Source organism: Eptesicus fuscus, chromosome 8 (assembly GCF_027574615.1).
Source record: "Eptesicus fuscus isolate TK198812 chromosome 8, DD_ASM_mEF_20220401, whole genome shotgun sequence".
NCBI classification, from domain to species: domain Eukaryota; kingdom Metazoa; phylum Chordata; class Mammalia; order Chiroptera; family Vespertilionidae; genus Eptesicus; species Eptesicus fuscus.
Genome location: NC_072480.1, coordinates 60211156 through 60283244, shown reverse-complemented (window position 1 = coordinate 60283244; position 72089 = coordinate 60211156). Strand labels below are relative to the sequence as shown.

Below are 72089 nucleotides of genomic sequence, written 5' to 3'. Positions count from 1 at the left end.
CGCAAATACACAGTTTGATGAGAAAAAGTTATAAGGGAGTTATACATCAAGTACCTCAGATACAAAGGGATGAAGCCAATGCAAGTCACTTGATTATTTTTCACAATAGAGCATCTCGTTGGCATGTCACAAATGTTGCATTAGAAATCCATAGCAGTAATTTTCACAGTGGTGCTCATGGGCATTCTGAGTGGGACAGTGTTGGCTCTTGTCTATTGAATTTCAGTAACAAGAACCCCCCGATCAAAAACAAATGCCACAGCACCCGCTGGGTGTGCGCTGTGTTAGTTGAGAACCCCTGCACCAGTTAACAGACAAGCATCCACTTGCAGGAAAATTGCTAAACTCACCTGAGAAACAAACTAAAGCAGAATGGTGCTTTCCAAACAGTGTTTGAAACATTGAAAATAGAGTGTCCATGTGGAACAGATGATGTTGGCTGATGATTAATTACATTAGCCAAACACAAGCATGACATTCTATAAAAATAGCAAAGGTTGCACCATTTACACTAGCACCTTATTCATTCAACACCTCACAAATCTGGCTTTGGATTCGGATAAACTAATGTTTATTTTTGCTTTGACTTTTATAATGAGTTCACCAAGGAAAGACATAAACAAACAAGATAGAAAGAAAATATCTACCCCACTTATGCATACTCAGCACCACCTATTTTACACGCAAAACACAAACGTGTAGCTAATGACTCTAATTGTTAACAAAGTCAGGGCCTCCACTTGATAATTATGTGAGTAATTTTTAAAAAGAGAATGGTTTCCTACCATAACAAATGACCACAAGCTAGGTGGCTTATACCAACAGAAATTTATTCCCTCACAGTTGTCTGAGATCAAGGTGTAGGCAGGCTGAACCCTCTCTGGAGGCGCTAGTGGAGAGTCCCTCCTCATCTCTTCCAGCTTCCGGTGGCTCCAGCCTCTTCCTGCACAGACTTTCCTTCTTGCATTTGCCGCATCAGCCACATTACAATGACTTGTCTCAGGGTCCTATGCTTGGGACACTCTACCTCGCTCCTCAGCCCCCGGTTTTGGTGTTTTTGCTATGTGTCCCTACAGCTCTGTCTCTTTCTCTATCTCATTGTGTCCATGTGCCATGCATGCAGGAGCCATGGTTTTCTTCTTCCTCATTATTCTGAGTCTGATGTCTAGTGCAGTGTCTGGCATACAGCAGGTGCTTAATAAATATATTTTTTTCAGTGAATGAATCAATAAGAAAAGAAAGGAAGGAAGGAAGGAAGGAAGGAAGGAAGGAAGGAAGGAAGGAAGGGCAGATGGAGGATAGAAAGGTCATTGTATTTTCTGTGTGCCAACCTGTGTGCTAGGTGTGCTAACTTGTTTAATTTTCCCAACTACTGATCAGATATGTATGAAAAACACCTTCATTTTATAAGTGGTGAAAATAGAGGCTCAGAGAGACAAACATGTCCAGACAGCTTTAATTCTTCTTGGAACAAAATTTCAAAAGAAAGAAACTAAAAATGTGTATGAAGTTGGCAGTGGTAGAAAAAACTGGAAGAAGAGCCACCAAGTATTCATGGGTTACCTCTGAGTGGTGGATTGTGCTAATAAGTTTTTGTGCTAGATTATTGGAATGATTTTTTTTGTATTTTTTATTTTTAAATTAAAGTTGACATTCACTATTATTTTAAACTAGAGGCCCAGTGCACACATTCATGCAAAGGTGGGGTCCCTAGGCCTGGCCAGTGATCAGGGCCAATCAGGGCCCTCTCACCCAGTCCCAATTGGGGCCGGGCTGATCGTGGCCTGCTGGCAGGGGGAGGGACCGTGGGAGGTTGGCTGGCTGCTGAAGGTTGGCTGTGGGAGTGCACTGACCACAAGGGGCAGCTCCTGTGTTGAGCATATGCCCCCTGGTGATCAGTGTGCATCATAGCACTAGTCGACCAGTCGTTATGATTGTTTGGTCATAACGGTCACGCAGGCTTATCCTACCTAATAAAAGAGTAATATGCAAATTGATCCTAACTCCACTACACCCATCAGCCACGCCCACCAGCCAATCAGAGCAAGTATGCAAATTAACCCAACCAAGATGGCTACAGCCTTGGATAAAGTAGGAGGGAGGCTTGGGTTTCCAAGGCAATAGAAGAAGCCAAGCTTTCCCCTGCCCTGGCCGGCCCAGACCTCCACTCAAGGCTACAAAGTTTCAATTATAGAAGGTAAACAAATCCAAACAGAAATGGCTGCTGGCCACGGAGTGAGCATGAGGCTTGACTCTGCTCCAGGATACAAAGTTTCAATTGTAGAAGGTAAATAAATTCCAGATACCAGGACCTCCTCTTGGGTCGCCAGGGGGCGTGGATGGTCTGTAAACCACCACAGACCCCTCACTCAGGCCACCCCATGTCCCAAGGGAACCCCCACCCTGATCCAGGACACCAGGGCAAACAAGCTGGCCCCCACTCGTGCACCAGGCCTCTATCCTATCTAATAAAAGAGTAATATGCAGATTGACCATCACTCCAACACACAATATAGCTGCCCCTATGTGGTCAAAGATCCTGCCCCCATGTGGACACAAGATGGCCACCACAAGATGGCCAGCAGGGGAGGGCACTTGGGAGGCACCAGGCCTGCAAGGGAGTGCAGTTGGAGGCAATCAACCCTGCAGGGGATTGATGTCTAGTTAGGGGTGACCAGGCCGGCAGAGGAGGGAAGTTGGGGGCAAACAGGCTGGCAGGGGAGCAGTTAGACATCAATCAGGCTGGCATGGGAGTGGTTAGGGGGCGATCAGGCTGGCAGACAGGCGAGCAGTTGGGAGCCAACTGTCCTGGATTGTGAGAGGGCAGTCGGATATCCCTCGAGGGGTCCCAGATTGGAGAGGGTGCAGGCTGGGCTGAGGGACACCCCCCGCCCCCATGCACGAATTTCATGCACCAGGCCTCTAGTATATATATAATTAGTTTCAGGTGTACAGCATAGTGGTTAGACTTTATATAATGTATGAAGTGATCACCCTGATAAATATGGTATCCAGTTGACAACATACATACTTATTACAATATTATTGACTATATTCCTTATTGAATGATTTTTCAAATGAAAATGTATTTAAAAAGTGAAAGCTAGCTGTGTTTTGGGCTGGAGCACAGTGGGGGTATAATCATCTTCTATGAAAAGGGCGAAGATCTGGAACTCAGGATGGACCATGGTTGGAAGACAAGGGATGTTTAATATTCTCCATGGCTTGGAGCTTGGGGTCAAATGATTTCTAACTGTATTTTTTTGTTTGTGATGTAAAATTGAAATAATGTTTAGCCACTGATGGCACACCTTGTGTATTTGTCTAGTAAGACTCAGAGATGTAAAAAAAAAAAAAAAAATCAGAGATGTTCTGTGTATTTGAAGTTAGGCAGGTCTAATCCATGCAGCCAATTTTGTTTTTGAACATCCTGAAGAGAATATGATTCTCTCTGTTATCCTGCCATCAGCAGCCAGCTTTTAGCACTTCAGAGATGAAAAGAAATCCTCCCTCAATGCTCTTACTGCTTCTGAATGGGAATACATATCTTCAGGCTTTTAGTTGTATTTATGCTAAATTTTATTCAGGAGCATAAATGCATAGCTCCCAAAAATTTTCTGTTTGGCTCTAATGTATTTATTTATGTTTCTTTGACAATTTTAATTATAGGATTGAACAGAAAATCAGCAGAGTCCCTGTGTTATGCTGGGCCTACATGCTTTCTCTCACTGATGGATTGAGCAGGGCACTTAGTATCTGTAGGGTTGGTTTTCTGTACCTTTTATCTACAAACAGTCCTTGAAACACCAACCTTGGGGGGTCTGACTCATCCCACATTATTCCTTTCCTGAGGAGAAAGGAGACTTATGATTCTGTTTTGCTGTTGTCCTCAAGCCTATATTTGATTCCTGAGGAGAGTATCTCTAATTGAGACCTCTAAAAGGTAGCCTTTTCTTACAATTTTGAAATTTTTTCTATTGAAAAGTGTAGACAGGTATATTAGTCAGAGTTCTTTAGAGAAACAAAACCAATAAGGTATGTGTGTGTGTGTGTGTGTGTGTGTGTGTGTGTGTGAGATATTTTAAGGAATTGGCTCATGTGATTATGGGGTTGCCAAGTCTAAAACCTGCAGGGTGGGGACAGCAGGCTGGAGACCCAGGGAAGAGCTGATGTTGCACTTCAAGTCCAAAGGCCATCTGCTGGTAGAATTTCTTATTGCTCAGGAGAGGTCAGTCTTTGTTCTTTTAAGGCCTTCAACTGATTGGATGAGGCCCACCACATTATAATCTACTTTACTCAAAGTCCACTGATTTAAGTGTTAATTTTATCCAAAAAACACCCTCACAGAAATATCCAAAATAATGTTTGACCAATTATTTGGGCACCCAGTCAAGTTGACACATGAAATTAATGATGACAATAGGTCTTCCAGACTGGAGAGCAATTATGAGCGACAACTCAGTGCTATACCCAACATGTTCCTTGTGGGTCTTGAAGTAGGACTAGGATTTGTGTGGGGACAGGGAAAGGTACTGAGATATAATTGAGATACAACGAACTGCACATATTTCAAGGTGAAATTGAAACAATTGCCTAAATCAAGGTAATAAATGTATCTACTATCTCCCAAAGTTTCCTCATACCCATTTGTAACCCTATCCTCACAGTTATACCTGCCATCCTGTCCCTAGGAAAATACTGTGCTTTCTGTCACTTGAGATTAGCTTGCATTTTCTAAGTTTATAGAAATGGAATCATCGGTATGAACTCCTTTGTTTGGCTTCTTTCACTCAGCACAAGCAGGGCAGGCATTTTCCCTGGAATCCGTAGAAGCCTAGACTTCAACTGGTAACCGATAATATGGAGTCAGAGGTTGCCCTACTGTCAAATATCCCCTCATCAAATATTGTCTTATGTTATATATATATATATACCTAAGTGACCGTCACAACCAAAACAACCAAACTGACAACTGAACAGGCTGTGTGGGGTGACCAGGCCAGCAGGGGGCTTAGTGAGGGACTACCAAACGACTGAGCAGCAGGCTGTTTGGGGTGACCAGGCCGGCAGGGGGCTTAGTGAGGGCTGACCAAATGACTGAGCAGCAGGCTGCGTGGGGTGACCAGGTCAGCAGGGGAGGCAGTTAGGGATGACCAGGTCGGCGGGGGGGGGGGGCAGTGAGGGGCGACCAGGCTGGCAGAGGGGGGCAGTTGGGGGTGACTCGGCCAGCAGGGGTTGCAGTAAGGGAAGACCAGGCCAGTGGCGGGGGAAGGGTTAGGGGCAACCAGGCCAGTGGGGGGGCAGTTGGGGGCAACCAGGCCAGCGGGGGGGGGCAGTTAGGGGTGATCAGGCAGGCAGTCAGGTGAGCAGTTAGGAGCCAGTGGTCCCAGATTGTGAGAGGGATGTCCTAAACTGGCAGTCGGACATCCCCTGAGGGGTCCCAGATTGGAGAGGGTGCAGGCTAGGCTGAGGGGACCCCCCACCCCTGTGCATGAATTTCATGCACTGGGCCTCTAGTATTAGTTATAAAAAGAGTCCAAGTTGTTTTTTTCCTTCAGAGTCATGTTGCAAGAGTCAGTACAGACATGAAGCATTTCACAATCTGATACAATGAACCTTCCCAGCACAGTGGGCCCCTGGATGCTAATACTCTCTCTGACTGCCATGTTTTGATATGAATGACATGGTTTTGACTGAGTGAAACTTTCAGCCCTCCTCTGCTCTGTACTTCAATAACTGCAAACTATGGAAAAGTCCTCAGCATATAATTAAATGGAGGATAAAAGTAGATTATGAAAAGGTATATATTCTAATTCCAATTTTATTAAAAAGACTATGGGAGGAATGAATAATTACATTTACCTGGAATGATAATCAGCAATAGATTAATTAGAATTATTTCTCGATGGTGAGAATTTGAGTGATTTAAAATTTTCTTCATACTTTTTTGTTTCTTAAATGGTCTAAAATAAATGTGTGTATTGTTATCAGAAGACAGATAACAGTATGGTGATTACAAGAGGAAAACGGGGATTGGAGAAGGTAGAAGAGGGCAAAGGGAGATAAATAGTGATGGAAGGAGACTTGGCTTGGGATGGTGAACACACAATACAATATACAGATGGTGTATTATAGAATTGTATACCTGAAATCTATATAATTTTATTAACCAACTAGAGGCCTGTTGCAGGAAGATTCCTGCAAGAATAGGGCTTCCTTGGGCCTATTCCTGCAGGAATAGGGCTTCCTGCAGCCTTCTCCGCCGCCCCGCCTGCTTCCCTCCCTTCTCTGCTGTCCTGCTTGCTTCTCCGCAGCTTCACTCCCTTCTGCAGCACTTGGCTTCCTTCTATGTTGTCTTCAGTCTTCGCTCTGCGCCTGGATATGCAAATTAACCTCCATCTTGGTTGGGTTAATTTTCATACTTGCTCCTGATTGGCTGGTGGGCGTGGCTTGTGGGTGTAGCGGAGGTACGGTCAATTTGCATGTTTCTCTTTTATTAGATAGGATATCATCCCAATAAACTCAATGAAAAAAAAAGTAGTGTGAAAAAATTTATATTAAACTTCAAATTTGGGCTTTTGATTTGTAAGAAATTATTAAGTTATTTGGAATAGTTCCCACCTCAGAACTAACTTGAACCCTACATCAATTATAGTTATTGTTTGTCATTCATCATTCATTTATTCATTCATTCATTTACTTATTCCTCCAGTAAACACTTATTTCTTTTTTTTTTTTTTTTTATATTTTATTGATTTTTTACAGAGAGGAAGAGAGAGGGATAGAGAGTTAGAAACATCAATGATAGAGAATCATCGATCAGCTGCCTCTTGCACAACCCCTACTGGGGATGTGCCCGCAACCAAGGTACATGCCCTTGACCGGAATCGAACCTGGGACCTTTCAGTCCGCAGGCCGACGCTCTATCCACTGAGCCAAACCGGTTTCGGCTCCTCCAGTAAACACTTATTATTCAGTTACTAGGATCTAGATTCTGTGTTAGATGTTAGATATAAAGATGAACAAAATGGTAATTCCCTTCCTTTGGAAAAATTTCTCTACAGTCAACCAGTTATCCAGGTTAGTTTACTAATTTGAAAGGGTCAGTCAAGGGTTGAGGCTTAAGATTTCAATTAGGAAGTAGGCTTGGAATGAGAAAGAGAAATGTGCTGTTTTGGTTCTTAGGGATATGGCACCAATTCCAATGACAAATGTCATTCTGCATGACTGTATTGGTGTTTCCATCAGTGAACTGCAAAAACAAGGAAGGGCCTTTAAAATGCTTCAATGCAGTGGTAACTGCAGTTGTATCATTTGCTTGCTGACTTCATTATTCTAGAGATTTTTTTAAGGTTAACATTTTTTAAAATATATTTTATTGATTTTTACAGAGAAGAAGAAAGAGGGATAGAGAGTCAGAAACATTGATGAGAGAGAAACATCGATCAGCTGCCTCCTGCACGTCCCCCACTGGGGATGTGCCCACAACCAAGGTACGTGGCTCTGATCGGAATTGAACCTGGGACCCTTCAGTCTGCAGGCTGATGCTCTATCCACTGAGCCAAACCGATTAGGGCAAGGTTAACATTTTTTAATGTACACTACATCTTATTATACTTTAAAAGAGATTTTAACTTTATTTTTCAATTACAGTTTACATTCAGTATTATTCTGTATTAGTTCAGATGTACAGAAAAGTTGTTAGAAATAATGAACTTTACAGGTGGTCCACCCACTGCTTCAAGTACCCTCGTGGACCCAGACATACTCATCTCAATACTATTGACTCTGTTCCCTATGCTGTAATCCACATCTCTGTGAGTATTCTGTAACTACCAATTCGAACTGCTTACCCCCTTAACTTTTTTACCCAGTGACCCAACCTTCCTCCCCTCTGACAACTGTTACTCTGTTCTCTGTATCTATAGGTCTAGTTCTATTTTGCTTGCTTTATTTTGTTCGTTTGATTCCACATATGAGTGAAATCATATGGTATTTGTCTTTCTCTGACTGTCTTACTTCACTTAGCATAATATCCTCTAGGTCCATCATAAAAAGTAAGATTTCCCCCTTTTTTTTTTTAGGCCAAGTAGTATTCCATTGTGTAAATATAACACAGCTTTTTTTATTCACTTATTTACTGATGGGCACTTGGGTTGCTTTCAAATCTTGGCTATTGGAAATAATGCTGCAATGAACATAGGGGTGCATATATTCTGTCTAGTTAGTGTTTTGGGATTCTTGGGCTATATTCCCAGAAGTGAAATTGCTGGGTCATAAGGCAATTCCATTTTTAATTTTTTGAGGAATCTCCACACCTTTTCCCATAGTGGTTCAACCAATCTGTATTCCCACCAACTTTATCTTAGTAAAAAGGTTAACTTTTTACTTTATGATAATTATAGATTCACATACAGTTATAAGAAATAATACAGAGAGATTCCATGTGCCCTTTATCTATTATCTCATAATGGTAACATCTTACAAAACTGTAGTACAATATCACATATTATAGAAATTTTAATATCTAGGAAAAGGAAAAAGAAAGCTTTGGCTCCTCATCAAAATCCATATGTAGCAGGTACTTGTCTTTTTCTTGGCAAGCTTCTGCAACATTGACTCTCTCTCACACTTTAATGAAGACTTCTCTCAAGATAGGTTTTTCTTTACATCTTAAATATTTCCTTAAAAGGTTACATGGCAATCACCTTGTAATAACTTGGATTATTTTCTTGGGTGAAGTTAATATAGAAATGTGAAGGAACAGTTTCTAGTCATCAGGTTGTAGGGACTTTGTGGACAGAAAAACTTAACCTGTTTACATGAAGTATATCTGTAGGGGTGGAAGGAAGATTGATAGAAAGAATATTCCCAAAGGAGGTCATGCAACAGTGCACAATCTCAAAGGAGCCTTGACGGGGCAACTGAAGTGAATGCAGAATCCTGTTACAACAGCCATGGTGCCATATACAAGGAGGCTTCTCTTTCTCCAGAAAAAAGAGGAGCCACACTTGGAGACTCTAAAAAGAGGCAGTTCAAGGAAAAATCTAGGAGAGGACAAGAGGGGTAGTTTTTCCAGGAGGAGACCAACCCACCTCCCAATTCAGAAGGAAGCAAGGAGCTCCTTGGATCTTTCCATAGAGATGGAGGAGCAGTGCCAGAAGCCAGTTCCAGCATGTCAGCAGGGCTGAATCATCTGGAGATGGCTGAGGACATTTCCCCAAATGTGAAAAGGATGCATAAAATAATTGCTTGCTGTCAGACAGCTCAGGGCATTTCAATCTACATGTTATTGCCTCCTACTGGCCAAACATCTGAACAGCCATAGGCAATTTTCCCCAATCTGACAATGGATTCTGTATATTAGCCCTGGCCTTTGATGTGTATATCTACCTTGCCTTAGGACAATTTGTGTTAATAAATAGTAAGGGGTCCTGAGACAAAAACTTAGTTCCTTTAGCTAAGTCTTCTCTGGCTTGCCATAATGCCTTCTAAAATTATGTTTTGTTTCTGGACTCTTATTTAATTTACACACAGCACCTTTTCCATATTCCTGAACCCTTCTAGATGCTGGATCAAGACCACCGGCATTAGAGTAGTAAGTCAGGGACCTCTTGAATGTTCAGCTGAAGAGTTTATCTTTAAAGGCACAGTGCTTCCTGTTCTCATTCATAAATTCATTTAATAAATTTATTGAGCACTTTCTATTTGTCAATCTCTAACTGTTGAGTTGGCAGAAAGATGAAAATTGAGTGACTTTTAAATATGAGTTGCTTCCTACAAAGATGAGAGGGGAAAAGTCCATATCAGGAAAAAGGTAGCTCATATTTTACTTATCTGGATTGTCTAACATTAGGAAAGAGCACTGTACTCTGAACCAGGAAGCTGAGGCTCTGTCACTAACTAGCTTTGTGGTATTGGGTAAGTTACACTCTGGGTGGGCCTTGGTTTTCTCAATTGAGAATTCTTGTCTAAAATGTTTTCTTCACTTCTCACCCAGATCTATAATTTATGAGATGAAATGGTTCAAAGAGACCATGGATAGCACTAACTATAGAAAAACAGGAGATCCTGGCACTGCCAACCAAATACCACTCTTTACAGAAATAAGCTCTTCTCCACTCAATTTGGAATTTCCAATGAGTTGAAGTAGAATTCTCCATGCCACTGGAAAACAGCTAAGGCTTATGATGGTGATTCCCTGATTTCTCTACAGTGTCCCTTCCCACCCATGTGATCCATACCAACCCTCATTCTAAACTCAAAAGTTTGAGAATGTGGTGAGGGTGACTTGATTGTGAAAAGAGAGTGAGTTTATGACTTTTGATGCCCAGTTTTACCATTTACCCCATGTGATGAGGTGAACTGTGTCCCCCCACACCAAATTTATATGTTGAAGTCCTCACCCCAGTACTTCCAAATGCAACCCTGTTTGGAAATAGGGCCATTGCAGATCTAATCAGATAGATGTAAGATGAGGTCATGGTGGAGTACAATGGATCCCTAAACCAACATACTGATGTCATTATGAAAAGGGGCAATTTGGACACAGATACCCACCCCCCCACACACACACACACACACAGGGAGAACACCATGTGAAGATTGGAGTCACGCTACCACATGCCACGGGACTACTAAAAGTTGGGAGAGAGAACGGGAAGAGATTCTTTTATGTTAACTTCAGAGGGAGCATGGCCCTGCTGACATTCTGATCTCGGACTTTTAGCCCCCAGAACTATGAGACAATAAATTTCTATTGTTTAAACCACTCTGTTGTACTTTGTGTTAAGGTAATCAAACAAGGAGACCATTGGTTCGAGACTACCTTTGTAGTCTACATAAGCAAACCAAGATCCAAGCTAGAGTGAATTGCTGTAAAAGCCACAAGGTTAAGAGCAACCAATCACAACCAACCAATTAGGCTTTCCCCCAATTGAAACTGCTTAAGTATAGCTAAACAGATAATTTCCTTGCTGTGCTTCCAAATCTTTTGTAGAAAAACCTCTCCCCTGGTTCCTCTTGGTGGAATGGTCCTAACTACTTTCGGTTTGGGGCTACACAATTCAAATCCATGTTTGCTTAAATAAACTCTTAAAAATTATAATATAATTCAGTTTATCTTTTAATATTCCTTACAATAGCCATAGAAAACTAATATACCATCTGTGCAATCTTGGGCAACTCAGACAAATTCTATGAGTTCAAATTTACTCAGTAGAAATTGAAGACATATAGGAAGGTTTATTTTGTTTTAAAAAATATGCTTTACTCTTTAACTTTTTACCCTGCATAGTTCCCAGTACCCAAATACCCATGACTTTGCTTGTTCACTTGCAGCTATATATTTCCTGTTTTTCTTATACTAAGACACTTTTTAGAAATAAAAAATTTCTAATAGCAAAATTTACATTTAGTAGGCAGCTGTTTGCCCTGACTTTTATGAACACATTTCTTTTCTATAACTTATAAAATGAATTGGAAGTTTAGAGTTATTCTTTTGGGCCATGTGTCTATGTATGTGTGTGTGTGTGTGTGTGTGTGTGTGTGTGTGTGTGGTCTCTTAAAAGTAACCAGTTAGGTCCTGGCCAGGTAACTCAGTTCGATAGAGCATTGTCCCAATATGCCAAGGTTTTGGGTTTAATCCCTGGTCAAGGCACATATAAGAATCAAACAATGAATGCATAAATACATGGAACAACAAATCGATGTCTCTGTCTCTCTGTCAAATCAATAAATAAAAAAAATTAAAAGTAATTGAATTAGTGCAGATGAGATTAAATGAAAAAGGGTCATTTTTAATGAGAGTGTCAGACAGTCATAATGGTTAGATGCTTTTGACAGAAATTATAAAATAATGAGCATCAGATTCAGATAAAATATTTTTTGAAGATTTATTTTATTTTATTATTTTTTAATGTTATAATTTATTTTGGTGAGCTCTTGAAATTAATAAAACTGGTTTCAAATCTTGTTTACTCATAGTTTCTGCTACTTATTTAAGCTTTGCCCACACAAATATTTATTATCATTAATGGTGGGAAAACCTAAGTTCCAAGGCTAAGAAAATAGCATACCTAAGAAATCATTATTTAATTAATTTTGCAGAATCTAAGGAAGAACAGTTCTTTTCATTTCTGGGTAGTAATATTGCATTATTGGTAAGTGTATTTCCCATATGCTGAAGTTAGAAGCACTGATTTAGAAGGAAAAATATTGTAAAAGGACCTTATAATTAGACTAGAGGCCCGGTGCATGAAATTTGTGCACAGGGGAGGGTGGTGTCCCTCACCCCAGCCTGCACCCTCTCCAATCTGGGACTGCTGGCTTCCAACTGCTCACCTGCCTGTCTTCCTGATTGCCCCTCACCACTTCTGCCTGCCAGCCTGATTACCCCCTAATAACTCCCCTGCCAGCCTGATTAATGTCCAACTGCTCCCCTGCCAGCCTGTTTGCCCCCAACTTCCCTCCTCTGCCGGCCTGGTCACCCCTAACTGCCCTCCCCTGCAGGCTTGATTGCCCCCAACTGCCCTCCCTTGCAGGCCTGGTGCCTCCCAAGTGCCCTCCCTTGCTGGCCATCTTGTGGTGGCCATCTTGTGTCCACATGGGGGCAGCCATATTGTGTGTTGGAGTGATGGTCAATCTGCATATTACTCTTTTATTAGATAGGATAGAGGCCTGGTGCATGGGTGGGGGCCAGCTGGTTTGCCCTGAAGGGTGTCCTGGATCAGGGTGGGGGTTCCCTTGGGGTGTGGGGCGGCCTGGGTGAGGGGCTTGTGGTGGTTTGCAGGCCAGCCACGCTCCCTGGCTACCCAAGCGGAGGCCCTGGTATCTGGGATTTATTTATCTTCTACAATTGAAACTTTGTTGCCTTAAGCGGAGGCCTGGGCCAGCCAGGGCGTGTGGAAAGCTTGGCTTCCTCCATCACTGGGGAAACCCAAGCCTCCCTCCTGCTCTCTCTGTGGCCGAGGCAATCTTGGTTGGGTTAATTTGCATACTCGCTCCTGATTGGCTTGTGGGCGTGGCTGGTGGGTGTGGCTTTGTGGGTGTAGCAGAGTGATGGTTAATTTGCATATTACTCTTTTATTAGATAAGATTTTTGGATTAGATGTGTGTATATGAATAAGTATGAATGTGTGCATGTTCATGTGTATGTAATCATAAGTCCTGAAATAAATATTCAGTGGGAATTTTTCAGTGTCCTAGTGGGATCATCCTGGTTGTCCACTGAAATAGAGGCAGTAAAGGTCATTGATTAAGAAGGTAATGATTCTCCAAACAAACACAAAATGATATAATAGTCCAGACCAATGATTTGCCAGTGCAGGAATTTGAAAGGCTGACAGTGGCATCAATGGATTATTTTATGAAAATAATGATAATTATAGTCACTCTTTGTTGAGCACCTACTAAGTGTTAGGTTCTACTAGGCAATTTATATATGGTGTGGTATTTAATCCTTATAGTTAAACGTAATATATATTATTATATCAGATTTATAGATGAGGAAACTTAGGCTGAGAGAGAATAACCACATTGTCCAAGGTAAGAGCAGGGTCAAGATCAATAAGACAAATCTGTGTTGTGCCAAAGCCATAGTAATCTTACTACTTGCAAGTATACTCCCACTCTTTCTAATGTCATCCTCACAAGGACTCATAATTCTAAAAATTTTAACTTAAAATTTTGTATTTATGATTAAAAAATAACTACTAAATGTCCATGTTTCAAAATTCAATATGTGTAAAAAAATAGAATAAAAACAAGTCTCTTTTCATCTCTGGTTCCCCAGTCCTTTAGGCCCACTTTTCAACAACAGCCCCTCAAATAGGTTCTTGTGTATATTCTATAAATGCAAACACAGAGACTAGAGAGTCACATCCTCTCCTCCCCGCCTCCCCACTCCAACCCATCCACATAGAATGTTGACAGTGAATTCACAGTTATGGACCTTACATTTTCATTTGACACTATATATATCGTGATCCTTCCAGACCCTGACCAGTCTTAATCACATATTTATAAAATCTGTTGGATCTGTTAGCACTCAAGTTGTCTAGAGAAGCCTGTGCAATCTTTTGCAAATGTATAAGTGGTATTTGCTGGTTTTGATGAACAAATTTTGAAGCAGAAGTAGCTATATTACTTCCCCATGGCAGTCAGTAAATTATAGGGCTTTATATTTTAAAAAAATCCAAATTGAATACCCATTACCAAGATGAAAAATAATAAACAAAATGTTAATATAAGAATTAGAGGACACAAGTTGCATAACCAAGAACTGAGATAAAGATATAGAGGAGTGATGCAAAATCTGAAATTAAAACGTGTTTGATGTATAAACACAGCCTTAAGGATAGACTATCAACAAATGCATGCAGGAGGGAAAAAATTCTTTCAACTGAAATACCAGAAGCCACACAGACCCTCCCTAACCCGTAATTCCACTGAAGAACAATCCACACCACCAAGAAAAGAAAAGCTTTTAGATGTAGAAAGCAAAACCCTTATCAGTACAGATGCCCAGCATTTAGGAAACAATTTGGACACGGGAAAAAAATATAATCTCTTTTCCCCATGATGCGGTAGCAGAGAATAGATCAAAAAGCATCAGCCAGAGGAGTCCAGCAGGGACTAAAAATGGGGAGGATTTTCACATTCAGAGGCCTGGAGAAAAGAGCAGGCAACTCGCTCACAAGCAGAAGAAAGATACAGGTGATTTTTTCTGATTAATCTTAGCGACAGCTCTAAAACATTTAGCACCCCCTTCGGTTGCTTACCAGGCATCGAGTCTTCCTTTGAATGTAGGAAAAGCACAAAGTGGCATCCTGTCTGCAAAGTTTTGCAGGCACACCCTGCACCATTCGCTCACAGTTCTCTAAAGTATGTAATTCAGTTCCCTCCCATGGACATGCATCAGGCCCTTCTTACATGCAAGATGCTGAAATGCAAAATAAGTTTGCAGAACATCTCTTTCATTGAGATGCTTGCCTCGACTGTAAAAGAAGAGGGTAAAATGAATCGCTTTCTAATCAAGCACTTTTCTACATTCAGATTATTTATTTAGTTTTATGATACTCAGCTGCCTCTCTTGACTGGGTCTCAGAACATTCCTTAGAATACTCCTTGGTTTTATAGCTTCCATTGGCAACAAATGGTTTCAAAACACCCATGAAATATCTCCTACTGGATTTCGTTATGCAGTTTCTAGTAAAGACTTTTCCTTTTGTAAAAAAAAAAAAAAAAAGCAATATTTAATTACAGCCATGCTCATGATCTGAGAAATTGGCTTATGTCTTTTGATCTCAGATTTACATCAATTTCTCAGGAATTCATCTTGAATTCTTCTCTAAGCCCTAGCTTTCTTACAAACAATAACTTCGGTGGGTGTTTATTACCTTTGGACTGACACAGAAATATATGTGAATGTATATATCTCCCTATCTCCTTTCTCAAGAAATTTGAGATAGGCTGGATAAATGCATAAATTTGCAAAGGGGTAAAATCGGAATCTCAGAATCCAGGAACATAAGGGAAAGAAAATATCAAACTAAATGTGCGTGAGTCAGTTGCATGACACGAGGGCTGCAAATTTGGCTCTAAGCTTCATAACTGGCAAAGGCAAAGAAAGAAACATTATTCTAAGAGTCACAGGGTCTAAAAGCTATGAGGAAGTACAGCTTTTCTGGGTACTGAGCCCTGAGAGAAATCTCTCCCCAGGATCCTCATAAAAGTAACACTGTGAAGTATATTAGATGGTATAAAAATGCCTTAGAAGTTTCACATGACGTTTTCCCATAATGTGCCTTAATGTAGGAGGATGGCAGATATCAAAAGGTAATTCAGTTAATGCAAGGCTAGGAGGAACCAGACATTCTCAGCTTCAGCTAGTTTCCCTATCAGGATGAGGATTTCTTTTCTTTTCTTTCTTTTTTTTTTAATTTCAGAGAGGAAGGGAGAGGGAGAGATAGAAACATCAATGATGAGAGAGCATCATTGATTGGCTGCCTTCTGCACACCCTCTACTGGGGTTTGAGCCCACAACCTGGGCATGTGCCCTTGACCAGAATCCAACCCGGGACCCTTCTGTTTGCAAGCCACACTCTATCCACTGAGCCAAATCAGCTAGGGCAGGATGAGGATTTCTTAATTCGATTCTGACCTGCTTAGGGCTTCTATCTAGGGTAGCAAGATTAAAACAATTCATTTAAATTAGAAGTATTTTATCACAAGTAGCTGTTCATTGCAATTTAGATGGGATAACACAGGTAAGGAAAGCAAGCCCAGCACAGAACCTGGTAGAGAGTAGGAGATAAAGAAATGTGAGTTTCCATGAGTCCCTTAGCATGAAGTACTTTCCTGGTAAGTTTGGCAATGCAGTATAACGAAAAGACAATGACCTTGGAGTCAGGGAAATGGAGCTCAGTCACATGGCTTGTTACCTGAGGTCTCACAGCCTTCACTTTCTACTGTGTAAATGGGGATAATAGCCAGATAACCAGAAATAAAACTTAGCTACTTAAATAATAGCTTCTAGCCTAGTGCTTGGAGCAAAGCAGAGACTGAATACCTTGGGCTGCTTTCTCACTCCTAAATTTCTGTCACAGAATCAGGCAATATATAAGAACTCAAAAGGACCACAGAATCTAGTGACTTTGAAGGACTCACAACACATGCATAACCTGTAGCCATATCCTAATCAAATCCCAGGTAAGTCTTTTTGAAAATAATTTAATCACTCCCTAACAATTCTACTCCAGATCAAATAATCTATACTCTTCTTACTCTTTCTCACCTATCAAGCATTAGTATTATTATTCCTTGGTGCATGTTTTCTTTCAAAGTATCGAGCCTCAAACTTGGTATTTCCATGGGAAATAAAGAGTATCTTGCTTTTATGGGGGATGATTGTGAATTTGGGGGGATTGAGCCCACAACCTGGGGTACCCCACAGATGATGTTTCATTTATTCAACCAATATTTTAAAGTGCTTATGATGTGCCAGACTATATTTTTGCAAGGCTAATGGGGTAGCAGCCTTGTTTAAGCCTTTCCCTCCCAGTCCAGGTGAGTATGAGAAAGCTCTGGGCCTCAGCCATTCTAGAAGAAAGGTAGCAAACTGTACAAATTTCTCCATTGTGGAGAGGCAGACTGGTGGTTAATGGCTGTGGCATCCTTTGGAAGCACCAATGGTGCCCAAAATATCTTTCTAAGTTTTTTCTTAGGAACCCTAAGGTTTTGCTTGTGCTGAATTCTCAAGGTCTGGGTCATAGATCCATTTGAAAAGCTAAACAAATCTATGAATTTTCTTCAATGGAAGAAGACCCATGCCAAATTCTCCATACAATTTCATGATGTTCAAGGACCCCCTCAGTCTATCCTGTAACTCTCCAGAGTTAGGAGACTTTGTTTGAGTGGCATGTCCCAGGATCCTGCAAAAACCTCTACATTCTCATGATCATTTCCATCAGTGAGTTGGGTTCTGAAGACAATGATGACATGCCAACCAAATGTGTGGTTAAGACTATGGCAAGAAAGAGAGAAATCACATTGTTTGGCATACCAATTTAATATGACAACATTAAATAGAAGCGACAGTGAACTCTTGCATTTAGACCCTGTTATGGGTTGAACCGTGTTCTCCCAAAATTCATATATTAAAACCTTAACTTCCAGAATGTGACATTATGTGGAGATAGGACTTTAAAGAGGTGATTAAGCTAAAGTGAGGCTGTTAGGGTGAGCTTAATCCAATATGTCTGGTGTCCCTATAGGAAGAGAAAATTTGGACACACAAGGGGACACAGGGGAAAAACCATGTGAAGAGAGAGCAAGAGGACAGCCAACATAATAGTGGTGTTCATTAGTCAATAAGCCAATGAGAAAGGCCTCAGTAGAAACTAAACCTGCTGACACCTTGATCTTGGACTTTTAGCCTCCAGAACTGAGAAAATACTGTATTTTTCCATGTATAAGATGCCCCCCACTTTTCCAACCCAAAATTAAGAAATCAATATTTTAAACATAAAACAGAACACATTTTTATTTAGTAATTACTGCTGGTAATGTTTACATATCAGTACTATGATATTATGCAGCATATCACTTTATTCAGCCTCTGTTGCATCACTGCTCTCTTCTTCATCACTATTAGCTCCAGACATATCAATTTCTTCAACTTCTATTGTATCACTGCTGTCTTCTGAGTCACTGTCTATATATGTGAGATCATCCTCATAAACTGGTGGCATTTTCTGAGTGAACTTTGTTCATGTTCTTATGGCCAACCCTTCTCTCCTCATGAAATTGAAGCACCATTTTTCCTTTCCTTTAAAATCAACAATGTTCATTTCTCTTGCAAACATTCTTGCCTGACATTGAATAAGCTTGTTTGACACACATAAATCACTCTGGTGCTGCTCCATAATCCAAGTCTTAAGCCTCTGCTCCAAGTTTTCCCATTTTGCTGGTTTTCCTCTTAAGGTCTTCTTCTTTTTTGGCATCTTAAGGAGTTGTTCTTCCTGTTTTCTCCACTGTCTGATCATACTCTCAGTGAGAGGAGGTCCAAATTGTCTCTCTGCAGCTCTATTTCCATGCTCTTTTGCATAGTTGATTACATTCAGTTTGAATTTTGCAAAGTAAGACAATCGCTTACCTGTATTTATCTTTTGACATCTTTATGGGCTCAGAATGCTCCCATCCCTGTTTCATCTGCTCACTCTCCTCCTCCACCTCCAATTACGGCATTAGCTGATGTCAGTATCAATAAGGCTTGTGATTGGAGGAAGCCTGTTTGACAAGGTATGGGCAGCTGCACACCCTCATGGCTCCCTTCTCGGCTGACTTCCACGTATAAGATGCCCCTTGATTTTCAGTCTAATGATTTTAGAAAAAAAAAAATAGCATCTTATACATGAAAAAATATGGTATATTTCTGTTTATTGTTGTAACTGGAACAAACAAAAGAAAATTGCATAAGAAAAGCACAGGGAATGGAGATAGGAGAGACATTTGACTTTAGAGCAGCAGTGTCAAAGCTATATGAGACATTTAAGCTATATGAGACATTTAAGTTAATTTTAAATGAAGTGAAAATGAAATATTTGCTCACCCTCCCTGTAGGGGTCCTCCTTACAGAGCCCCTATCTTTGATAACAGTCTTGACCATATGACTTGCTTTTGCCAATGAAATGTGAGTAGAAGTGAGCATTAGGCAATTTCCCATTATTGCTTTCTTTACCACAAGATAAGCAATATCAGAGGTATTTAACCAGACACTGGTGATACCTTGTCTGAAACAGTGAGGAGAAAATTTGCTGTTATTGGTGATGTGGAGCCAGTGGTTTTTATTTTTTTTTTATTTATTTTTTAAATTTCTTTATTGATCAAGGTATCACATATTTGTCCTCGTCCCCCCATTTCCATCCCACCCCCCTCCCCACACATGCCCCCACCCCCCTGTTGTCCTTAATCACTGGTTGGGCTCATATGTCTGCACACAAGTCCTTTGGTTGATCTCTCCCTTTATCCCCACCCTTCCCTCCCCTCCCCCCGAGGCCCGACAGTCTGATCCATGCCTCCTTGTTTCTGGGTCTGTTCTTGTTCATCAGTCTATGTTGTTCATTATTTCCCCTAGATGAGTGAGATCATGTGCTATTAGAAATACACTTATAAGAACCGAAAATGAGACAAGCAATAATGGTTATGGTGACAGGCAAATGAATCGGTCTGTAGTGAGTTTCTTTCTGGGCCAACAGTTCTTTTGAGACCCAATTTCAATGTCCAACAGTTCCTTATGTGTACATGTCAGCACTGACATTTCAGATCTGGATGGTGGACAACTGGTGGTAATGCCAGTCCGACTCTCTCTGGTTTGGTCCTGGGCAATCTGCAGTGATGCACAGCTGCTAACTGCTAGTATGGGAAGGCCACATCAGCGTCTTCTGTCTCTGGACTGCTTCTCTTCTGTCTTCATGGCTGGAGTAGTCCTGTCGATTCTTCTCTTGCTAGAATCCACATGGTCTCGGAGTTGTTTTCTGAAAATATACAAACATATTCTCGACCAAAAGTTAATAAAGGAATATTTTCTATAAATTTGACTGGGGATCCTTTTTCAATTTTTGCCCAAATGATTTTCCTCTGGCTTGTTTTATCACCTTGTGTGTTTTTCATGGGTGTCTTGCTTTTAGCCTTACAATTAATTTTCTAAAGTATTAATTTTCTAGATGTAATTTACTTACAGGATATTTTTCCTTACATGATATTCCTCTACTATCCCCTCCTTTTTTGATTTAAATGTTAGGAGGCTTTTGAAAATTTTATAATGTAGTCTTGATGGCTTTTAAATTTTAATTTTTTGTACTATAATATTACTGTTTTAGGTTCATTACATGGTGCACAATTTTATCGTGAGATGAAGTACCAATAAAAATTTTAGTTGACACTTTAGGAACACCTTTTTGTCCAGTACAATTATTTTTTCTAGAATATTCACTTGTTTCAACTGGCCAATTTAAATTTGCCTGAAAACTTGACTACTATTTTACTGTCAAATTTATTACTCTAACAATAATCTTGTTTTACCCTGTAAATATTGGTGGAAGGGATTATTTGCCTTCTTGAGTAGGTCCTGAGCATTCCTGGTGGTAAGCTGGATTTAGATATCATAAACCCACTTCCCCACAACATGGGTACAAGACAACTCAAACAATTCTTGTTGGAGTGAGAGGGCAGCTGCTGTCGGCCAAGTCTCTGTCGGTCACCTGGATCCTGATCTGAGCTGGGCATGGGAAGCATGAAGCAGCCATGGGGGCAGGAGACCTCCCTCAGAAGGGACTAGGATTCAGGCCCCTGCAATGTTGGGGGGGGTGAGGGTCTGTGCCCCACCTCTGTTGATCCCCAAATTCTCTCCTGATGGCCCCTCTGCGACTGTGCCTGTCTTAGGTTGTTCCTTCCTTGAGGAATCTTACCCGTCTCTGGCTAACCAGCCATCCTCCGGGGCCAAGCAGGGTGACGTGAGGTTCAGTTTTGTCTCCTTGGTAGCCTATGCCCCCGGAGCCAGTGGTTTTTAAACATTTTTAGTAATGTAACAAAATCTTAAAAGGAATCCTCAACAGAGACCAACATGTGTTTATTAGTCTACACTTATTTTATATAGTAAAATTAATAACATTTAATTTGTATAAAACCAATTTCTATAATGGTGAGGCTTTGCTGATGAAATTAAAAATTGAGAATTGGGAATAGTTACTCATCGATTGTTATAAAGTAGACACTCTTTGCCCAGTACTGTTCTTGACATTGGAAATAGGACATGGTTAAGTTTCTTAGTCTCCTGGAAGAATTGAGTAGAGGAGACAGACAATCAACAACTAAACCAATAAATAAGATAATTTTAAATAGTAGTAAGTGCTATGAAGAACAAATAATGCAATATGTTAGAGAGTAGGTGACTGTGTAGTCACAGTAAAGGGAGTGGTCTGGGACGACCTCTTAGGAGCTAATATGTGAGTTGAAACCTGAGTGACAAGGAGGATTCTGAGCATGAACATTCCAGGCAAAGAAAAAGGCATTACAAAGGCCAGGGTGGAAATGAACACACGTTTGCCCTAGCTGGTTTGGCTCAGTGGATAGAGTCTCACCCTGCAGACTGAAGGGTTCTGGGTTTGATTCTGGTCAAGGGCACATGCCATGGTTTTGGGCTCAATCTCCAGTGTGGGGCATGCAGGAGGCAGCCGATCAATGATTATCTCTCATCATTGATGTTTCTATCTCTCCCTCTCCCTTCTCTCTGAAATCAATTAAAAAAAAAAAAAGAAATGAACACATGTTTGAGTTACAGAGTGGTTACTGTGCTCTGCTACTGCAGAACAAGAGGGAGAGCAAGGTGGGTGAGGGACAGATCACAGAGAATCTTACACACCAGTTATCAAACTAAGTTAAAGAGCTTTAAAAATTAAAAAAAAAAAAAATTCAGCCACAAGCCAACATGTGATCCAACATGGTTAGTTTGCAGCATGTGCTAAAAGATCATCACCATGCAAGTTTGACAGCCACTAACCCCAACTGTACTCTGTCTTCAATGCGATGAGTTCACAGATCATGTGCTTGACATTATGACAATGTCAAATAGTTATGACAGTTTCTAAATGCTGACTTTTAATTTCTCCCCTTATTGTAACTAGAGGCCCAGTGCACAAAATTCGTGCACTGGGTGTGTGTGTGGGGGTGTCCCTCAGCCTGGCCTGTGCCCTCTTGCAGTCCAGGAGCCCTCAGGGGATGTCCAACCAACGGCTTAGGCCCGCTCTCCAGAAGGAGCGGGCCTAAGCCATCAGAAGGACATCCTTAGCGCTGTTGTGGAGAGGCTCCTGCCACCACTGCTGCACTCACCAGCTGTAAGCCTGGCTTCTGGCTGAGCGGTGTTCCCCCTGTGGGAGCGCACTGACCACCAGGGGGCAGCTCCTGCATTGAGCGTATGCCCCCTGGTAGTCAGTGCGTGTCATAGCAACTGGTTGTTCGGCTGTCAGGCTGAAACTGGCTCTCCGACATCCCCTAAGGGTCCCAGATTGCGAGAGGGTGCAGGCCAGGCTGAGGGACCCCACTGGTGCACAATTGGGGCCAGGGAGGGACGTGGGAGGTTGGCCAGCCAGGAAGGGACTGCGGGAGGGCTCCAGGGCATGTCAGGCATTTCTTGCTCAGTCCTGATAGGCCGGACCCTAGCAGCAAGCTAACCTACTGGTTGGAACATCTGCCCCCTGGTGGTCAGTGAACATCATAGCCACTGATTGACCAGTCGACTCTCTGCCCCCTGGTGGTCAGTGTATGTCATAAAGAGCAGTTGAGCGGCCTTAGCATATCGTTAGCATATTATGCTTTGATTGGTTGAACAGCCAACTGGACGACCAGACACTTAGCATATTAGGCTTTTATTATATAAGATACCTTGATGTAGACCAGGAACACATGTCTATGGATCTGTAAACCACACTTTGTGTAGTGCATGGAAAGGACCTTAGATTTTACTCCAAGTGCAAGGGGAGGTGAAAAACAGAAGAATCAAGGACCAATTACAGGACTGTGGGGACATTCTTTACCAAGGTGGAGAAGACTTATGGAGAAACAAATCTGGGAAGAGAAAGCAAAAGTTCTGCTTTGAACATGTTAAGTGAGAAGTGTCTAGATCTCCAAATGAGAGGTCAAGGAGGAAGTTAGGTATATGAATCTGGAGCTCACAGCTGAGGTCAGGGCTAGAGATGTAATTTGGGGAGTCATGATAGCCTGCATTTAAAGCCACAGACCAGGGGAGTTATTTAGCAAGTGCTGTTATGAAAGAAATTAGATCCCATGACCTAGATCTGGGGGCATTCTGACAAAAGAGTCATTGACTCCATCAATGTCAGTATTCACAAACTTTGAATCTAATATTTATGGAACCAGGGCATCACAAAACATAAGTTAAATCCCGAAGTGCGACAAGGTTGGCATAAAGAGGGTCAATAAATACACATGGGATGAATGGGCTCCAAAATACCCTTCCAAATCTGAGATACTGAAATTCAAGTATTATTCAAGCTTCATCTCCATGACATAGTGTGTTGAATAGGGCCTCCAAGAAGCCATTACATGCCTCAGAAACTGTGAATGGGAACTTGAATGATAAAGCGTCTTTGTGGATGTAAGATCTCAGGATGAGATCATCCTGGATGATCCAGCTGCATCCTAAAGCCAATGACAAGTATGTTTATAAGAGACACTGAGAGGAGAGACACAGACAGAAGAGAGGAGGCCATGTGGCCATGGCAGAGACTAGAGTGATGCTGAGGAATGGTGGCAGCCCCCAGAAGCTAGAAGAGGCAAGACGGATGCCCCTCCAGAGCTTTAGAGAGAGTGCAGTCCCACAGACACATCGGTTTTGAAATTCTGGTCCTCAGAACTGTGAGAGAATACATTTCAGCTATTTTTAAGCCACCCAGACTGTACTTTGTTAGGGCAGCCAAGAGAACCTATCATACCGGTACGTGGAATCTTTTAGCTGACTCTGTTTCAACATTTCCATTGGAGCTGTGTCTTATTCCGACCCAGTGATCCTTAACTCTGCGTGCACACTGGAAGGGCCTAGAGAACTTATGGAAAAGACTGAAGTCTGGGTCACACTCTCAGAGATTCTGCTTCATTGGGCTTGGGGTACAGGCTGGCTTTGGTGTACAGTCGGGGTTGAAAACTGTCATTTAATTAGTCACAACAACTTAATATCATGGGGTGACATAGGAGTACATGGGACGGGAACAGCTATAGAAAAATGTTTTAACCTTAGGAAATTGCTCTGGAAATAGCATTCTGTGTCTTTGTGCCCTAATATAAAGTATTCTTAGGAACTGTTTGGACCGTCAGCAGTCTGTATGGACCCTTTTGGAACTCAGACAGTCCTGTTTTCACTGTGAAGAAGGGAATGGATGCTCTGACGAATCTGGACCCCTCCCACCCCCCCACGCCTGCCGTCCCTGATGCCCCAGAAGCACTAGGGGAGGCATTGCCTTTTAGATCGACAATGCTTAACTTAGCACAAATCAAAGGATGTCACTGGCAAGCCCTTCCTTACAATCAGATAATGACAGTTTTGAATTTCTTGTGGCTGGTACTTCATGTAATTAAGAGAAAATCTGCAGGCTGGATGTACTGAATAGGAGAATAGTACCTTATTATTTGGAAGGAAGAGGGTCCCTAATTGTGGAACAAAGCAATTCCTTGTATGCCATCCCTAAATAAATGTTTCTTTATTTCTGAAGCTGTGTGACCTCCTGTAGCGGTCTTCCTAGCACGTCAGGGAGCAGTCAGGAGTGAATGTAGTTAGCAACACACGCTTGTCTGTAAAGGGCCTTTGACAACGAGCTCACTGCATCTATTGACTCCCTGGGAAGTCTGAGGTCACAAGCTTGGCTGGAGCACATGAGCCCAGATAATGAAGATGGTTTTTCCCTCTTGAAACAGAGCCAGAAACTTTATCTACTTCATTGTGCACTTTGGGTCATGTGCTAACCATGAGGCTTTCTCTAACACTAATCCCCCTAATGATGGCTTCTCCCAGCCCTTACACAAACCCCACGAGGCCCGGTGGCTGGCAATCCAGACGGAATAAAGGCAGCCCGGTGTTTGGCTTTTGAACTGAGTTCAAGGCAATTAAAGTCATGGGCTAAGGAGTAAAGGAGGGGTTTTAAAAATACCAGCATAATAAGTAGTATGACGGGAGTGCTCTGCAAATTAACTCAATTAGACAAAGCCTGATTTAACGGGGAAGGTGGTGAGAAGCGCTACCCTCATTAAATCTGGCTGTTAGAGGCGCTTCTATAAAATTAAATTTGTTTGAGTTGTTTGGATCACATAAAATAGCCTGTGCATGTGCATGTACACACGTGCACATGCGTGGGTTCTGTGATTTTGTGGGTATTTTTTAAAGAGGAGCAGAACAGATCGCAAAACAAAAATATACAAAAACAAAAAAACAACAACAAACAAAAATATAAAAAAACACGGAGTGAATGCTCAAGAGCTCGAGTGGAAGACAAGAAGAAAGCAGTATATAGGAGGAGAGAGAAAGTTCCCCGATTATAAAGCCATGCGCTCCCTTTGGTGGGGGCTTCTGCTCAGTTGGCTGGGCTGTGGAATGCTGCCCGGAGCCTGGGCGCAGTTCCCCCGGGTCTGCATGACGGTGGCCAGCCTGGTGGCCAAGGAGTGCTGCCCGCCGCTGGGTGTGGAGCCGGCCAACGTCTGTGGCTCTCAAGAGGGCCGGGGCCAGTGCACGGAGGTGCAAGCCGACACCAGGCCCTGGAGTGGTCCTTATGTCCTGAGAAACCAGGATGACCGAGAACGGTGGCCACGGAAGTTCTTCAACCGGACCTGCAAGTGCACAGGTGAGGCAGACCCCCTGGGGGAGACCTGGCCTGCTCCTAACTGAGTGGGGAGGGCCCAGTTGGGAAAGGAGCCCCATCTAAGAGCCTGCTAGACCAGGCTTTGAAAGGCAATCCAAGTTTGTTTCTCGCAGGGAGCAAATTGAGGAAGGCTAATGTCTTGCTTATATTCTTCACGCCCTCTGGTACATGTAGTTATGGAATCTAAATAAATATTACATGAGCCAAGCCTGGCTATATGAACTCATGCCAACATACCATTGGCTTGTCTGTTGGAAGCTACAGGGCTCAGGAGTCAGCTTTGAAAGCCAGAGCAAGTCCTTTCACGATGGATTCAATGCTTCTCCCGAAATGGGTTTGCACTTGTTGAAGAGAAGGGTGGGTGAGGTTGGCATCTGGAAGACGAGTGTGGAAGGCAGGTGTTCTGTCGTCTTCGTGTCCGAGTTTCGAATGATTTTGACAGGTCTCACGCAGGGGGACCTTATGCCTGGGTGGGTCATAACTTAGCCAAAGCTGGAGAGATGTGGCAGGCCCAAGCTGTCTCTGTTCTGGAAAGGGAGGATTGTTACCAGAGAGCAATGGCTTTTCTTTCTCTTTTCTGGGTTCGATGCGGGCATTTCAGAGTTGGGCAGTGTCCCTCTTTTTGGCCTTGGTCTCTGTTATGACCCATTTCTTTCAAATCTCTGTGCACTTCTTATGCCTCTGGCTCTTCTGGGCCTTCTCAGGTCCTCTTCACCAGGTCTCCTCCATGCTCAGCAGCTGTGACAGCTGTGACAAACTCTCAAAGGCAGGCAGGGCATTTGAAACACAGAAAACATAAGCGCAACTTGAGCCAAGCCCTTCGACACTGTCCTGCAGTGTCCAGCTGCATAAGGGGTTTTCCTTTTTAAATTATGTTGTATTATATTTTTATATGATACCAAAACCCTGGAAAATACAGATAATTGAACTATGTAAGGTTATAAAAAGTAAACTAAGAGAATGTACAAAGGATTGTGATATTAAAGTAGGAATGATGTTGGTATTTTTAAACTTTAAAAATACTTCTGGCTTTATAATCATTTTGTAGTCATATTGTTAATTCTATGACTCAAGGAAATTAGTAATTTTGTCTTGAGTATTAATTGTGGCCAGGAGTTTTTAATAGTATATTGAATATTACTGTCCATTTTTCTAAACCAATAGAGCATTTGCTTCTATAGACATTATCTTGTAGATTCTCATGGCTTTGCAGTCTAATGAGAAACAGCAGGTGTCATATTACTTGGGTGATTGGAAACCACACAACACAGTAATTTCTTTGTATGGACTGAATCAAAATTTCTTCCAGAACACTTATTTCCGAGTCAATCAATGTTAGAGTTCCGCAAGCACACAGGTGGGAAATCTCTGAGACAGAAGGTATTAAGAAATCAGATATAAATGTCCATTCTTCTTATCACCATCTACTTTATTTATCTTTTTGACCTGTGTAACAAGTTTTTTTTTTTTTTAAAGGTGGGGATGGGAAGAACAGAGAGTGGCAGAATAGAAGGGATAATTGCAATTTCTCTTTCCTGAGGGAATGCTTATAAATATTTCTCTAGAAGTGTCAGAAACTTGGGGTCACGGTGGCCTACATTCAAAACATAAAAGGGATCCCCTGCTCTGAGGAGGATAAACATACCTACGAGGCAGAGAGCCAGAAACAAGGCCTGTCCTGTAAGTCCAGACTGTAAGGACCTCTCATGTCCATAAGCCAGTCAAAGGAAGCAGGGCTTCCTCAAGGTGTGTGGTGTATGGTCTCCAACTCCAGCCATTGTCACGGCCATGGCTGCTTCTGAGACCCACTACCAGGTTATGGCTTACCCCCCTCTTCCAGGAGTTGATTTATCCAAACTCATACAGGACCATAGTTCTTTCCATCCCCACTTTGGATGGCTCCACTTACATTGGCTAGATGGTCTTTTTCTTTGGGTCTCAGGGCACCAGACTAAGTCCTTAGTGACTGAGCTGGGAAGTTATTTAGTAGACACAGTAATCACTGCGATGTGTCATATGTCCCAAAGCAAGACACATGTCTTTCCGTGTATTCTCCCTAAAGAGTGAGTTGCTTGCCTCCCTAGGGTAGCTTTTTCACGGTTTAAGAGACAGTCTTCACAATTTAAAACTAATCTTGAGTGCTCCAAATCCCTCTTCTCTGGTAGCCTCATAATTACTTTGCAAATAGGACTCTGGGATTCACCTGGGGTCACCCAAAATTTAAAGAAGTATAGCCTTAGCTGGTTTGGCTCAGTGGATAGAGTGTTGGCCTGTGGACTGAAGGGTCTCAGGTTCAATTCCAGTTAGGGGTACGTACCTCAGGTGTCCATCTGGGGCACTGGTCGGGGTGCGTTCAGGAGGCAAGCAATTGATGTGTTTCTCTCACATCGATATTTCTGTGTTTTCCTTTCTCTTCCACTCTCTCTAAAAATCAATGGAAAAATATCCTCAGGTGAGGATTAAAAAAAAAAAAAAGAAGTATAGATTAGCTTCTGGCCAATAGACTACTGATGGCCTTGAAATTTGTTAAATCAGTGGAAAAATAAGCACACCATTCATCTATTGCTGGACATTTAGGTTGTTTCTACATCTTAGCTATTGGGAATGAACATGGGGATACTAATATCTCTTTGAGACCTCAGTTTCAATTCCTTTGGATAAATACCCCAAAGTGGGATTGCTGGATCATATAATAATTCTATTTTTAAGTTTTGAAGAACATTCATACTGTTATCCATAAGCAGTTGCCCCATTTTGCATTCCCACCAATAGTTCACAATGTTTCCAATTTCTCCACATCCTAGCCAAGTGGTATATATGTGCAATTGAATACTATTCAGCCGAAAAAGGAAGAAAATTCTGTAATATGTAAGCAAGTGGATGAACCTAGAGGATATTTTGCTAAAGAAATAAATCAGTCACAGAAAGACAAAAACTGCATGATTCTACTTACATGAGTTATCTAAATTAATCAGATTGAGCAAAATAACTTTGACAGTTCTGTATAGCTTTGTACCTACAATAATGTATTGTACACTTAAAAATGTAAGTATTCTTACCACACAAAAAATAAAAATGAAAATAAAAATTAACACACCATAGTTTCTATGATCTTGAAGTTGGTAAAATATTTTAGCCTATTTAATTAAAATAAATGCAAACTCTGGGCGGGGCGGGGGGGGGGAGACTTTAAATTATGTGCTCAAATATTCTAGAGAGAATTCTAATTTCTCTATTCTCTGTGGAGATAAATTGAAAACAAACATTATTGAACTTAATTGCCAGGAAGAGCTGAATTTCAGGAGACTTAGCCATTCACTTTATAAGTCATACCTGCCAGATGGCATTTCTGAGACTAACCAGTTGCAGCTGTGTCTTTAGACTTTTGAAAAACATGCACACCAAATAGTTTTTGAATAGTTGTCTGAGAACTTCTTGTTTGTACAAGTGACTAAGTGCCTCCATTTTCCAATCTCTGAAATGGGGATAATGATGAAACCACACCTGTAAAATCCTTTTGAGCTCTGTAGATGAAAGGTCCTATGTGAGTATAAAGTATTGTTATTAAAATAATAGAATCTCTAATTAAAAGGAATAGGCTATTTAGAGCTCCTTATAAATCCACTAATCGGTGGTCTTTAAGCTTATTTAGTCTAATAGCTTTCTGAGGTTGAGCTGATGCAGTTCGTGTAGGAACGTGCATTGTTTGGTTGCCCTTAGTCTCTTTCCATTTTATCCCAGTCCTAAGTAGATATTGGACTTTGTCTTCTTAAATTTATTTTTTGCTCAAGGACATACTCAGTGCTAGATAGATTGGTATCTAGGGATCCTTTATTTTTTTTTCTCTCTTCATTTCTAAAAGGGCCCTCTAATTTTTTGCTGTTGCTATGGTGGATTAAGGGGAAAAAATAACATGTTAAATTGATGTAAGGAACTACTAAGAAGTCTAAATTAAAGAAATAAACATTTGGGTGCTACATTTAAATTTTTAAATTGTTGCACTTTTCAGTTGTCGTCAGCATTTTAACAGATTTTTGAGACCAGGTTTAGAAGCTAAAAAATGAAAAGGATCTGCAGAGCTTTGGAGTATTTTCTCTGAGATATGGTGTAAAATGAATTTTAAAATTTTTTTTTATTTTTCAATAATAGTGGATGTACAATTTTTTTTTGGTTCATCCTCACCTGAGGATATTTTTCCATTGATTTTTAGAGAGAGTGGAAGGGAGGGTAAGAGACAGAGAGAAACATCGATGTGAGAGGGACACATCGATTGGTTGCCTAGTTCTCATTCCCTGGGTTGATAGAGCAGAGACATTTGTGCAAACATAGGGAACCCATTTGATACCATGGCAGCTAATTCACTTTTATGACTTGCCAGACTCCATTGATTTTGCCTTAACTCTGTCTCCTTTGTGAAATGAACCAACTTTCTTAATGTTAGATTTCACCTGAATTCTTGGAAATCAGCTTATATATTTTGGTTTCACCTTTAGCTTAGTGTATAGTCTCTCCTCTAAATCAATGAATTGTCTTGTGTCAGCCTTTTAGTGTATGCCACAGGGTAGCAGGGCTCAGCAGGTGGACATCGAGGCTGCCGCTCAGTCTCAGGTAGGGAGATGGAGAGGACTAGGAAGGGACACCCTGCATGACCCATGAGAGGAAGGAGAGTATAGATGACAACATGTGCTTAGATTGCTAGTGCTACTATAACAAAGCACCACAGACTAGCTGACAGAAATTCATTTCCTCACAGTTCTGGAGGCCTGAAGTCCAAGATCAAGATGTTGGCAGGTTTGGCTGTCTTCTACCTGTGTCTTCACTATCTGTGCAATTGTCTGTATTTAACTTTCCTCTTCTTATAAGGACACCAGTCATACCAGATTAGGGGCCACCCAAATGACCTCATTTTAACTTAATTACCTCTTTAAAAACCCTGTCTCCAAATACAGTCATATCCTGAGGTCCTAGGGGTTAGGACTGCAACATATTAGTTTGGGGGGAGACACAGTTGAGTCCATAACAGCATGTAATACATTTGATATCCTGTTTCTTTGCAGGAAAATTTTCTAGGGAACTCTCTAGTGTCCAGTTCACTTTGAGATACAAACATTTCAAGAGAGTAAGGGAAGGAAATTGGCTTTCTTTTCCCCCTTGCAAGCACCGTCATCTTCTCATCCATTCTACCCCAAAGTTCAACTGTTAACTTCAGAAATTTCTTCCAAAGGACATAAACTTACTTCTTCTGTCTCTCTCTCCTCCACCCCCGCCCCCCCCCCCCCATCCCAAATACTCCAGGAAACTTTTCTGGCTTTAACTGTGGAGACTGCAAGTTTGGCTGGACTGGCCCCAACTGCGATCAGAAGAAACCACCGGTTGTTCGAAAGAACATTCATTTTTTGACCCCTCAGGAGAGGGAGCAGTTCTTGGGTGCCTTAGACCTCGCGAAGAACACCACACACCCTGACTACGTCATCACCACGCAACACTGGCTGGGCCTGCTTGGGCCCAACGGGACCCAGCCACAGATCGCCAACTGCAGCATTTATGATTTCTTTGTGTGGCTTCATTATTATTCGGTTAGAGATACATTATTAGGTGGGTTTCCCCCTTAGGTTAACGTATATTATCATAGGTTTGTGTTTGGGGGTGGGGTAGTTGGATGGAAAGTAATTTCAGACAAGTTAATTAACAAGAGCCCAACCTGAAGGGAGGGGTAGGTGTGTGCAAAAGTCAGAGAGCTGTCAAATGCTGCCTAAAGTTAGGCTGGAGCCGTGTCTTCCTGCACATCAGCTGCAGACATTGGAAAATGTTCTCTCCTGTAGCTTGTGTTTTGAGTTCGAAGTCCAACTCTTGTCTACAAAGCTATTAATTCTCAAAGGCAAGAGATGGTGAACTGAAGGCAAATTCCTTTGAAAAATAGTTTTATTGAATTTAGAGAGAGAGGAAAGGAGAGAGAAACATCGATGTGAGAGAAACATTGACCAGCTACCTCCTGCACGGCCCCTACTGGGGATAGAGCCAAAAACTAGGGCATGAGCCCTGACCAGGACTTGAACTGGCCCACCTGTCAGTGCATGGGATGATGCTCAACCAATTGAGCCACACCAGGCAAGGCAAATTTCTTTTGATTCCAGCAGAAAACATTTTTAAATCTGGCCATGGGAGCCCTCTCTGACCCTTTTTTCAAATTAGAGGAATTAACTAAACACATGCTAAACCACATGACACTTCTTTGGGCAGAATTAGAGTGTGTGTTGGAAGCGTGTCATTACCAGTAAACTCACATGTGTTAGTCTTTAGACTCCCAGGTCACCATCTTCAGTGCCCATGCCCTGCTGGGATCCCCAGGGTTTTTCTGGAGTTGTACTGTCAAGAAAAAGCATAGCCACAGCAATGTAGTGTTCCTTCTGGCTCAGTTATTGGACTACAGTTATGTTTGATGCTTGAGAAAATGGTGCCTTGCCCTTCTGGATCCTAAAAATTGGGGCCTGGGTAGGACTTGGAATGGGAGGAACTTCATTAATCTAGTAGGTTCTGCTCCATCCTCAGTTCTTTTTGACTTAATTGAAAGCCACAAACCCTCGTTTGTTCCAGAGGGGCTTGAGTCCATTCCAAGGTCTGCTCAGTGCAGTTCTGAACCCTTAGTTATACCTGCTATTATTCCCAATGGGGTGAGGATTAATGAGGACATGAAGCTCACTTTGAATAGTCCCCTTATTATTTGGGATTGTCTGTCCTCGTGTTTATCACTGGTTCCCCATCACTTGATTTTCCCTCATCATTTTTAAATTTTAACTTTAATTAATTTTTTGAATTAAAACAAGATTTTTCCATTACAGTTGGCATACAATATTATTCTCCCTCATAATTCTGTTTTGAGAACTCTAAACTTTTTCTGGATTAAAGCATTTAAAAAGGGCTGCATAGCCAACAGCAGCAACTGTGGTCCTTTCCTCCATGTGTCTTTAAAACACTTGCCTCTCAAGTACACATCTGTCTTTATCGATAGATAAGGAGGCTCTTCTGGCTGTAAACCTTTATAGCTTTCCCGTCCTGACTCTGAGGAATTTTTGCTTTATGAGAAGCTAGTCTCTCAAGAGTAAAAGAAAAACTATAGTTTCTGGTCGTATTTAGGAATTAAATTTATATTCATGTCTGTTCAGCTCTCTGAAGTTATTATAGGTACTTTGAAAAAGAACTAAAGTTAGCTAAAGTTTCTGCATAACCATCAAAAGCTGTTATGAAAGGGGGAAGAAGGATGGAACAGGCAGCAGGGAGGTCATTAAATGGCCCACAGCTTTTCAGTAAAATTGGCATTTCCAGTGGCCAGCCAAATTGGTTTGAACGTATTTTTCTCTCTTCTAGTGTCGGCGACCACACTTGTCAGCCAGTAGTTCTAACTGATTGATGGCTAAGGCAAAATCCGTGAAAGTTCTTTTTGGTTATATAAATGCTGAATTAGACCAAGTGCATTAGAAGATGCTTTATTCTTAATTAATCCCTCCCTTATAAATGTATTCATTTGTAAGGTATCAGTTAGAAAATATCTTTTAAAAATATATTTCATTTAGGTCTTAACGATCTATTCCTTTGGAGACTCTGATTTCATTAAATATGTAAGATGGACTTTTAAAGCTGAAAGTGATCTGAATTTCTCTGGGTCTCTGTTGACATTCAAACTTGGGAGAGTTGAAGAATTCACCCTATAAGTGCCAGTTGATTCTGAAATTATTTTGTTGCTGCTTTCAGAAAGATAAATGACAAAAACAATTATTTTGAACGAAAACACCATGGATTTATTGGCTTTGCAGACACATCCTAGGTAAGGTTTAACTTTTTAAAAAACTCTGCTCTGTGGTCTCTAATTAGTTTCCCAATTGTTTTAGGACCAGGCCGCCCCTACAAGGCCATTGATTTCTCACACCAAGGACCCGCCTTTGTCACCTGGCATCGGTACCATTTGTTGTGGCTGGAAAGAGATCTCCAGGTTGGTGAAAACTATACTTTTGGTTCTTTACATTTTGTTATACATTTGGTGAAGACCCATAACATTCTTCGCATTATATGCTTTCCTGTTCTATCTGATGGCATGGATGAAGTGACTAGGCATGTCCTTTGCTTTTAGCGACTTATTGGCAATGAGTCCTTCGCTTTGCCCTACTGGAACTTTGCCACTGGGAGGAATGAGTGTGACGTGTGTACAGACCAACTGTTTGGGGCAGCAAGACAAGATGACCCGACGCTGATTAGTCAGAACTCAAGATTCTCCAGCTGGGAAATTGTCTGTGATAGGTAATCACATCTGGTCTGGACTGGAAATCCAGACACTGGGTTTTCTTATGTCTGAGAGATGACGAGTCACTTTTTATTTCTGTTTCTAGTGCATGTTGGGTTCTGTTTACATGTTTCTGCAAATGACTTTTCTGGGGGAGGTAGGATTTTTAAAAATTCTAAACTCTTTCATAAAATATAGAGGCATGGCCCTGGCCAGTGAGGCTTAGTTGGTTAGAGTGTAGGGCCATGCACTGAAGGGTTGCATACTTAAAGGGACCCTTTAAGATAAATGTAATACATTTTATTGTATGACCCTGGTTGGTTTGATTGGCGCAAAGTTATGATACTATCGACACGTTAAGACATATTCTTTTTAATCCCCGTACAAATCTTAGCTTAGATGACTACAACCGCCGGGTCAGGTTGTGGGTTCAATACCCGTTAGGGGCACATGAGGGAGGCAACCAATCAATCTCTCTGTCTCTCTCTCTCTCTCTCTCTCTCTCTCTCTCTCTCTCCCTCTGCCCCCTTCATTCCTCCCTCTTTAAAATCAGTAAAAAAGCATATTCTTGGATGAGGATTTAAAAAAAAAAATTATGAAAGTCACATTTGTGAGCTGAATGTGCTTGGCCATCATTTTGAGATCAACTATTTTAGCACCAGTCATATTCTAAGCATCGTAATAGTGCTGGGAATATAAGGATGAATAAAATATAGCTTTTTAAAAATATTGTTTTATATTTACAAAGGTGGAATGCTTGTAAACAAGTTACAACACAAGGTGGGAAGTATCATAATAGCTGTATGTGCAAAGCCAAGGAGAGGAAAGAATCTAAGAGGGCGAGATGATTATTCTGAGACTTTAAGGAGGTGCAGATCTCAGCCAAGTAGAGGAGGGTGAGAAGTGTGTCCTAGGTGGAGGGAATATCACATATGAAGCTAGAAAGTCTTTGGAAGCAGTGTGGTGTGGCTGGACCATAGGGTGCGAGGAGTTGAGAGGGATGGGGGATGGGCTAGGGGGAGGACAGGCTCTAAGTACTAAAGAACACAGAAGAAGGTAAGCAGCCTGCAGCCCAGGAAGAAGTCTGTCCTCAGCGAGTCCTTGAATTTGTTTTTCTTTCCTGGCACAGATTTCAGAAAAAAAATTTCCCAAGAGGACTTCCTTTATTCATTTGCTTCTTACAAAATCTTGTTTGTCACCCTGCTGATCTAGCTCCCCTGTCCGGTGTCTTTTGACTGTTCCAGGGCACAAAGCTTCAATGTCAACACCCCCGAGCCGGGGCATGTGCGTACATTCAGGGGTGGAAGCCTAGCTGGCAGGGTCCCATCGCTCTATCCTAAGCTTTTCTACAGCCCTCTGAACAGCGCTCCACTCCACACCGGGGTGTTAACAGGTGCTTTTTACGTGCCTTAGCATAATTTCATGAAGCACCGCTTCTCATAATGCCTTGCGGTATCACTAGGTGGTATGTGAGAGAGATTTCTATAAATTTAGGGAATGCTGACGAAAGAAGTTATTTTAGTTTCAGAATGTCTCAGGGCTTTTCTTCTATGAGCGTTATTATTACTCTTTAAGAGGGGCCTACACTTATGTGACCCTGGCACCCTTATTTCACAGACCATCTCACTGGAACACACTTGGAAACGCTGCCTTGGAGGCCTGCTTTGTATTTCTCCCCTGCCTCGTTTTAGGGAACTGGCCTCTTCCATCCTCCTGTGCGTTGATTCTACTCTCGCATCCCTGGTACTATCCATTAAAACCCACACAGAAACAGCTCTAAATTTTGATTTCTATCAGTGGGATGGCATTCTGATGGTGGAATGTCAGACCACAACAGGCATGGGGAATATAATCTTTTGGGGGCATGGAACTTTCGCAGCCTCCATGTTCTTGACAGGACCATCCCCACTGCCCTAGAGCATTTGCTAATACAGTGCTTGCCGTAATACCTCCTCTCTGTATTGTTTTATCTGTTTTTACTCTGACCACCTCCATTTGCCTTCAGCTTGCCTAAATGCTTTCCTAGTACATAGGCCCTTCTGCCCAACTGGCTTAGCTTGTATAGTACTGGTCACTCTCTTCTCTCTTCAGTCATTCAAGATTCAAATGCACATAATAGGAATCAACATCTTATCTGTACACCCTCTTTTAGTCTCTCCAGTGGAATAGTAAGTATAATGATTATGCATACCTATTCACATATCATAGTTTTGCATCTATGTTTTTGAAAGTCTTTAATACATAATTACGTTTGGAGGCAGTACTTTTACCATATATCTTTGACCCTTTAAGATAAATGTAATACATTTTATTGTATGATCCTGGTTGGTTTGATTGGCGCAAAGTTATGATACTATCAACACATTCTTTTTAATCCCCGTACAAATCTTAGCTTAGATGACTACAACCGCCGGGTCACCCTGTGTAATGGAACCTATGAAGGTTTGTTGAGAAGAAATCAAGCGGGAAGAAACGGTGAGAAATTGCCATCCTTAAAAGACATAGAAGATTGTCTGTCTCTCAAGAAGTTTGACAATCCTCCTTTCTTCCAGAACTCTACTTTCAGCTTCAGGTATGTGCTCTAAAGTCCAGCACTTAGGTTTTCATGTCTGTGGTTGAAATGAATTGAAAGGAAATCCAGGTGTTAGGAGACAAAGCTAAGTAATGGAGAGGGCTTGATAAGAGGGGATAACCAGGAATTAGTGTTAGAAAAGTCATCATCCACCCACTATAATTAATAGTGCAGTTTTAATACTTTAGCTATTTAGAACAACATTTTAATATTTCTAATTTATATACACATATAGGTATAGTCTTCAGAACCAGGGAACCTCATCAAATATAGTATTTTAAAAATATTTGCCAAAATAATTTTGCTCATGATCTTTCTTATACTTTTCTGTTTTTTTTTTTTTTTTTTTTTTAAATCTGTCTGCCATAGAACTTAAAATAGGGTTCTGATATCTCAGAGGGGGAATTACAGGCTTCACGTAACCCAAATTACAACACAGCATGACATTACCCTGCTTGAAATTTAAAGGTCAGCTAATAATTCTCTCCCTCTAAACAAACTTTAAGAATTATGAGAAATATGTATGTGTATAAGTAATATTTTAAACAAAGATAAATGAGACTCTAAAAAGAAATGATGGATAGATTCATATTCTTCTCCCAAACTTGGTTTTCTTTCTTACCTGTGTATAAATTATGTAACTGATGGGTTATTTGGGGTCAGGGCGTGGGTAGACTGAACTTAAATGTAGAGGTTGTGCTAAGTGCAACAGATCTCAGGGTCTGTGATTGGCTGGCACAGTCCTCAGGGTAGTGACAAAGGTGACATAAAGGGCAACTTTTAAGATTGTTTTGAAAATAAACATGCATTAGTTTTCCATTGTGATACAAACGCTTTTGACACAGATTGAATTCCATATAGATTTAAGGGAGTGGTTCTCAAAGTGTGGTGCCCAGACAACCATAATTGGCATCACGTAGGAACTGGCTAGAAATACAAATTGTTAGGACCCCACCTGAACCTACCGAATCAGAAACTCTGGAAGTGGGGCATGAGATAAGTGTTTTTTCTCCAGGGATTCTGTTGTATGCTTAAATTTGAGGATCACTGAGTTGGGTATGGACACTGAAAATGGGGAGGTTGAAAAAAAAAAAAAAGGAAAGGGAAATTTGGGAATATGTTTAGAACACTGAATATATATTACAGTCAAGCTGCAGGTCTATTTAGTTGAGAAATTGGAATATCAGAATATATGTTGATTCAAAAATGTTTACTGATCACAGACCATGTGCTGGGCGTGGTACTGAGTCCTATTAATAAAACTCAGAAAACTGCTCTCTAGGAGTTCATTGTCTGGTCTGGGAGACAGATGTGAAGGTAAAAAATTGTCGTACAGACACTAAAGAGATATAACCCAACTGAGCAGGTGAAGAACCAGCGCTGAATAGGAGTTCCCTCCTCTTAGAGGAGGTCATCATTAACAGTTAAGGCTATTTCTTAGTTAATGAGCCATGGCAGAGCTCCCCATTTCCCTACCCAATCTCAAATTAGAAGATGATTAAGTAGGCTGGGGCAAATGAAAAACCTTTATCAATTCATGACTGTTGTTGCTGACATACTAATTCTTCTCAGGAATGCCTTGGAGGGGTTTGATAAAGCAGATGGAACCCTGGACTCCCAAGTGATGAGTCTTCATAATTTGGTTCATTCCTTCCTGAATGGGACAAATGCTTTGCCACATTCTGCAGCCAATGATCCCATATTTGTGGTAAGTTCAAAGCCGAAGCATAGATGAAAGATTTTCTACATAATATATTGAATTTATTTGCTTTTCAGTAAGATTGAAGTTTGGTATGTGTTTTATTCTCTGTGTAAACAATGGGATATATGCCTGTGTAAATTAATTTTAATCTGCACCATTGGTGTAGTTAGAGAGCATTTGAAGTCCCCTTATCAGAAACTTGTGCTCTGGAGATGGTTCGCTTTAGAATGATCCTAGATAGGAGTTTACCTTCCAGAGGTAGATTCAGAAATTAGCCTAATGATATTAACTATTATGCCATAATTTAGCATAATTTATACCATAAATCAGCATAACTAGAAATGATTTATAATTGGTGAAATTAGTGGTATTGAAGATAAATGGTGGGCTGAAAGGACTTTGCACACACCACGACCCTTGCATGAAGTCCAGCAATCTGGCACCTTTGAAGCAGCACACAAAGTCCAAAGCTCTAATTGGTGTTTGGTTCTGGTCACCTCACTTCGCAAAGCATTCTGATTGAGAATTGGCTGCTCCAGCTGTCAGATATTATTGTGTCCGCTTTGGAGTGAATCTTCCATGCAAGACACTTGCCAGAGGAGAGCATGGATTTCCCTGGGTGTACAAGAACAGGCTCTTTCATTTATTTCTGTGTCTACTTACTAATAAGTGTTTGTGGGTTTACTAGAATTTGGTCTTATACTTGCTTTCATTGTTACACACCACCTAGTAGCAAATCTACTTAAGATGGGGGACATATGGCCACTACACACCCCCAATTGCAGGAGGCTTCTGATATAGTATAAAAGAACCTGGTAGAGCTGAAATGACAAACTGAGCTGGGTCGACTGCAAACTTCAAGGTATATTATTTGGTCCTGTTGTTACTAGATAGAAATTGGGTCTGCATCAGGTCTGCCTCTGGCTGGCCGGTAGCTTGTGGGGTCTTGATTTAGTTTAGGAAAGATTTTATAACACGAGTCCAGGTGATTTTGAGAATACGTTTATTAAAGCTGGGGACAATAAAACAAGGAAGAGCTTACAATAGAAGAAGCAACAGGAAAGCTAGGCAGGGCTGCTTTGGCTCCCTAGAAATTTTATGAGAAAGTGGTGAGGTGAGGTGGGCTGCTTTGACTCACTACAAAGTCAGAGAAAAGTGGGCCTTGGGGACAGGTTCAGGGGGTTAGCCTGGGATGAGCTGCCGCTGCCTATTGCTCTCCTGGTTGCAAGTCTCATGGGGAGCCTTAGGGTTTAGGAGATGAATACCTGGGGGCAAGAAAGGTGTGGGTGTGTTCCTGAGAGTGAGAATGTGCCCTGGGTCCTTCGTCTTGAGGGCTTTAAAGGGAGTTTAAAGAAGGTCTTAGGGCAGGATCTCAGCAGACTATTCATCAGCTTTATGCTGATGTACCAAAAGGATATTTATTCCCTTAACTTGATCCATCATTGGGTGTGTTGGAACAAATGACATTAATTGGATTTCTGTTATCTATCTTCCTGAGTAGGGTTATTTAAGCTATTTGCCCTCTGGTTGGGGAGAAGTGTAAACCATTTACTCTTAAGTGTCCGTGGTTACAGAAGATAGGGTTTTCTGATTTTCTAGATAGCTGTAAACTGCTTGGCCTTTTAACTGTCTGTCTGTTTCCCTGTTCCACTTGTCCTGGCTTACTTACCTGTCTTGCATAGATGGTTTCAGAGAAATTAAAGAAGAAATTTCACTACTGGTCCTTTTTTATTTTGCCAGTATTTCGAGTTGATATTATTATTCAGATTAGATTGTACTGCAGCAAACAAACACTATATGGTCTTTTTCTCCCCAGAATTTTTCTCACCTTAATGTTAATCTTAGCAATGTGTTTTAGTCTGCTAGGATGCCACAGAAAAATAGCACAGGTGGGGTGGCTACCAAAATGTATATCTCACAGTTCTGGGGACTGGGAAGTCCAAGATCAAAGCACTGGCTTATTGGATTCCTGGTGAAAGGCTTCTGCCTTCTTGCTGTGTCCTTACATGGCAGAAAGAGAGAGGGAGTGGGCTCCTGGAATGTCCTCTTAGAAGAACACTAATCCTGTCATCTTAGGGTCTCACCTTTATGACCTCATTTAACCTTAATTACTGCCCTATGGGGCCCATATCCAAATGTAATCACATTGGAGATTAAGGCTTCAACATATGGATTTGGGGGAGGGTGGGGTCACAATTCAGTCCATAGCAAAGTGCATCCTGAAGCCATCAGAGTATAGCAGTTTATTTTTCTGGACTCCTGGGAGGCCACATGACTAAATCAAAAGTGCACAGGATTACAGATCAAATCAGTTTTACTCAGTCCTGCCTTGTGCAGTGTGGGAGCTTCACTGAACTATGTAGAGCCTCTGTCTGGTGTTGGGTAAAAGTGTTGTGTTCCTTAAAGCAACTCATAATAAATTAGGGTATTATGAAGGCAGTATAGAAACTGTCAAGTGCAACATGAATATCTCAAAAATATCAATGTGTTTTATAGTAGTTGGTGGGAAAGAATTAGAAAACTGTGTATTGCATTTGAATTTCCAAACCTTAATTAAGATTCTTCTTGTTCTCCTTAGCAGACAGTTGTGCCTTAAGGCGATTTACTGACAAGACAAAGTCAGAGGTATTTCAAAGATGATGATTACTCCATCCAGAGTACAAAAAAAAAGGAGATTCGAAGAGGGAGGGTAAAGGTATAGCTGCCACGACTCTCAGCTTGCCTGGTGGTGTGAAGGCTGAGGGAGAGTTCTGGACTCCCAGATAGATAAAAGCATGGTAAGAGAGAGCTGTAAGAAATCCCGAGATGGAAGCAATTGGTGGAGCTGTTCCTTCTTTCTAAAAAATGTTTCTCCTATCTGTGTGGTAGCAAGAGGGTGTCACAGATGTGGACTATTGGTCCCAACCTCTAATAAGGGGGGTGAGGGAGAGCTTACCTGTTAGGTCTCCCCAGCCATCTTTGCTCTTCTGTAAGATGTCTGCCTTGTTCTAACTTGGTATTTCACTCCATTATTTCGGTTATCACCTCAGCCATCAGCTTACACCATGCATTTCTGGTGCCTACCTTCTTTGCTATATAGCTATACTTCTATTTATCTATACTATATATCTCTAAATAAGTTTTTATTAAAACATACATATTCTGACTGGTGCAGCCACTGTGGAGAACAGTATGGAGTTTCCTCAAAAAACTAAAAAATGGAACTCCCATTTGACCCAGTGATCGTACTTCTAGTAATATATCCCAAGAAACTAGAAACACCAATCAGAAAGGATATATGCACCCCTATGTTCATAGCAGCACAATTCACCATAGCTAAGATTTGGAAACAGCCTAAGTGCCCATCAGCAGATGAGTGGATTAAAAAAACTGTGGTACATCTACACAATGGAATACTACGCTGGGGTAAAAAAGAAGGAATTCTTACCATTTGCAACAGCATAGATGGAACTGGAGAGCATTACGCTAAGTGAAATAAGCCAGTCAGAGAAAGATAAATATCACATGATCTCATTCATTTATTGAATATAATGAACAACATAAACTGATAAACAAAACCAGATCCAGAGACAGAGAAGCATTGATCAGACCATTAAACCTCAGAGGGAAGGTAGGGGAGGGTGGGGGTAAGGGGAGAGATCAACCAAAGGATTTGTATGCATGCATATAAGCCTAACCAATGGACGCAGACAACAGGGGGTGAGGGCATGAGTGGGGGGCTAATGGGGGGGGAGGTAAGGACACATATGTAATACCTTAATAAAGAAATTTAAAAAAATCAATGACAAAATAAAAAAAAAACAAAAAAAAAATACATATTCTTTCTTTTAATTTAATTTTTCAATTGCAGCTGACATTCAATATTATTTTATATTAGTTTCAGATGTACAGCATAATAGGTAGACAATAATATATTTTACAAAGTGATACACCCCTGATATTTCAAGTACCCACCCACCTGGCACCATACATAGTTATCACAATATTATTGACTCTATTCCCTATGCTGTACTTTACATCCCCATGACTATTCTGTAACTACTAATTTGTACTTCTTAATCCCTTCACCTTTTTTACCCAGCCCTCCAACCACTCTCCCTTCTGGCAACCATCAGTTTGTTTTCTGTATCTATGAGTCTGTTTCTGTTTTTTTTTTTTTTTTTTTAATTTCTTTATTGATTACGGTGTTACATATGTATCCTTATTCCCCCATTACCCTCCCCACCCCCCCTCATGCCCTCACCCCCCAGGTGTCTGTGTCCATTGGTTAGGCCTAAATGCATGCATACAAGTCCTTTGGTTGATCTTTCCCCCTTACCCCCACCCTCCCCTACCTTTCCTCTGAGATTTAATGGTCTGATCGATGTTTCTCTGTCTCTGGATCTATTTTTGTTCATTAGTTTATGTTGTTCATTATATTCCATAAATGAATGAGATCATGTGATATTTATCTTTCTCTGCCTGGCTTATTTCACTCAGCATAATGCTCTCTAGTTCCATCCATGCTGTTGCAAATGGTAAGAACTCCTTTTTTACCGCAGTGTAGTATTCCATTGTGTAGATGTACCACAGTTTTTTTAATCCACTCATCTGCTGATGGGCACTTAGGCCATTTGACCCAGTGATCCCACTTCTAGGAATATTCCCAAGAAACTAGAAACACCAATTAGAAAGGACATATGCACCCCTATGTTCATAGCAGCACAATTTATAACAGCTAAGATTTGTTTCTGTTTTGTTTGTTCACGTATTTTGTTCTTTAGATTGTTCATATAAGTGAAATCATATGGTATTTGTCTTTCTCTGCCTGACTTATTTCACTTAGCACATTACCCACTAAGTCCATCCATGCTGTTGCAATGGTAATATTTCACTCTTTTTTTATGGCCTAAAACATACACTTTCAATTAATCATTTGTATACACCATTTATATTCATAAGAAAAAATGGCATAATACTCCTTATCCAGGACTCCAAAATATGATGAGTGGAAAAGCAGAATCCTCTGACAAATAGAGAATTATGCCCCAAATCTTTCTCTCCTACTGAAGGGAATAATGATGATCCATGCAATTTGATTTTTAGCATCCTAAGTCTCAAGGGCTGCTGTGTCTTATTTCCTCCTTTTGAGGAAGCCCAGTAAGTGTGCGCAGTTTGGCAACATTTTTCTCTGAGTGGCCAGATAACAAGTATTTTAGACTTTGCAGGCTGGACAATCTCTGTTGCAGCTACTTAACTCTGCCACTAGCATGAAAGCAGACATAGACAATGTATAAACAAATGAGGGTGGTGTTCTAATAAAGCTTTATTTATAAAAATGGGTGCTAAGCCCTATTTGGTAATAGGCTTTAATTTGCTAACCCCTGCTCTAAGGATCAATGTCCCTTTTCTACAGTAGGGATATCTCTTTAGTCAGATATCTCTTCCTGTTCTAGCTGGAAGCCCACCTTATGACTTTATGGATGAGGAATTCCATGACTTACATGTAGTTCAAAGATACTAGATGCTTAATCATCATTGTCTTAATTACTTTTAATGCCTTTAATATTTAAATTTTTTATTTTCTTTGGGATATGTTATGTGCATATAAATAAACAAAAAGCCCCAGCCTTTCTTTGAAGGCACCAAAGGAATAATGTTTTAGCACTAGTTCCAGAACTCACAAATAGTGTAGTCTATTTACAAAGAGTTTCATTGTAAAACCAATTTGGCTTTAAATGATTCTTCACATATTGAGAACCAGGTTAAAGCATTTAAGTGAACAGAGTTATAGCTTCTGGAATTTCAAATCATGAGGCAATTCATGCAAATATATTGAATGTATTTATTAAAATTATTTTGTGTGAAATCTCTTCAGCAAGAGAGGTATAAAGTTATATGTAATCACAGTAATGAGTAAAAGAAGGTATAATAATAAAATCAGAAAAAAAATCTCTGAACTAATGTCTGAAATTCTAATAATTTCTAAAATAAATGAATGCATACATTTACCATGGAAAATAAGATTAGGTCACAGCTAAGTGGTGCTGTCTTCTATTAAATATAGATATAACCTAGGAAAAAAAAAGGAGGAAATCTAATAGACTGTAGAGTTAAATAGTTGAGTTAGCTGCCACGAAAGTAGCTATGTTAGAGACTGGTAATCCTCTCCTCAATTTCTAAGGATACTGTTCTGAGAGTGTACATGTGTTATCATTTTATTTATTTATTTATTTATTTATTTATTTATTTATTTAAAAAATATATCTTTATTGATTTCAGAGAGGAAGGGAGAGGGAGAGATAGATAGAAACATCAATGATGAGACAGAGAATCATTGATCAGCTGCCTCCCTGCAACCCGGGCATGTGCCTTTGGCCAGAATTGAACCTGGGACCCTTCAGTCCGCAGGCCGACACTCTATCCACTGAGCCAAACCAGCTAGGGATCTTTTCCTTTTAGAAAGTACACTGGTAAGTTCTAATTCTTTCTAATCCTCAGTGGCTGGGGAATGAGCAGGTTGATGGCTAATACCCACTGAACAGCTCATATTTGTTCTCCACCTTTTACACTGAAATTTTAAAGGTAATAAGACATACAAAGAGCCTTAATACCACTGGCATTTCCTAACATTGACAGTCAATTGAATAAAGTAGGAATTTAGGAATCTAAAGCAAGAAAAGAGAAAACGAGTTTCTGAAAACAAAGATCTGGTGGATTACACTAGGTTAATCCTGTAAGACCCCTTCTGACAACTATTCTAGGCTGCAGTAAAATTAGTAATATTAATAATTAGTAAAAATAACAAGTATAAAATATCTGAGTCAATATGATTTCAGTTGCAATTTAAAAAAAAGGAGTACATAGGACAATGCTTTTCTCTCCCCAAGAGTGAAGCACTTATAAAAATAGATCTATTTTATTTCTCTTTCTTTAAAAAGTCATAATTAGACTAGTACTTTGAGTAACAAGAATTTTTTATGTCATTTAAAATTTTTAATGGTTTCATGATTTTTAATGATTCACAGTTGAAGAAATATTGTCACAAAGGTTTTAAAATGTCCATAATTCCCTCTCAACTTTTCTACTTATTTTCTTTTATATTCTTTTATGTTTGCAATTATAATGCACACATTTTAGGTTATTATATAATTTTCTAAATTTTTTTAAAATTTTTAAATAGATAATGCACATAAGTGGTTGCAATGTAAAGGCACAGTTTGAAGAAACTATCCACAAGTATCTCCCTGCTATCCAAGATCATTTCCTCTGTTCTCCCTGATTTGATTTATTGTTTTATTAATATGGACACATATGTTTATAGATTTCTTACTACTTTTTTACTTATATGTAGCATACCATAGACACTTCTGTGACTTCATTTATATTTTCCTATTCTAAATCACTCCATACCAGTTTTTTTTTTTTTACTCCATATCAGGTTTTCTTATTTCTTTTCATTTTTTTTAAGGATGTATGGTATTCTATAGAATGGATTTACCCTGAAATTTTTAATCAGTCTCCTATTGATGGGCATTTGGGTGACTTATAATCTTTTGCTTTACAAACAATGCTGCAATAAGTGAATATGTAGGGTAAGTTGAGAGACTAGAATCGCTGGGTCAAAAATTAAATAAATGTCTTTGAAATTTTTATAGATGCTGCCAAATTGCCTTTTAGAAGGTTAACTGATTTTCCCTCTACCAGCCATGTAGCAGAGTGACAGATTTTCTGCTTTCTCTCATTAGTACAGTGTGTTATTATACTTTGTAATCTTTGCCAACCTGATAAGAAGTGAAAATGGTACTTCAGTAAGTTTATTTTTTCTTTCTCTTCTTATAAATGATGTTCAGCACCTTTTAAAATATATTTAAAGAATCATTTGTATTTCCATGAGCTGTCTGTTTGTTAGGATAACTTCTGGGAAGAGAAAAAACAACGTTTCATAAGAGAATTAGTAAAAGAGATCTCTATGTAAGTTAGTAACAAAATACAACATGTGCTTTTGATATCTTACTTTTCATGAAAACATAACACTGTTCATATAAAATGTGTTTTTCAGCTTTCACTAGCTTATGAGGAGCTAATGTGATCATTGACACCATTTCTAACCTCCAGAACAGTGCCTGGCATTTAGTAAGATGCTCAATACATTTTTGTTAGGACAATGTTATGCTATTGAGTATCTATTAATGTGTCTCTATACAAGATGTTATGCAAACATAATCTTTTAACTTCACAAAAATGTGAACATGTGGGGAAAAGAAAGTTCAGAGGCGCTAAGACTTGAGTAGAAGGTCATATGAACCAGTAAGTGGCCATGCAGAGAACACAAGAGAAGTTTCATACTTGAACCTTTCCCCATGTCATGTTTCTAGCTATAATTTTGCCTTTTATCATTTTAGACAATTCTAAATTTGATCCCTTCATAATTGCTTTCATTATAGCTGAGGAAATGTAGTCTTGTTAGATCAGGTTAATAGGAATTAACACTAATTGGTAAAGGACAGGTTTGAATAATTTTGCTTGATAGGGCATTGGTTTTATGATGAGTAAGCATTCACATTTTTAAAATGCCACATTTGTTTATTTACTATATGTATGTTATACATATATTCATAAATAGTATAACATCTTGATGAGTTTTGTAAGAGCTGAGGTGCCAGAGAGGGTGGCTGGCCACCTGCTTGGGCAGGCTTTTCAGGGTGGCAGGATTTCTATAGGCTCAGTTTGGGGAATACTTTTTTTTTTTTTTTAACTTGGCAGGTGCTAAATGGCTAGATGGAGTTGAAGGGGTACTCTTCAACTCTAGACTTTATAAGGATAAATCCATACTCTACTGAGAAAAACTAAACCTGTACAAAGAGATGAACTATATACACTGCATTATTGTTGAAATTAAGTAGTATAATGGCAAACAATAATTTATATACAAATCTAAGATGGTCTAGCATTGATTTTTGAGTTACTCTCTCCTAGAACTTCAGTGATTCCTTAGCCATGAATGGCCTGGGAGTGTCTCAGTTATCTAGAATCTCTTCTAACATCACCTTGGCTCTTTCTTCAACCTGTATTGTCTGGTTATGAGGAATGCTGAACTGGTCACTTATTAAAACATGTATTTTTATTGATTTCAGAGAGAAAGGGAGAGGAAGAGAGATATAGAAACATCAATAATGAGAGAGAATCATTGATTAGCTGCCTCCTGCATGCCTCTGACCGGGAATTGAACTGTGACTCCTGGTTTGTAGGTTGACGCTCAACCACTGAGCCATGCCAGCTGTGCTGGTCACTGCTTTTTAAAGTTGACATACTAATAGCAGAACCTTCTGGTAGTCCTGTTTACACCAGTTTAAAGTTTCACCCTTAAACTACAAGCTTCCTTCTTGCAGGATTTAGCAACTGAATTTTAATGCTGTTGAAATTTCTTTTAGTATGCTGCTATTATATCTTGTATATATTTTATATATACACTAGTAGCCCTGTGCACGAATCCGTGCGCCAGTAGCTTGCCAATAGCTCACTGCCACCCTCCAGTAGCTCTCCGCCTGCTGCCCCACCCTCCTGTAGCTCCCTCCTGCCACCCCACCTCCCCATAGCTTGCTGCCCTGCCCCCTCCTGTAGCTCTCCACCGCCTGCTTGTAGCTCTCTGCCCCACCCTCCTGCTGATCCATGACCCAGTCGTTACGTGGTCGGTCATTACACTTCATGGCGTAACGACCATTTGCATATTACATCTTTATTATATAGGATATGTGTATTTTGAATGCGATGTTATTAAACAAATCTATACAGAAAGTGTGCTTTCCCTAACTATATAACTCCTCCAAATGCCTGAAAAACACCTCTTATTCTGTCTGCTCAGGATGCTCTGTCTGAAAGGGTGCATAGGGAAGGATAGAAAGAAAATTACAGTACATCCTCAATTAATGTCATCAATGTGTTCTTAGAAAGTTCGACTTTAAGTGAAATGACATTGTAATAAAACCAATTTTAATGTAGGCTAACGGATAGAAACAAGAGTTCATTTCCTATGGCATATTTCTGGTCACAAAAACATCACCAAATTTCTAAATAAAGACCCCCAACACTCCTAACATTAAATATTGAAATAAATGTGAGCTATTCATACATTTGAGAAAGATGAGTAAAACGAAGTTAAGATAATTATTCTCCAACTTGCTTGTTCCAGTTCAGGGTCTCAGGTGGGTGGGGCCTATCCAGCAGCTCAGGGCACAGGGCAAGCGCCTACCCTGGACAGGACGCCCTTCCATCACAGGGCACACTCACGCACAGGCCCACACTCTCTCAGACGGGCACAATGTAGACACCCCACTTCACCTACCAGGCACACTTTTGGGATGTGGGAGGAAACTGAAGTTCCTTAAAAAAACCCCATGCAGACATGGGGAGAACGTGCAAACTGCACACAGACAGTGGCCCTGGCTGGGAATCATTTTGTTTTGTTTTTATTTTCTTCTTTTTATTAATGTTATAACAAAATGACAAATAAAACAACATTTTTGAGGACCTACTGTCTAGTAAAATGGGAAATACATCATTTTGGCTGTGCACTGCCTAGAAGACTATTATTCAAATTTTTTATTATTATGGTTTCCTGTCTTTTTCCAAGTCCACTGTGTGTGGAGTACACATCTCCCCGTGGCAGAGGGAAGTAGAAGCTTGGGTATGATTTAACTATCCCATGCCTATTGCATATGGCTTATTCAGGAAAATGCAAACGCAACATCCCAATTATATACTGCTTCAAATCCTTGGTAGAACAAGGCAAGAATAAATAAATATTACTATAAAATAACAAGCATGATTAAATATGTTTTTTAGGAATTACCATTAGGAATCCTCATATGTAGAAATTCGGACCCAATGTTTTCATTATGTCATCTACCTTAAGTTCTAAATTGGAATTTCCCATATAGAACTGTGGTCTCTTTTGGGACTTAAGCACTCACACATAAATTCTCAGAGGGCCAGAGCATTGGCATGTGACTACAGTAAGAGCCAGTCTGAATCGAATGTCGTCTCTGGATAGCACACGTGAATCCAAATGCTGAACACTGTGTGCTGGTCTTTGGTAACGTACAGATGTCTTTGCAGCCAGCCCCTGGTTCTTACGGTACTGTTCCTCCAGATGCAAATACTCTTGTCCTGTCACCTGTGTGGCAAGGTTCTGAACTTGCTACCATCTTAGTTAAGGTTAAGTTTGATAGTAATTTCATCCCCCACTGACCTTGAAGATATGCATGTTTTTATCTGTAATTTGTTAAGTTTCTTTATGCCTATAAGTACAATATTTGTCGATTAATTGATTTCTTCTGCAAGGGTTACATTAAAAAAAATTTTAAACATTAAAAGCCCATGCAATCGCGTTTTCTTCAATAGTGCCTCCACGTTAAAATTTGGTGTTTTTTCCCCTTCCTGTAGCTATTCTACAGGTTGCATTACTTCTCTTTCTAGCCTATGGATATGTTATTGCTTCCAGGATTTTGCTTATTGCATTCTTTGCATTTTCTTGGCACACACTACCCCTTTAAACTGCATAAATTGGGTTCTCTGTATAGAGTTCCTACCAGAGCATTTATTGTATAATGTTTTATAGCCCTTCTGAGACCTATAATCTCTCCCTATTACTTTTTCCTGTTCTTTTATCTCTTCACATTGTGAATTGCTTTAAGAGCCTTGTCCCCTCCTTTATTATTTACACTTTGCACTGGGCGAATTCTGGTGCTTTCCAAAAGTTATTTGCCTCTTGCAGCACTAAATCTGGAGCTTTCTATGTCCCGAGAGTCTCTTGTCTTTTTTTCTAATCACAATTTGATTTCTGACTTCAATTCAGACAGTATCTTACAGCTCAAGAAATATTGTGTGGACTTCTTTGGAAAATACATTCTGATATAGCCCTAGATACTTTCCCCATGTATCACTTAGGATTTGTCTCAACTGCTTAGAACAGGAAACCAAATTACAGAAACCTAAACCAAAAAGAAGTTTATCTTTTTCTTTATGTGGAAGAGTTCCAGGGGCAGGCAGTCCAGCCATCACGGACACTTCCTGTCTTTTTGGTCCTTGGTGAGTGGCTTCTTAACTTTGCTGGTTGGCTCTTCTTTGCTTGAAGGCTGCTGCAGCCACACCCACATTCCAAGAGGCAGCAAGAAGAAATAGAAAGAGAGGAAGGGGCACTTTGAGAGTGAAACAATCACCTTTAAAGAGCTTCCCTAGAAGTCCCATCCAACGACTTCTACTTAAATCTCATGGATAGTTTGGCATAGTCCTTCACTCAAAATGCAAAGCAAGTTCACTAAGGAGAAAGAGGGGAATGGACATTGAGTAAGCAACCAACAGTGCTTGCCACCCTCAGACAGTCCCACTGTAGTGCTTGGGCTCCATACTTGAGGCAAAACTTGCATTTGAGGCAGCCAGTCTCCCCAGGCCACACCCTCCCTCTCTGGGAAATGCCTAACCTTCTCTGGACTTCCCATGACATAGGGCATGTGGCACCTTTTTCAGGGACATACACCAACGACAAATGCTTAGCTCCTTTCCTAGGGATGGTGACCCTTCTCAAAGATGACTCTTTTTGAACACTACTTGTGAGAAACATCAATCACTTGCATTATCGAGTATTCTTCCAAAGTTGTTGCTTTTTGCAATAAACTACGCCTTTATTCTTTATCCTTTTTTTTTATTGATTTCAGAAAGGAAGGGAGAGGGAGAGAGAGATAGAAATATCAATGATGAGACAAAAGAAGAAAAACAAAAAAAACAAAAAAGAAGTATCAATGATGAGAATCGATTGGCTGCCTCCAGCACGCCCCCTACTGGGGATCAAGCATGCAACGCAGGCATGTGCCCTTGACTGGAATCGAACCAGGGGCCCTTCAGTCCACAGGCTGACGCTCTATCTACTGAGCCAAACCAGCTAGGGATGCCTTTATTCTTTTGGGATTTAAATTTTGTTACTCAAAGCCAAGACTTTAGAATTAAAAAATCCTTTATCTCTCTAAAATCCCAGGCCTTATAATTTGATATTTTGGTTTTTAAGATGATTGTCTCTGCTATAAACTTTAAAAATTTACTCATGACAACAAATTCCCTTCAGTAAATAACTTGATTTCTGTTACTATCCCGAATGCAACTACTTGAGACAATGTAGAAAGCCTCCATTGTTACCTGACCGGGGGCAACTAAACCGCAAGGAACGTCGGGTAAGATACGAAAATGTTATCTACTGAATAGATAGTAGTAATACAAGCCAGAAGGGCAATGCATTTAAAGCGGTTTAAGAAGTGCAAAGAGCAAAGAATTCTGACTGTGGGCAAGCAGGGAAGATGTGCCTGGACAGGGACCATTGAGTTCCTTCGTGCCTGAGAGATTCTGATGCCAGAAAACGGAAGGAATGACTTTGCAGACCAGCTAGAAAGGTGCCTGTTTGGGTCGATTGTACAGAAAATATAACTACTTTGCACGACACTGTCAGCCAACAAATACTTCTTCAGCATCAATTTTGTCCAGGTTGCACGCTAAGCTTGAAGCTTCAAAGGCAAAGAGACCTTATCTCTGACATTTAGGGGTTAGGGGTCTTGTTAGGGGAAATAGATAAATAAATAACATTATAGTATAATTTGACCAGTGCTATATTTGGGATAGAAGTAACAATGATGAATGGATGAATACATTTATTATTGAGTATTTATTGAAATAAGTACCTTCCTCTCCCATGTGACAGGCCCTGGGGTGACAGGCCCTGGGGACACAATGGAAAGAAAAGCAGACAGTGTCTCTGAGCTCCTTGAACTTACAGTCTAGAAATGAAAGAGGAACTCTAACGACCAGGCATAAAGCCTAAGCTGAACTCACATTTATATTCTGTTGTGAAATCAGGGCTCTACATGTGGAAATTTTGCTGTGACTGTTTTAAAAAGTGTAATAATTTCTGTATTTAAGAACTTTAACAGCTTCCTTGAGGAAATTAAAATAAGCACTATGCACATTACAACATTTTTAGACTTTCTTTTGCTGGCATAATACTCAAAATTCCAATGAGAGGGTTCTCAAGTGAGTACACAGAAGGGTACTCCTGGTGAGAAAAATGTGAAAACCCATTTCAGATATATTTTTAACTGTCCATTTGTATTATAATACTGGTAAGTGCAACCTCTTCTATCTCTCCTGTTAAAGCAAAAGCACCTGAAATTTGACTAGGCCAGTGGTCGGCAAACTCATTAGTCAACAGAGCCAAATATCCACAGTACAACGATTGAAATTTCTTTTGTGAGCTGAAAACCGACTTCTGCGCATGGGCCACGAAGTTTCAATCCCACTGTAGGTGCGCGCCCGCACGTGGTATTTTGTGGAAGAGCCACACTCAAGGGGCCAAAGAGCCACATGTGGCTCGCGAGCTGCAGTTTGCCGACCACTGGACTAGGCTATGTATCTCAACATCCTTGCCCTTTTTCTGAACTAATCATTAACCTATACTTGTTGAAGGCCTCAAATGTTCCCAAACCAGTGTTAAATCTGCAACAGAACCTTCATCTGTTCACTTGACAAAGGGGTTTGTAAATCCTGTTTGGAGAGCTACATTATACATTCTTGAAAACTTAACTGAAATGCCAGTAGCATGTGACTGATATTAGGTTGGGTATACAGAGTTGCTCATGTCAAGAAGACCCACGTTCCATAGTAGAGAAAGCTCCAACCAGGTTGATCTAACTGAAATAGTCTGATAAACGTTAAAGGTCATGTTCAATGTCTTGCAGGTCCTCCATGCCTTTACTGATGCCATTTTTGATGAGTGGATGAGAAGATTCAATCCTTCCGCAGATGCCTGGCCTCAGGAGCTGGCACCCATTGGTCACAATCGGATGTACAACATGGTTCCTTTCTTCCCTTCGGTGACTAATCAGGAATGCTTTTTAACCGCAGACCAGCTTGGCTACAGCTATGCCATTGATCTGCCAGGTAACTAATACAACTTCTAAATGGGTGATTCATCTTTTAAAGGAGCTTTCTTTCTTTTTTTAAATAAATGTAAACCAAGACCTTAAATTGAAGCAAATTAACTTTATTGGCAATTTTCTAGGATACAGATATTTAGTAAAATTAGCCTCTGAACTACTAATTAAATATCAGAAAAGGGACAGGTTGGATGACTGTTATTTTAGAAAACTGAAAGTTGTGAACAAACCTTATTCCACAGAGGAAATATCTACTCCTACACTTGATTTGACAATTTTGTCTGAGTTAATCAAAAGCTGGCCATGGTTTGAACTGTCTAATTAGTAAAGCCAAAATTCACTAGCCTTTTGTGGAGAGGGACTCCCAGGAGATCATTGCTGGAAAGCAAGGCTGGGTTTAGAGTGAGGCAAGAGCAGCATTTGTTTGGACCACAAAGTTTCAGGTGAGGCCAAACATGTTAGTAATCTAGATATGTAATAATATCGTGCAATATTTTAAAACAATTAATGCAAAAAATGTTTTGATGAGTTCACTATCAAAATTTTAAATAAAGACAGGCTGTTGTTTGTTTTATATTCCTGAAGTATTTTGTAACTGGACCATTTTTTCCAATTATCCCATACCACCCCTGCTGGGTGGGGTTTGTGAAACTGACCATCGTCTGCTAACAGATTGGGCTACATGGGACTTTATGTGTGTATTTTATAAATTAATGTTTTTTTTTTAAGACATGTTTTTAGATTGTTGTTTTTTTTCATTTGCTTTTCCTACTTGGTTCAAAATATAGAAGGATATTTTGGTAAGTTCATATAGGGGCACTTTATTTTATTTTATTTTTTATTTTGCCTAGGCCCCAGTATAGCTCTGTGTGCCATTTAAAGGATCTTAGTTTGCAATATATACAAATATTAAATCATTATGTTGTACACCTAAAACTAATAATGTGCTGTATGTCAATTATACCTCATTAAAAACAATCCTAGAACAGGTTGAGAAAGAAAGCTAAAATAATAACAAATACCTTAATTTGTCAAGAAGTAAAAAAACACACATCCCCTCTGCCAGTAGCTTTTCCCATTCGTGTCTTTCTCATCTTCACTAAGTCTCCACCTACAAAGTAATTAGGACCGTTTTTGAGCTCACATTTGTCTCTGACTTCAGAGTCTTTCAGGCCCCAGAACCTGTCCCCTGCTTCTCCTTCTAATTTGCATCCACTGCTGCTCCTTCTCCTTACTGATTTGAAATTTCATTTCTGTGGGCAACTGAGGGTATCTCTTTGAAACTTCTTTTCCTTTTCTCTGGGACATAAAATAACCAAAAAGTTTGCAATGTGCATTTTGACCATGTTTCCTGCTCTGAAATCAGCCAGTTAAGAGGTATAGACTGAGAGTCTAAATTTGCCCTGAAAGCATTGACTCACTAGAAGACACAAACTCATGCTCATTTACTGGTCTGACAAATACGTTTACAGTTGCATCTGCGGTAACATAACTATAACCAGAAGTCAGAGAAGAGAGTGAGGGATTTGGGAAAGGAGGTAGGTTTTGAGCTAGATTCGAAGAGATGGTAGATCTCAGGTAGCCGAGGAGGAAAGAAGACAACATTTTAGATTGAAGAAGGGCAGGGCACAGGACTGTGAAAGGCACAGGTAGTCCACATAGAGGACTGTGAGAAGAAATCCTGGTTGTAGTATAAGGCTTCGGTAGAAGATTATTGTGAATTCAAGTTGGATATGTGATGTACACCTGCAACCTATATAATTTTATTAACCAATGTTACCCCAATAAATTCAATTTAAAAAGAAAAAAATAGGCATTGAATAGTTAAAAAAACAAAACAAAGTTGTATCTGTGAGAAGGACCTGATTATGTAGGACTTTAAAAACTAGGCAGAAACCACAATTAGGTACCATTTTCTACCTATTAGGATGGCTATTAACAAAAAAAGCAGAACATAACAAGTGTTGATGAAGACGTGGAGAAATTGGAAGTCTTGTGCACTGATGGTCAAAATGTAAAATGGCATAGCTTCTGTGGAAAAACAATATGAAATTTCCTAAAAAAAAAAAAAAATTAAACATAGAATTACCATATGAGCCAGCAAATCAGGTTCTGGATATATATCCCAATGAATTGAAAGCAAGTAATCAAACAGATGTTTGTATAACTCTGTTCATAGCAACTTTATTCACAGTAGACATAAGGTGAAGGCAACCCATTGATGGATGGGTTCATTGATGGATGAATGGATAAATAGAGGTGGCATATGCATACAATGGAGTATTATTCAACCTTAAAAAGAAAGAAAATACTGTCATGTGGTACAACAAGAATGAATCTTGAAGACAGTATGCCAAGTTAAATAAAGCAGTCACAAAAGGCCCAAAACTGTATGATTCCACTTCTTCGAGGTATCAAGAATAGTTAAATTCATAGAGATAGAAAGTAGAATGGTGGTCACCAGGATCTGGGCTGGGGGGTAGGGAGATGGGTGGGTTACCATTTCTGTTCTACAAGATGAAAAAAGTTCTGTGGATGGATGGTGGTGGTAATTGTACAACAGTGTGAATGTACTTAATGTCACAGAACTATATACATAAACATGGTTAAGGGGGTAAAATAGATGTTATGTGTATTTTACCATAATTAAAAAATAATATTAATTTTTTAAAAAGCTAGGCAGGGCAGTTTGGACAATAACAAAAGACAATCATTTTTGGTTCCTGAACAAAGAAATGCAGACTCAAAATCTCTGTTTTAAGAAACTGAGATTGGCAAAAGATGCTGCTCGATTAGAGCAAAAGGAGACAAATTAAAATCCTTTTGGGGGAATCCCATCAGGATGGGTCGGAGCCCTCTGTGGGATTGAAAGAAAAGAACAAGAAGGAGAATCTACATTTAGATAAGTGTAGGATATAGAACAAGAACCTATTGTAGAGAAACTGAATTTAAGAACAGCCATCCAGGCTAAGATACTTAAAAAAAAAAAAAAAAGACAAGTAGGTATAAATTTACTAGAAATAATATCCATTAATTTTGTGGAAGAGTGATTATAAAATACATTTGAGTAGAGGATCAGATTTCTCATGTAGAAGATTCAGATTTTATTCACAACTATCTAAATGGGTACCAATTTTATCTGTTCCTGCTATTGAATGTCTCCTGTTATAATAACCCATCTGATCTGTCTTGATCATTTATCATCCCATAAAGAAGGTAGAGACAATGGCAGAAATTCTCCACCTGAGGGTTGCATATTTTGCAGTTCACCAGATACCGTTTTAGCATGCACTTTTACAAATGAGTTTCTAACTCACAGAAGTAGTTATATATACTTCCTTGGAGGGTTTATTTTGTATAAGTATTTATTGTAAGAAAATTTTAAAGGTGCAATAAGCTGTATTTAAATAATGGAATGACATTTCCTGCTTCCTTAAGAAAGAAAACAACTGTGGATATGATAAGTAGTTGGCGAGGAAGGAGAAGATACATTTTATTCTAGCTAGTGTTGTTTTGCTTTATCAACAAAAACGCATGTAAAAGGCAAATTGGTTTACTTTTTCCTTTGTGAAGAGTGTTCAGCTGATGAAAATCCCAATCACAGACTTTTTTCTTCTGCTTTGATTTCAGTTGAAGAAACTCCAAGTTGGTCCACGACTCTCCCAGTGGTTATGGGAATGCTGGTGGTTTTGGTCGGTCTTTTTGTCTTGCTGGCTTTCCTTCAGTACAGAAGACTTCGCAAAGGATATGCACCCTTAATGGAGACACATCTGAACAATAAGAGATACACAGAAGAAGCTTAGGATGCTCACGCCTTACCCTAGAGAAGAGGCCAGTCACACAGTTGCTGAGACCCTGACAATAAACTAATCCTCACTGTTCTTCCTTTAGCTAAAGATTTGGCACAGCTCATTCTGTTGTGGTGATGATCCCAAACACAGAAGATGCTTAGCTGTAGTTTCTGGTTTGCTTTTCTGTGTAACAGCCTCAAGCTAACGTGCTTGAGGCTATCTCTACCATCAAACCAAGATAGAGCTGAAGATTTGTGCTATCTCATAATAGTTCCCCATATTGATTTAGCCTCCTCAGTGTTTTGAGAATATATAAAAAAAAGTTGGTAGTGTAGATTTATTGTAATTTTATGGTTAGTGAAATTTGCAACTTGGACAAGATTATGGTTCAATCTTTCTTAGCCCAAGTGTCACCATTTGTAATAGGGTGGGGTAGGGTGTGGCAGGTGCTACAATGGTCTCTAAGCTCCCTTTGAACTATAAATATCTATGCTTTTAGGTGCCTTTCTGATAGTTCTCTGAGGCTTATTTTTCTTCTTTTCCTCTTCAGCCTTTAAAATGGCTGTGAGGATGAAAATAGGCCTTATTTTCTAAGTAGGATAGAGAATAAATGAATGAATGATTAATTCGGTTCTTTTATAAATTAGACTTTGCAGAATTTATCAAAAGTCTGAAGTTCTTAACAGTAGACATATCACAAGATTCAATAGCTGGATAAATATGAATCGTACAGTAATAAATAAGTAAATGAATGATTAAATTATAGAGCTTTCCAGTTAACTAACGTACAATTTCAAACCCATTACCAAAAATAGAATCCCTCTTTCTAGGAAAGGCTGACTGGAGAAGGCTGATGAGGATATAATCCAGAATATGAGACAATTTGATCAGAGTTCCATTGCTCCCAGTCTCATTTGACTGATCCTGAACCAATTTCTTTACTAGGTAGCCTCAGAAGAAAAATTACTCATGTAAAATGCATTTGGCTTATTTTTAAGAATTGACTTTGTATTAATTAATGCTGCACTATACTGATGTTACTTATGAATGTTACTCAATTAAGTCTCATCATTTAAAAGCAAACCATGTATACAGAATATAACAATCCAGAATTAAATGGTTATGTTCCATTTAGTAAACATCAGATCATGAGAGATAAGAATGAGGCATTTTTTCACTAAGATGTTTAAATTTAGCAATATGATCTTCACTTCCAAAAGTTAATAGCTATTGAGAGTTCAAGGCAAATTTCATCTGCTCATATCTGATACTTGTGCATCAGGGGGGAGGCCAAAGTTCTAGAAGGTGGCCCATCTGCTCATTTCAGCACCTCTCTCTGGAATTGATGTGTCTTCAGAATGGGTGTTAAGAGGGTCCTAGAGCTGCCTTCTACAGATGGGGGCCTAGAGGGCACAAGATTCACCAACACCCAGTGTTGCCCACTGGAATAAAATTGGGAAGCCAGAGAAATGGACAAAGCTCAATCTGAACTGAATTTGAGTCTCATAAAGCCACAAGTATATTTAAGAGTAGGCTCAGCAAATAAGAATCAAGGTAGCCCAGAGTCCTTCATGGGGTGAAGGACTGCTGAGACTTTGTTAGCCACAGCTGCATCCGAATTCCTGCCTGTAACAGCATATGGAAAATTTAACAATGTTTCATTAACATTCTCCACTCTGGAAAGTGTATGCTCCCGACTCAGGGTTGAACACATTTTTACATCCATTTTTATACCAAAGGAGATATACTGTATATTAAAATGAAGATATAGCTGTGCATGATAGGATGTTCCAGAAAAGTTGTGTATAAATCATTTATACGTTAAAAGCACCAGGGGAATTAGTTTTTATAGCTGAACTATTATGAATAATTCTATAAAGCAAATAACCATCTCTAGCTTCTCTTTCAGGTATATCAGAATTTTCATACATCATATTCTCATAAGATTTTTTTAAAAGCAAGATCTATCTGTGGTAGAAGTAAAGGATAGTCATTTATACTTAGCTACTTTATCTGTAGTGCTGAAACCTATAAATATTATATTTTATAATGTTTTACTGAAAGAAATAATTTCCTAATTTTATAGTTCTTTTAAGAGGAATAACATTTTCTAACAGTTTCTAATATTATAATAAATCAATGATGAATTTCTTTTAAAAATTTAAAAGTAGAACAAACCTGTAGAATAAAAGAGTTAGTATTTACGTACATTGAATGTTATGCAAATAAACTCAGAAAATATCAATGAGCATTGTAGGTTTATACTTCTCAATGATAGGGGGGAAATTCAACCTTGAAGAAAATGAATAGATAACTTTATATGCTATATCCTCAGTATGAGAAAAAATTATATATATAAGAATTATGATTTCAAAAGAAATGTTTTTATAAATCTAATACACAGAAGTGAAATGAAATTCAATGCCATCTTTCCTTTGTGAATGAAATTCTCCTCTAATTCTAAAATTCTTTGACATTAATTTGTGTCTTGCTTAGGATTTACTAGTAACATTGTTAATTATAATAATCCTAATGAATAATTTTAATCTCACATTAATAAGAAGTAAAAAACTCATTAAAGAAGAAAATAAAAATAAATGTTGTTTTGCAGATTATTGTCATCTAACGGGGTTACTGTTTTTTAACAATAATAATTTGTGAGCATCAATTCCCATATATATGTATATATATATGAACATGAGTCCATATAATACATAATAACTACTTCATTCTTTAAAAACAAATGTAAAATACATAATAGTTACTTCATTTTGGGAAGTAAATTCTTAAACTGATGTTTCTACTTTTGAGTTTCTAAGCAATTGAGACTTCCTGGCTCTCTGTTACATAGGTAAGAGAAATGAGGTACCTTGTTTTTCCCAGGTGAAGAGTTACAATTGATGTCCCCATGGTCTAAAGACTGATCCTGGAGGGAAGGGGGTGGCGGGGGCGGAGTATGGTAGAGCGGCTACTTCCAGTCACTGACCAGGAAGGAGGGGTCTGTAGCCGCTAACTCACTGATCCTCCTGGAAAGCCTTCTCCATCAGTCAACTTGTTGGAGGTCCCAGAAGAAGGAAGTTAGAAGCAGTGAGGTAATGGTCATGTCCTGTTTACTTCTACATATAGACTTGAAGCTCCCAGAGGTCAGGTGGCACACCTTTCTGTATGGCTCCAGTGTCACTGTATCAAAGCACTTCAAATAATCAGAAAATGTTGCCAGTTAATTGACACAGACACATAAAAGAGCCAATTCAGCCCTAACCAGTTTTGCTCAGTGGATAGAGCATCAGCCTGTGGACTGAAGGGTCTCAGGTTCGATTCTGGTCAAGGGCATGTACCTTGGTTGCAGGCACATTCCCAGTAGGGGATGTGCAGGAGGCAGCTGATCGATGTTTCTCTCTTATCGATGTTTCTAACTCTCCCTCTCCCTTCCTCTCTGTAAAAAATCAATAAAATATATTAAAAAAGAAAAGAGCCAATTCATTCCGAACTGGGAGATAATTACTCTCCTTAATGCAATCGCAAAACCCAAGGTTGAACTTTTCTCATTTCTACAGTGCCTTGCTCATCCTGAATGCTCTATTAATAAATTAATAAATTAATCTAAAAATGAACTTGGACCATGAAATAAACTATATTTTAGATTCTGAGCAGGGCATATGGTAGGCAAAATTTTACTTCAAACAACCTAATACAAAAGTACACTTTTCAGCTATATTTTCTTCTTTGGTATATCTCCTCCACACTGATGGTAGGCCTTAATTCTACTATTTCTAGGGACAAGGATAGAAAGTTGGGTCCTCACAGTGCCATTTTAGGGCCCTCCACTACCTGATATCTTAACAGCCTTGTTCCAATGAAGAAGTAAGTGGGCAAACTATCTAGCCAGGCAAACCAGTGCTTTTCTTATTCTAATGGGCTCAAGAGTTTCTTTAGAAATTCTCTAAAGATGATATGGTATTTTGACTTTAGCTATAATGACAGTTCAAGCTGGAAATACACTTGTGAAATCTTGAAAACAACACATAAGAAAATTGTGAGCATAACAAAGTTTTCTAAAAGTAAACAAAGCAAACAGAAGCACAAGGTCCCTACTCAAGGCCTGTATGCTCTCTATCTATTCCCCAAGACTATATCTATTTGGCAGAAATTGTTAACTCACTTGTGTTATTTACCACCTTGATTCAAGTCAGACTTCTTGGATGTAATATGGCTGGATTTGGTCCTTTCTTCTTCTGGCCATCCTCTGCTCTTTTGGAGGTTTATAAACAAAAGCTAAAACCATCACAGTGTCTCCCACCTATAATTGTGCTCTGTGTTGTAAATAACGCCTCGTAGAAAGGCTTAAACTTGTTCTTCTTTATTAAAATACCACAGATTTTCTGCCAGCATACACATTCTGATTACTCATTCACCGTTACTGAGCATTTCTGAATGTGTAATTAGCACAGTGACCTTCCTGATTAACCGCATAGCTGAACTGGGTTTACAATAAAGCAAAACCTGCCCTCTTGTGTTTTATTAGAACATTGCACAATCTGGTAAAGTTCTTAGGGTTAGTTTTCCCCACCGTGGTTAATTGCCTGGGTCAGAAAAAACCAAAGGCTGGGAGATTTCCCACGAATTCAGAAATCAGAACAGATAAGCACAATACTTAGAAGGAAATGATTCCCTGTGTAGGCAAAGTCACCATATAATTAAGGCTCTTAGAATTTCCTTTTGAATATAGTTTAAAATATTAAATGTTCACCAGCAAGCCATAAAAATTTGGGGGGACATTTCAGGCCACTGGGCAAAACTCTTCTATGCTTGTCAAATACACATAGGGTATAATTTAGTTAAAATTATTTATATGATCATACTGCAGCTGGAGATTGGGGAGATGTTTTTAGTTAGTTTTTTTTTTTTTTTTATCCAATTAAAAACTGTTACCGAGAAGCTGGTAAATTTTGAAAAAAATGTTAGAAAAAATACTGGGTCAGTGAATAGAAACCAGATATAAATACCTGAATATGGGTGTGGGTCAGCTCAGTGTCAGGCAACATCCCTCACGGTGGGAAATTCACTTTTCATGCCTGGGCTATTGGCCTGATGGGGCCAAGAGCAAATATTTATTTGGGTGCCTACAGTGGTTGTTATTAGGTGATTGAAAAAGGGACTCAAGTAATAAAGACAACATTTTTTTTTAATGTGTTTGTAAATCCTTTCTTTCTAGTACAAGCATGTCAAACTCAAAGGCTAATACGGGCCAAATAAACAAGGTTTAAGTTTATGTGGGCCACAAAAAAACCAAAAGCTTCAATTTTCATAGAAACGTAGGTTTATTTCGATAGAGACATGCTGAATACAAAGGGCTGAAATAAGTGAGTAATCGTTAACATAAAATAATAGAACATTTAAATAAAAATTAATGTTTTTTTTCTTGAACATTAACTTACCAGACACTGAATAACTGCACAAATTAATAAGCATAATGCAAATAAACCTATTTTTCTTGTTCTCCAAAAGTGAAATATTTCCTATTGCGCACACCAAACAAGTCAGTACAAGATTAATGACATGGCAATTGGCTACTAAAATATTCGCTGCTAGTATTAGTGGAGAAAAATGGTGCGCCTACGCATAAGGCAAGTTAGGGAAATGAATGCAACATGATTATAGTAATTAGTCATTAGCAAACGTTGTAGTTCATTATTAATAACTAGAGGCCTAGTGCACGAAAATCATGCACTTTGGGGGCGGGGTCCCTCAGCCCGGCCTGCACCCTCTCACAGTCCAGGAGCCCTTGGGGGATGTCTGACTGATGGCTTAGGCCCGCTCCCTAAGCCATCAGTCGGACATCCTTAGCTCTGCTGGAGGTGGGGGAGGCTCCCGTAAACGCCACTGCGCTTGCCAGCCATGAGCCCAGCCTGCATTGAGCTCCTGCGCTGAGCATCTGACCCCTGGTGGTCAGTGCTCATCATAGCGACTGGTTGTTCTGCCGTTTGGTCGATTGCATATTAGCCTTTTATTATATAGGATTATGTATAACAGGATATTGTAAAACTTAAGTTACAAAATTTTTATTAAAGCGTTTCTTACATACTATTATATTGGCTGGGCCGCAAATATTCGTTGTGGGCCACATGCCCACGGGCCACGAGTTTAACATGCTTATTCTAGTATGTATACCCAGGTAAAGATTAAAGGGGCAAAACGGAAGCAGGGCATGTAGTATTTGCTTATTCTGAGAAGTTTTGCTTACGTGAAAAAATCGGGGCTCAAATTTTCCAGCTGGCTCTGCCTATTATTCTTTTCTCTCCTAGTGGGGATTCCAGACACGGGGACAGTAGCTGTTCCTATGGAGAGGAGAAAAAAGGAAAAAAAAACACCCCAAAACCAAGAACTGAAATTGGGGAGTCAGATGGGAAACAGCACGATGCTGGAAGGAGCAGTCTTCCCTAGAGGAGGATCATGACTCCTCCTACGGATAAATAAGTCACCATATGGAATGCCTTGCTGAAAACTTAATTTTCAAAGCAGCACATCTAATTGTTTGTTTCTGCGTAACGTCTCATCTCCAATATTTTTATTTGCTTCTTTAAAAAGCAAGTTGTGTCTTGACTATTGCCATTAACCAGTGTTTTCTCTTATGAAAACTATTTGTATGTCAAAGCCTTTCATTTCACACCAACGAGGCATGCTCAGCTACAATGCATGCGGGTTGGTGTCTTTTTTATGCAAGCAAATGGTGGGCCTTGAACGGAAATGTAATCTAAGTAAGAATACTCCCGGTTATCTATGAACCTCTTTCTCTGCTTCAATGTGGCAAGCGCACAACTCCCAACCTTTTCAGCTCTGAGACTCTTACTCAAGCAGCACATTTTCCTTTCATTTCAGGCATTTTACAATTCTGAGGCTTGTAACATTTTATAGACTCAAGGTCGTTTTCTTTCTGTTCCTTTCTCTCCACAGCCTGTCCTCTTATCAAGATGCAGGCTTTTTTTGTGTTTTTAACGCTTTTACTTGAGATAGTCCCAACTCTTTGATCCGGCGCTGACTCTCAGCCGTGCGCGCTGTCAGCCGCGGGGAGCGCGTCTCAGGTGCGCTGCCTGCCAGTGCTTGACAGCATCACCGGGCCTCACCGACAATCAAAGGGCTCTTCCAACCCAGTAACATGAAAATGTGTCCCTTTTTGGCTTCAGTCTGTCACAGCCCACATTTTCCAGCTTAGCTGCACAAAAGCACGCTTGATAAGATCATTCTGAAGTTGACGCTGGGTGTCATGGATGCAAATGCCTTGTTTTTAAACAAGGTCCTCAAAACATGAAGTCAGAGTGAACTCACCTTGCAGCTAGATGGCTGCCTTGGACCTGGTTTTCCGCTTGCTGGGCGGACAATGCAACTGAGTGGCATTTATCACAGAGCAATCTGCTCCCCTTTGTTGCAGCTGTCGGAGAGAAGAACGCTGTATCCCTGGGAGACTTTGCCAGGGTTTCTCCCTATGTACCTACTATTCATAGTCACAGGAGAAAACAAGGATGCCACCTTAATGAACTCCCTCTGTGAACTCGCTGGCAGCGTAAGATAAGAGTGCTAGGCTCCCATGAATAACACAGTCTTTCCTGAGCCCGGCCACAAGTCAGTGTTCAACATGATCTCTCTTGACATTTGGCAGGTTTCTTTCCATGCCCATTGGTCCTGGCACTGGTTCAGGTATTAGGGAGGGCTCCCAAGGGTTATTTTCAATGGTTTAGGGACATTTTGAGGATAAAATACTGGCCTCAGCTGGCATAGAAGTGAAATGTGTTCAGAACATTTTTGAAATTTTTACTTTTTAAATTACTGTAATTTTTTGTGGCAAGGTATTTAACATAAAATTTGTCTTTTTAAAAAATATCCTCACCTGAGGATATTTTTAAAAAATTGATTTTGAGAGAGAGAGAGAGAGAGAGAGAGAGAGAGAGATGGGGATCAAACCTGTAACTTTGGTGTAGAGGATGAAGCACCAACTAACTGAGCCACCCCGCCAGGACAAAATTTGTCATTTTAAGTGTACAATTCAGTGGCATTTATTGCATTCGCAATGTTGCACACCATCACCACCAGCTATTTCCAGAACTTTTCCCAAATAGTAACTCTATACTCATTAAATAGTAATCCCCCATCTACCCCTCCTCCCAGCCCCTGATAACCTCCAGCAAGGCTCGGGGAAGTCTTCATTTCCATCCTGAGAACTTCAGCTCTGTGATTTGGGTAGGGACCTAATTGTCTTAAATCAATTACTCTATTTCATACCCCTGGCTCCAATGTAAAACTGAAGGCCAAAACATTGGAAAGGGATGTTTACTGAGGATTCTAGGAAATAAAGACAAAAAACATGTTCTCACCCCTGAGGGATATGGTGTAAAGATGTGAGGTCTGGAATCATGACAGCCATTTTGCCTCCATGAGGAAAAGTTTGAAACAACTGGGGTACCCCACCTTTTAAAAAAATTTAGGTCAGTTTGGGTTGGGGTTTATCTTATAATGTGAAGAATCCTAACTGATAAACTTCTCTTCAGGGAATTTAAAAATAAAGTAAGGAAGCAGAGGAGCTGATTAATTTATTAACTAGAGGCCCGGTGCATGAAATTCATGCATGGGGGGGGGAGGGTCCCCTCAGCCCAGCCTGCACTTTCTCCAATTGGAAACCCTTGGGGGATGTCCGACTTCTGGTTTAGGCCCGATCCTCAGGATCGGGCCTAAACCGGCAGTCGAACATCCCTCTCACAATCCTGGACTCCTAACTGCTCACCTGCCTGCCTGCCTGATTGCCCCTAACTGCCCCCCCTGCAAGCCTGATGACCCCTAACCATCTCTGCTGGCCTGGTCACCCCCAACTCCCCCCCCTGCCAGCCTGGTTGCCCCCAACTGACCCCCCACCCCTGCCGGCCTGGTCGCCCCACGCAGCCTGTTCGGTTGTCCATCTGGTTGTTTTGGTTGTGACAGCCCCTGGCTTTTTATATATTAGAATTTTCAGACACCATAATCCTTGCCTTCAATTGAATCAAAGGAAAAAAAAAACTTTTGTTCCTTAGAGATTGCAAGAGAAGCATCGGTGCATAAGTAAGGGAGCCTCTGGGTGTAGAAGGACAGGAGGGTGTAGTGGTTCAGACCATGGCCTGTGGATGCAGAGCACCAGTGTTTAAATTCTAGTTCAATCACTTGTCACCTACATTTATTTTTTTAAGCTTCTGTTTTTTTACTGCTCTGGACTTTAGTTTCCTTGTCTGCAAAAAAAACATATTAAGAATGTTCTTCCTGCTCCATATACACACAGGTTGTTGTAAGAATTAATTGAATTATATTACATATATAATTCACACCCCTGGTGTCTTCCTATGTGTCTGAATTTCCTCTTCTAAGGGCACCAGTCAGATTGAATTAGGGCCCACATGAACAGCCTCATTTTAACTCAATCACCTCCACTTAAAGGTCCTACCGATAAATATTGCTACATTCTGAGGTACTGGGGATTGGGATTTCAACATATGAATTTTGAGAGGACAACCAAAGTCAGATTGGGGGGACATACTAGTAATTCAGACTATAACAGCCTGGAACAGAGAAGATGCTCAATAAAGGTTAACATTATCTGTCAAATCTCTTTAGAATGCTTGGTGTGTGAAACCAACGCTGCAGGTTAAATCCTATTGATTAAGACAAGCAATTGTAGCTCGAAAACTGAAAACCAGGCTTTGTAGAGTGTGCACAGATATCTGGAAAACTAGGCAGGGCCCTGGCTGTGGGATCGATGCTCTTTTATTCACAATGGGAGACGCTGTGTGATTTCTTGATGCTCAGGTGGGAAGGAGTGTCACTGAGACACTGATGGCTTCAGTTGGCATGAAGACATCTCACCACAGAGTGAGGAAAAAAGGGAAGAAAGGGCATGACAGGGAGAGGCCCTTCCAGGAAGCCAACCATCCTGTTCCGCCCCAAAGGGCACCACTGCCTTTCTCATTTGGTGGAGAGAGGATGGAAGTGTAAATGGGGTGTGAAATGTTAAATGTGAGCGAACTTGAAGCAATTGACATGGTGCTTCTGCTTCATTACCAATTTCATTTTTTTCTGTGCTGTGAAGCCAGAGAAAATGTTCCCAACTTCCAGTTCTTTCTAAGAGATTAAGAACTTCAATGGTGGGCTCAGGCTCGATTTACTGCAGACTTACCTTGGATCCTGCCTTCTCCTTAGTTCGGTTCTGAGAGAGAAACAGAAGGGGTTTGAACAATTGGGAGGAAAAGGGTTGACTAACTTTCTACCTCTCTCAGTCTGGAGCTGGAGCTATTTATTGCCTCACAGAACAAGCAAGAGAAGTGAAGAGATTCTCCCCTGCTCAGCCATGTGCCCCCCTACTTAAGGCATGCCTAGACACTTTGGGTCTTCAATATAGAATTGTAACCTCTCCGAGGTCTTCTTTTTTTTTTCTTTTTGACTTTGCTTATTTTACCTGTTGTCTTTCACATATGTGGCTGTGATAGAAATATTCTTCTGAAAATTATGCATTGATACCCGTAGATTGCCTTGCAAATTGCACATTGGATTTGCATGTATTGTCAAACCAATAAGCATTGTGAGCTATGCTGCATAGGGTGCCACCTGCCAGGCAACTACTATTTCAACAGAGTTGTTAGGTTTTCTCCGCCCCGCCCCCCCATAGTATTTGTGTATTTATTGGAGTATTTAATGTTATGCTTACTTCTTAATGTTTTAGAAAAGTAACTGAAAAAATGGAGCGAACAGGGAAAGATTAATACTAGTGATAAGTTTCACAAAATTGTATATATTTGGGACAGAGATGGAAATCAAGTGTGGGTAGATTTAACCTCAATGGAATGTAAACTGGTTAACTGTGGATTTAATAGCAAAGGACAAGAATAGGACAATCAAAATCCTGAAAAAATTATCAGAGATTTTGTGAAAATGAGGAGGCATAATTAAAATTTTTAGAATATTATTTTACTTTCTGGAAATACATACTTGTTGTTGGGCTTCCAACTTCAATGCCTTAGGTCTTTGGATATTTGCTAACTAGCATTAGAATTAGAATTGTCTGCTGTCAGGTAAATGGTATTTGGCCAAGACTAATTTTAGTCTGCAGCCCCAGTCTCAAATATTCTTTTCCATTGGGCCATAAACCATAAATGAAATATGCCTATTTATTTAAACTGTTAAACCTAACCAAAATGAACTACATTTCCCCTACTGGCACCTAAAAGCCACTTAGTAAATATTGGTTAAATAATTGAATGAATAAATAATAGTTTTGACTCTTTGAATTAGCAATCTTTAGAAAATTAAAGATGCAAACTGCATTCAAGAGGAAGTTCCAAAGCTGGAGTTACTGGTTTGGGAATTCATTTGCAGGAAGTGATCATCAAAGCATTGAAGATGATGAGATCCACAACATGACCCTAAAGGTAAGGAAGGTGGGAAGGATTAAAGAAAAAAAGCATGGGAGAGCCATGATTGTGGGCCCAGAGACAGGAGATGGGGCACCTTATCCCAAATCTTCCATTTGCTGGCAGAATGGTCTTGGGTAACCAACCTGGTCTCTACTAGCTCCATTTTGCCCATCTGTAAAATGGAAGGGTTTAGGATTAAATGATCATCAAAAATCTACCAAGGTAAAGAGGAGAAGCTGCATATTATAACAGAAGGAACACTAAACTAAGAATCAGAAAGCTGGATCTAAGTTCCTTTTTTAATATTTGCTAGTTCTAGACCTGGATAAATTATACATGTTCTCTGAACCTTAAGTTTCTTTTATAAAGTGGTCTCAGTACCTCTTTCACTACAGATGGGTTGCAAGGAGTCAGTTAGGTAACACATATGAAGTTACCAAAAATGACTCTGACACTCAAGGGTTCAGTAATCATTCATTGAATCTCAGCTAATAAATCTGAAGTTTATGTTTTGTGATTATAAAAAGGACTAGAGGGCCATTTCATTTCCATGGGATTTTTGCTTTGCTTATCTTCAGAAACGTTGGCTGACAAAAGTCAATAAAATATAAAGCAGGGGATAATTTAAAATACCAAAAAGATAAAAATGAAGCAAAAGGAGCAGAGGAATTGATAATGTCTTGTTCCTGGCATAATTTAATTACAGAATGGGACACCAAATCTAGCTCTGAGTTTCTTAGCATTTAATTGAAACCTAGGAATACATTGGCAGTAGAGCCTCCAAGAAAACATACACACTCAATTGTGGAAACCTCAATAGTGCATTAAAGCGAGCACATGGCCTTTCTGATCACCGGACCTGTGCAAGTGTACAGGTCACACATCCACAAAGCTGTACCCCACATTTTTATTTGGCTGTGGGCCTGGTAAGTTATGTAGCTGTGCCTGCGGGGGGTACTGACTGAGGTAGGAGAGCAATTCACTCTGTTCTACAAAGGCATATAGGGCCTCAGTGGAGTCAGCAGACCAGCAAAATCTAGAAGGCTTCCAAATATTCCTTGTGATAGCTCATTTCAATGTCTCATGGCTTAGAGCAGAGTTATAGGAGAGATATCACAGCCAATTTATAGCCAAGATATTGATTTTCTCAGCCCTCAGAGCTGTGGACAGGACCAATGCTGGCCAAAACCACAAGGTAGGACTCCTCTGGGCTCAGATAGCCCATCCATTGACATCAGAACCTTGTAAATGGAGAGGAAGGTTGGGAAACATGATCTTAGAGAGAGGTCCAGTGGTGGCTGAAATGAAAAGACTTAAAAATCTATACTATAAGATTCTAAAGAGGAGACTATAAAAAACACTTTGTTTAAAATGGACATGATTTGCCCTGACCGGTTTGACTCATTGGATAGAGCGCCAGCCCAGTCCCTGGTCAGAGCTCGTGCAGGAGGCAACCAATTGATGTTTCTCTCTGTCTTTCCCTCTCTCCTTAAATATCCTCAGGTGAAGATTAAAAAAAAAAAAAAAAAAAAGGACATGATTTAATTTCACAACCAAACCATCACAAATGCTATCAGTTTTGGTTAGAGCCAGCTGAGTAGAGAACGTGAAGTCAGCAATTTTGATGACACAGTTGATTCTTATTAGTCACGGTAGTTACATCCTATACAGTCACAGCAGTGAATTAGCAAATACTAAATCATTCCCCCGGGGGAAAATACAGGGTTAGGTTCCTGCAAGCCTCAACATTTTCATCAACCAATCAATGTATAACTTTGTTTTATGTGTGTTTCTGTTTAAAGGCATCTTATTTAATATATATTGTTGATTCATTAACATTAAAGTCACAGCCAAGAACACTACGACATGCCTGAACAAAGCTTACCTAATGCACTTATTTTCCCTGTAAGGCACCTTGAGTTTTGGAATGCTACACAGTGCCTCAGCACTATGCTTGGGGGCCATTTTAAAAAGTGAAATCACCACCCAAAAAGCTCAAAGAGACTGCAAAATGGACACAAGTTTACAGTAGGGGAGTTGAAATGAGAAAGCAAAGCATCGCCTTGTTCGACCTCAGCTGGAATATGTGCATCACATGACTCATATTTTTTATCGCTCTGTGCATATGCATGTCTGAATGGCTGTGGAAGTGCCTGAGTATTGATTCGGGGTTACAAATGATTTTTAACTAGTAGACACATTGGCAAACACTCAAATCATGAGGATTGACTCTACTGAGGGCAAAGTATAAAATTATCAGTTAGGTACTTAATTCTAGTATTTAATGTAGAGTTCCAAACCAACAGAGTTTACTCTCTTTTTGGGATAAAATGTCAATTTAAAGTGAAAAGATAAGCAACATGAAGTGTGTGGGTGGCATGGTACACTTTTCATCCACATGCGCAGAAGGATGAAAATCACAATGAAAATGGCAGAGCAGATAAAGGGTTTTGTTGTTATTGTAACTATTATAACAAGTCTTTCCATGAAATTAAGTTAACTAAGGCATGAGTAAATTTTTCACAGAGGTGAGAAAGGTATACAACAGAGTCAAAGCTTATTCCTGTGTGAATTCCTATTGTGTATCTCAGAGTTGAATAATCATAATAGAGAGACTTCTTGGGCCAATGGCATGGAGAGGTAGCAAGTTGGAGTTGCATTGCTTCTCTGGCAAACTCCAGATTTGCTAGTGTTGAAATAACTTTCTAGGCCCAAGATAGAGCTGCTCCTGGAACCCAGGTACCATGTCAACAAAATGTTACCAGACAAAAGGGTCTGTTTGCCTGCGTGCATTACAGCCCAATAAGACATGAATAAGAGTTTGCAGCAAAAAAAGAGGGTTTATTTTTAGGAAGTGGCCTATGCCCAGAGACACAGGTGAGCTAATGCTCATAAGGCCTGGCTCCCTGATGGCTTGCAGGGGATGGGTTATATAGGGGGAAAATCATTAATCATGGTGACTAAGGGAGTCAGGGTCATGGTCAGGGTTGTGGTCTCTACTCATTGGTCAGCGCTAGGGTAGGGGTCATTGGTCATTGTATCTGGTCCTGCTGTCAGCCATGGAGTCAGTTTGTCTTACTTCTCCATTTTTCTGGGCCTGGAGCTGAAACACAACTGAGGCCTGGATGCCATCTCTAGTTCGACTGAAACTTTGTCTCTGTGATCACAGACCAGAGGCTTTGCTCCCAAGATTATCTGATGCTGATCAGTGCTGGAATCCAATTCCAGCATGTCATAATTGCAAGTTTCATCGAAAGGTTGATTTAACTTGGGGACTCAACAAGGGCTGAGTCACATATGTTATCGCCTGTTGGGAATGGCTGAAGGCATTTCCCCAAACCTGAAAAGGATGATTGTTTGCTGCCAGACAGCTCAGGGCATCTCAGTCTACATGTTATTGCCTCCTACTGGCCAAACACCTGAACAGCCGTAGGCTATTCC

The 72089-nt window shown here is 40.1% G+C and overlaps 1 protein-coding gene across 1 annotated transcript; it reads left to right on the top strand.

The window, feature by feature from the left end:
- The first annotated feature begins 25612 nt into the window (after positions 1–25612).
- On the top strand, positions 25613–57288 carry DCT (dopachrome tautomerase). Its single transcript, XM_054720248.1, has 9 exons — positions 25613–25907; positions 31221–31520; positions 33812–33912; positions 34051–34217; positions 36593–36772; positions 38345–38480; positions 53234–53435; positions 53869–53874; positions 57062–57288. The coding sequence occupies exons 1-9, from the start codon at positions 25613–25615 to the stop codon at positions 57232–57234; spliced, it is 1560 nt and encodes a 519-aa protein (XP_054576223.1). The 3' UTR covers positions 57235–57288.
- Positions 57289–72089: the final 14801 nt, after the last annotated feature.

Bases quoted from the DNA above. Each gene is read 5' to 3' on its own strand.
- DCT (XM_054720248.1), top strand. From the start codon at position 25,613: ATGCGCTCCCTTTGGTGGGGGCTTCTGCTCAGTTGGCTGGGCTGTGGA. The intron at 31,521-33,811 runs GTGGGTTTCCCC...CAATTGTTTTAG, and splicing joins GGTTAGAGATACATTATTAG to GACCAGGCCGCCCCTACAAG. The intron at 36,773-38,344 runs GTATGTGCTCTA...AATTCTTCTCAG, and splicing joins AACTCTACTTTCAGCTTCAG to GAATGCCTTGGAGGGGTTTG.